At 41.1% G+C, this 60,948-nt stretch overlaps 4 protein-coding genes across 6 annotated transcripts; 2 read left to right on the forward strand and 2 right to left on the reverse strand.

Moving 5' to 3' along the window:
* The first annotated feature begins 35,382 nt into the window (after positions 1-35,382).
* LOC140082100 (uncharacterized) lies at positions 35,383-36,690 on the forward strand. Its single transcript, XM_072126316.1, has 2 exons — positions 35,383-35,708; positions 35,790-36,690. Exons 1-2 carry the CDS (start codon positions 35,383-35,385, stop codon positions 36,688-36,690), a joined length of 1,227 nt encoding a protein of 408 aa, XP_071982417.1.
* A 793-nt stretch (positions 36,691-37,483) lies between these two features.
* Positions 37,484-38,960, reverse strand: LOC140083658 (uncharacterized). Its single transcript, XM_072126432.1, has 3 exons — positions 38,780-38,960; positions 38,174-38,327; positions 37,484-38,036 (listed from the first exon to the last, which is right to left on the reverse strand). The coding sequence occupies exons 1-3, from the start codon at positions 38,958-38,960 to the stop codon at positions 37,484-37,486; spliced, it is 888 nt and encodes a 295-aa protein (XP_071982533.1).
* A 7,085-nt stretch (positions 38,961-46,045) lies between these two features.
* On the forward strand, positions 46,046-52,370 carry C1H22orf15 (chromosome 1 C22orf15 homolog). 3 transcript variants are annotated; one of them, XM_072145045.1, is made up of 5 exons: positions 46,046-46,250; positions 46,641-46,727; positions 47,437-47,559; positions 48,472-48,546; positions 50,175-52,370. In XM_072145045.1, exons 1-5 carry the CDS (start codon positions 46,226-46,228, stop codon positions 50,318-50,320), a joined length of 456 nt encoding a protein of 151 aa, XP_072001146.1. In that variant the 5' UTR covers positions 46,046-46,225; the 3' UTR covers positions 50,321-52,370. The 3 variants fall into 3 exon arrangements, with proteins under 3 accessions (XP_072001146.1, XP_072001155.1, XP_072001163.1); XM_072145054.1 differs by lacking the exon at positions 48,472-48,546; XM_072145062.1 differs by lacking the exon at positions 46,641-46,727.
* Positions 52,371-52,503: 133 nt separating this feature from the next.
* On the reverse strand, positions 52,504-56,359 carry CHCHD10 (coiled-coil-helix-coiled-coil-helix domain containing 10). The gene is made up of 4 exons (XM_072145075.1): positions 56,200-56,359; positions 55,361-55,574; positions 53,103-53,262; positions 52,504-52,654 (listed from the first exon to the last, which is right to left on the reverse strand). Exons 1-4 carry the CDS (start codon positions 56,241-56,243, stop codon positions 52,635-52,637), a joined length of 438 nt encoding a protein of 145 aa, XP_072001176.1. The 5' UTR covers positions 56,244-56,359; the 3' UTR covers positions 52,504-52,634.
* Positions 56,360-60,948: the final 4,589 nt, after the last annotated feature.

The following is a 60,948-nucleotide window of genomic DNA, read 5'->3' on the forward strand; positions in this document are numbered from 1 at the left end:
TCTCTGTCCCCGACCGTCTGTCTGTCTCTGACTGCCTCTGAATGTCTCTGTATTTGTCTCTGTCTTCGACTATATCTGACTTTCTTTGTCTCTGCCTACTAAAACAAATCAGCTATTTTATTCTTCCCTTATAACACTGCCGGCAGATTTCACTGTATTTTAATGGTGATAGGTTCACTTGCTGCTTTGCATTGTTTAAGTCAAATTACAGATTTAAAGAGTTAAATATGTCTATTTCAGATGTTTAGAACCAATGAAAAAATAGTTTTTTTTTCCATTTCCAGTATTTAGCAAAACTCTTTTAAATGGAAACTAACATGTCATATAAAACATGCACATAACATAACTAAATTTTACAAAATAAAAATGTGTTTTTGAAAGACACATACGTTGTCAAAAAATAATAATGTATGAGGTTTTTGGGTTGTCTTTTCAAGTTCCTTAACCACAGTGTGCTACACCACTAAACCACATAAGACAGTAGTAATCTGCATTGTCTTCATCTTGTGTTGCTGATTTTGTCAGATAGGCATGATTGCCAGATTTAGAGCCAGAGAACCTGTTAGGAATTCCTGAGGGTCGAACATCGGTGTTATATATTAGGAGACGAGGAATCTGACCAGGTTTTTGCAGATACCAGTATGGGTAATTGGTATCTAGTACAGTGCCTGTATTTAAATGGCAGGAGAATGTGACCCTTTGATTTAAAGATGCGCTCATCATGGGTTCCTGTGTCAGTACATGTTGTGCAGATCCACCTTGATGAGAGAATAAACACATATATATACATCATAGTGTTCATAGTATTACTATATGTTCTTTCTATATCAGATTTACTTATTTTCCTTACTTGTCAAGGACTGCACTAGGACAACACAGAGAATAATCCAGGACATTGTGCAGATCTGAAGATGAAATATATTCTGCCTTAGATATAATGTGATTTTATAGAAAAAGACTACTGGATATGCAAATAAAGTCTCCAAACATGTGAACTATTGGTGAGTAATAACCACCTGCATTGTCATTGACTTTCTACAGCAAGCAATGTGTCTCCTTATAAAGGTTGATTTTAGACCTTCTCCCGCAAGATTTATTTTGCGACCTTTAAGCACAAAATGCAAACTTTATGGAGTGCCAAATCAACATACAGGCCATGCCGATCATTACCACATGCAACTTTTTGGAAGTCCAAGTTAGACAGCATGGGCTTTTAACTAGTAAAATGCTGGCAACGTGACCACGGCATTTAAACGCCTTGTGGCATCCCTGGGGTCTGATCAGAACCTCATGGCTGTCCATAGGCAATGCCCGTAAGATACTTACAATGCCCGTAAGATACTGACAAGATCTTACAGTCACAGGGGGAGATTTATCAGAAGTGTCTGAGAGAAGAACTGTTCTATTTGCTCATTTACTTTTGAAAATGGGGTGATTCATAGGGGGCTTTTAACAATGTAAAACTTATTAGAAGAATATGATACCAAAAATTTCATTTAGAAATTTCGGATAATAAATGGAAAATCTCTGTTCTATTTGTAAACGTTGTTTTAGAATAAAGGAAATGTAAAAAAATTATGAAAACATAAAGTTGAGATATGGGATATGTTAGTAAGCAACTAATTTGGGTGGTAAAACTATGGGTCTCAAAATTAACCACTAACATGAAGTACAATGGCATTTGACAGTTTTCTGCACTAGAAAGAACATGCAAACTGCTTACACATGTATTTATCAAGTGTCATCACCAGTTTTGTGTTTTGGCTGTACTGTGTATGACAAGACAGAAAAAATGTTAGTGCTTAGTCGGACCGACCGCCACTATTCGGACCGACGTTTGCAACAATTCTGCAGCATGAACAAAGTGCACCAAAAAAATGCAGGGGGGGCCTGATTCATTTTGAATGTGCACCACAATTCTTTCCAAAACTAATCACCAATACCATCCTACATGTTGAGATATGGGATATGTTAGTAAGCAACTAATTTGGGTGGTAAAACTATGGGTCTCAAAATTAACCACTAACATGAAGTACAATGGCATTTGACAGTTTTCTGCACTAGAAAGAACATGCAAACTGCTTACACATGTATTTATCAAGTGTCATCACCAGTTTTGTGTTTTGGCTGTACTGTGTATGACAAGACAGAAAAAATGTTAGTGCTTAGTCGGACCGACCGCCACTATTCGGACCGACGTTTGCAACAATTCTGCAGCATGAACAAAGTGCACCAAAAAAATGCAGGGGGGGCCTGATTCATTTTGAATGTGCACCACAATTCTTTCCAAAACTAATCACCAATACCATCCTACATGTAATCTCCGTTCCTCGCAGGACTTTCTGCTTCACTCTATTACCATCCGCTCTTCTCACCACAGTCTCCAGGACTTCTGCCGTGCATCCCATATATTCCCAAACGTAAACTGAAAACCCACCTGTTCAAGATTGCCTACAACACACATTAACTGCTCTGCTCCCTCACCTCATGCCTCCATTTTCCCTTCCATATAGATTTTGAGCAATCATGGACAGGGTACTCCTCCCACTTGTTCCAGATCTCAGTAGTTTGTACTTGTCTTTATGTAATGTATGTAAATCCCTTATTGATTGTACAGCCCCATGGATTTAAAAATCCTATTTTGGTCTTGTGGCTATGGCCATTCTGACCCGAAGTATTTGTATGGTCCAGCCCACATATTGGAGCCCACAGGCACAGTTTATAACATAAACTACAAAATCAGAAGTGCACGATTTTGAGCTGTTGTTCGATGTAAAACGTTTCCTCTGTGTGAAGGGATTTGAAAGATGCACAAAGAGCAAAATAGTATTTTTAAGACAAAGACTATCTAAACATCTGGAAAAAAGTTGTTCATTCGGGGATCTTACCTTGACTCCAATAGAGCAGATTCCTTTGAACTGCAAAAACAGGGTAAAAACTTTGCATCTAAATGGTCTCAATGCAGTGATTGAATCTATGTAATAAGAACACTTGAAACACCCCCCCCCCCAAAAAAAAAAACTAGCAGAAAAACTGTCTCTAATGTCTGTTTTTTTATATTTATTTGTGTAACTAATTATATTAATCTCTGCTGAGTATTTTATTCACTTTCCTTTATTATTGCGCTCCATCGCTGGCTTCGTTTATCCCTTCTAGGCTTCCGTAGCTTGGTAGTTGCCTAGATACCGGAAGCAGTGAGACATCATAGGAAACTTCTTCATTGACTGCCTTGAGCTTGGTATGTTGCTTGGTTACCAAATTCTCACACACTCAATCCCACGACTCACTTCTGGGCTGCCTCGAGCTTGGTGCGTTGCTTGGATACCAAATGCTTACACAACTAACCTTGCAACTTACTTCTGGTCTCTCATATTAAGCCACACCTTTGTTTTTAATCGTTGCAAAGCAACCAGGTAGCTTCAGTTTCTCATGGTTACATTTAACACCTAAAAGAAATTCTGTTTCTGTTTTCTGTTTTTAAGAATGACAGAAACCTTGTTCATTTTAGATATTTTATAAATTGTTTTTATTGTGTCATGTTCTTACAATAGTGACATAACTCAGTCCGTGTGCAATGCACACTATGTGCTGATATACCTGACGAAGGCTCACGTATTGAGCCGAAAAGGGTTGCTTTGAATTACACATAAATAAATTCCAAGAGTTGGAAAATTTGTTGCTTCCCTGAAAATTTTTCTGAGCGCCGGAATACCTCCTGATTTCCCCTGGGTTTCTTCCACAAAAAGAGAAATGAGACAGATCAGAGATAAGATGGATATAATACACAATGACACACTCAGCTCTGCTTCCTGATCTAATCAATAAAACAGTCAGCACTGCAATGCCTTCCTTCCCTCAGATCACAACCGTGTCTAGTCTGTAGAATTTGTAGAGCTGGTGTCTACTCTGCACGCTGCTGGAAAGGAAGTGCCTCTGTCTATAGTGCTCTCTGCCTCCTGCCCTCCCCCTGCAGTCCAAGAGAAGCTAGTCATGCCAGAGGAATCTACCTGACCATAGTCAGGAGTTTATGGTCGTATCCAGGGACAACCAAATTATAAACATCAGGACTGAGACAGGTAGGAATTGTAACTGTAGGGAGATGTAACGTCCCTGGTCATGTTTACTTGTCCAAATATCAGTTGTTATGTGCACCTTGCATATATGATTTTCTCCACAACATATTGTTGTGGACCAAAATGGCATGTCCAAAAAAAGCAGTGGGGCTAGAAATTATATATTGAGGGAGAGCTAACATATTTAAAGCTGTCTGGAATGGTAGCTTTTCAAAGGCTAGCAATGTTGCAATTGTAATTTTTCTTCATTCTTTGGGGCATAAAAAGCTGAATGGTTGCCTTTGATGGCGTGGACAGGTTTGATAATGGTTGTGGTATCACATCCTCCCTTTGCGGGAGGACAGGTGTCCTTCTCACTCAAGAGGCAGTGTTAGAAGCTTAGACAACTGAAGCAGTGGAGGGAGCCCAAGGTTTCCGTGATTTGTTTGATATGCCATCTACTGCAGCTCATGTTTTGTTTGCTGTCTGTTCATACAGGTGGTGCTCAGATTGTTGACGCTTCAGGGACTAGTAAATGACATGTGTTCTATCTTTGCATGTTCAGCCCTGGGCACGGTGGGTGACAGCAGGCCACAATACACCTTTGCACCCTTCCACACCTTCTGCTGGCTAACTAGAGCTTTGTGATCACCAACTCTTCCTCCGAACTATAATTGAAATGAGCCATCTTGGGTCTAGGACATCATCATCAGCCCTCAGATCTTCTTCCATCAAGCCCTTACCAATGCTCTTCCTGTCAGTCTCCACATTGCAGAAACCCAGCGCCTTGGTTTCCTCATAATGGTAGATGTCCTGCGATGGACCATTGTCCATATCCTTCTTCTCCAACACAAGTTGTTGGCCATCTGGAAACTCTATATCTACAACTGAGGAAGGTACAGGTGGATGGCCTACGAAGTCCCAGCTAGGAGAGTTATGATTGAGCATAAGTGACTGCTCCATTACCTTTGGCCGGGACATCCTTGAACATTTGTGAGGTGGAGAACTTTGCACAAAAGAGGTGGAGCATTTTAAAGACAATCTGATGGAACATGAGGCAGTCTTGGCAATGTAATTGATCAATGCCTTAACTTTATCCGAGCTCTACATTCTGGGTATATACATGCAGTACTTAACACTGCCATGAAAAATTTTTGCTGCCCTTACTGTCATTGAAGCTGCCAGGAACAGTGTGGTCAGGTCCACTCATCACTATCAATACTGCACTGACATTAATGGCATTTTATGTCTTTGTTTATTTCTTATATTGTGTCTTCTGCAATAAATGTAACATTTGCTATTTGTAATTTACTGATATGCTATATTATGCTATATTATGTTTGTTACATATACTTCTTGTATGTTCCGTTTCATTCCATTCCACATTTTGTAATTACCTTGTGATGATGTAATCTTTTTGAATATTCATACATAGGTTGTCACATTTTTTTAAAATGTGTTTTAAATTCTTGTAAGTGTATGTACTGAACTTACTATTTGAAAGATAAACATAAAGTTTTAACGGAAGACTTGTTGTGCTGGTGGATTTCAATTCCCCTTCTGTTCTGCTGTCCCACTATTCACTTCTGATGGCGGCCCTGCCTACAATATATAAACTTGGGCATTTGCAAATAAACTACCCATATTATTACATAAACACATAAGCCACATTTATTAAAGTGTTTGCACCACTTTTGTCTGACTTTGCACTAGAAAAAAACATGCAAACTACTTGCACATGTATTTATGAAGTGTCCACGACACATTTGTGTAGCGGCTGCACTATACCCGACACAATACAAATTTCTTCACATAAAGGAGCTTTCTGCTGCAGTTGGACCATTAGCCACATTTATTACCGCAACTCAACAGAATTGTGTCGTACACTGTGAGAGATGTGAGAGATTTCTCTACAGACGCCATTTTGGACCAAGCGGACACCATTTTGTCTTAGCCCAGGGGTTACACAAACCATTTTGTGTGAACTGTTTTCAACTTACTGTGTCCTTGCTTAGTCTGTTGTTTACCTTATCTTTCTGAAGCTTCTCTGCTTGAAGGCCATGTTGTGATTTACAAAGCTAACACAAGGACAATTAGTATAAACATTCTGTTTATATGAGAACAAGTCCTCTGGAAGAATGTCATAAAGGGAATGTTCTGGTACATTCAGCTGGCCTATAGCATTGCAGTATTTCATCACCTTTTCACGCCCCTATGCAGATGATTTTCTCTGTTTTAAATATGCGGCTGCGCGCTAATAAAGATTGTGAGTCTAGCAATTTTTGTCTAAAAAGGGTTAACTCGAAGTCACCTTAAAACTAATGGGCTGTTTGAGCCCTAGATAACGATCTTTTACACACACTCTATGTTAAAAGTGCTCCAAAAAAGTTGCTGCTGTCAAAGCAGTGCAGGTTGTGAAAATATTCATTAAGAACGTGCAACTCCACAGGCAAACTGCAGCTACCACAGTTTTTGATAAATGTGGGCCATGGGATGGAGGAGATTATGGGGCAGATTTACTTACCCGGTCCATTCGCGATCCAGCGGCGCATTCTCTGAGCTGGATTCGGGTGCAGCCGGGATTTATTAAGGTAGTTCCTCCGCCGTCCACCAGGTGGCGCTGCTGCGCTGGAAAGCATCGGAACGCGCTGGAGTTCACCGGCTCGGGCTGAGTGAAGGTAAGTGCAAGCCCTGCGACAGATTTTTTTTAAAAATGCGGCGGTTTTTCCGAATCCGTCGGGTATTCGTTCGGCCACGCCCCCGATTTCCGTCGCGTGCATGCCAGTGCCGATGCGCCACAATCCGATCGCGTGCGCCAAAATCCCGGGGCAATTCAGGGAGAATCGGCGCAAATCGGAAATATTCGGGTAACATGTCGGGAAACCGCAAATCGGGCCCTTAGTAAATGACCCCCATTGTATGCTGAATATTTATATGAAGAACACAGAGTAATTTGCTAATGTATATCTCATACAGGGCTACTAGGGGCCCAGATGACATAGGGCCCATTGGTTTATTTACCTGCTCACTTTTGGGCAAATCTTAGCCTGATGTCAGGCAGATCTCTAGAGCAACACATCGGGAGCACAATGTGAGTGAATCGCGGAAGATTGCATTATCGTTGGACAATGCACTTTCTGTGACCTCCAGCTGCCAGGTAAGTAAATTTGCCCCATGGTGAGTGTGTGAAGTAGCACACTCACCGGCCATTTTATTAGGTACACCATGCTAGTAACGGGTTGGACCCCCTTTTGCCTTCAGAACTGCCTCAATTCTTCGTGGCATAGATTCAACAAGGTGCTGGAAGCATTCCTCAAAGATTTTGGTCCATATTGACATGATGGCATCACACAGTTGCCGCAGATTTGTCGGCTGCACATCCATGATGCGAATCTCCCGTTCCACCACATCTCAAAGATGCTCTATTGGATTGAGATCTGGTGACTGTGGAGGCCATTTGAGTACAGTGAACTCATTGTCATGTTCAAGAAACCAGTCTGAGATGATTCCAGCTTTATGACATGGCGCATTATCCTGCTGAAAGTAGCCATCAGATGTTGGGTACATTGTGGTCATAAAGGGATGGACATGGTCAGCAACAATACTCAGGTAGGCTGTGGCGTTGCAACAATGCTCAATTGGTACCAAGGGGCCCAAAGAGTGCCAAGAAAATATTCCCCACACCATGACACCACCACCACCAGCCTGAACCATTGATGCAAGGCAGGATGGATCCATACTTTCATGTTGTTGACGCCAAATTCTGACCCTACCATTCGAATGTCGCAGCAGAAATCGAGACTCATCAGACCAGGCAACGTTTTTCCAATCTTCTACTGTCCAATTTCGATGAGCTTGTGCAAATTGTAGCCTCAGTTTCCTGTTCTTAGCTGAAAGGAGTGGCACCCGGTGTGGTCTTCTGCTGCTGTAGCCCATCTGCCTCAAAGTTCGACGTACTGTGTGTTCAGAGATGCTCTTCTGCCTACCTTGGTTGTAACTGCAGGAGATTGTCTTGACCATGTCTACATGCCTAAATGCACTGAGTTGCCGCCATGTGATTGGCTGATTAGAAATTAAGTGTTAACGAGCAATTGGACAGGTGTACCTAATAAAGTGGCCGGTGAGTGTATAATATGGAGGTGGTAGACTCATTTTAGGAAATTGCACACATTGGGCACATTTGCTAACAACAGTGCAAACTGTACTAAATGCAGTTTGCCTTTGCTTGTGTAGTGTGCAGGGTGCGCCAGAATCAGGATTTCTGGCGCGCGTTCTTCATGAATCTGGTGCCCCCTGCACAGCTCCAGCAGAGTACACCACTTTTTTATGCACCTTTAACATGGGGAATGCGATACAATTCTGTCAGACTTTGCATGTTAAATCTGGCGCACAGTGCAACCGAGCACCGGAACTCCCCCTTATTCGTGTCGCCTGAAGCCTAGTACAGCCGCGCCACAAAACAGTAACGTACGACACAAATGTGGCTTGTACACTTCTTAAATACCTGTGCAATCTGTTTACACCTAAAAGAATGTGCAAAGTCTGACAGAAAAATGACACAAGGGCCTTAGTAAATGTGGCCCATTGGCTGTAATAATATAAATAATTGTCTCCTAAAGCCATAGTAGCCCATATAGTTTGTTATCCATCTTACATTTCTAAGTATTAGTAAAATTTGGTTTAAGATTGTTTTCTTGTTTAAAGGGGAGGGGGGGAGATTCTGCATTCTGCAATTTGCATACAGGCAGTCGTCGGGTTACATACATGAATTTGTATGTAAGTTGAAACTGTATATTTTATAATTGTAGATCCAGACAAAAAAAATTTTTTGCCCGAGTGACAATTGGAGTTTCAACATTTTTTTCCTTAATTGGACCAAGGATTATCAAAACAGCTTCATTACAGACACCTTACAGCTGATCATTGCAGCCTGGGACTACAGCATTCCGAGAGCTTTACCAGAGGTCACAGTGGTCACAGTGGGCAGAGAGGTCCGTCTTTAACTAGGGGCCGTCTGTAAGTCGGGTATCCTTAAGTAGGGGACCACCTGTATTAACAAAAAAAACTGTATTTGATTATACACTAAAGGATGCAAATATCTCAACAACCTTGCTGAATCTATTTGAACTCAAACTTGCCCTTTGCGGGCAAAATAATTTTTATCTAACATAAACTTGACAATCAGAAGCTATTTCTAAAACCATATGTTAGAGTAATGTACAGTTTGTTCTTTCCAATATTTGTGTCACTTCCTCATCATCTTCTGTCACTGTGTCACTGGCTGCCTGTCCATGTCAAACAGTAATAGACAGCATCATCCTCCACTTGGACCCCATTTATACTTAGATAACCTATAGAACCACTGGAAGATCCTACAAAACGTGATGGGATGCCTTGTCCTCTGCCATTGTTGGACCCGGTGAAATAATAAAGGATATATCTGGGGACCTTATTGTCCTTTTGTTGATAGAACACCACCCTGTTTGAGGCCACTGTTAGACCTCCTCCCAAAGTGCATGAAATCTTGATGTTTTGTCCAGGAGAAGTTATCATTGAAGGTTCTTGTGTCACTGAGTGCTGCGCCTGGGACTCTGGAAGACATAAGGATTACATTTAGTACATTGCTATAATAATGATTTCTCAAGAAATATGAAATATTTTTTTAGCCAAACTTTTCTTACCAGGTATTAACATGAAAATCAGGCAAAAACTCTGCAACCAGACCATGATGCAACAGGAGACAGCTACAGATGAGCTGAGGCTATCACTGAGATGTGGCTGTTATATACAGAACTTTGCAACCCTCATTATGCAAATATCTTAAAATATATTGAAATGCTGTCAATGGTTATTTTATTTACTGTACATGTTTTGCATAACCTTCATGTTTTGCATGCCTTCAGATCTACTTGAAGGGCATTCACTGGACTCCTGGGATCTATGCTAGTACTTTATCTGTAACATCTTCACAGTATAATCCGGTAGCATATGAGTGCATGTACTATATACTTGTTTATACTGTCTGCGTGTATTTGTGCACACATGTTATAAGCTTGCTATTGATACATGTATGTAGTATCTGTTCATGATGTTGGTGTGAGGTTATATACATAGGTAATAAATGTATCTTTATAAATGTGTTTATAAAACTGTTCGAGTTGCCCATGGTAACTAGTCAGAGCTCAAGTTTCATTTTCACACAGCTGTTTATAAAATTACAGCTGATCTCTGATTGGTTTCCATGGGCAACTGGAGCCGTTTTACCTCAGACATTTCTGATAAATCCCCCCCCATCTCTGTATCCCTATCCATGTTAGCTCACACATGTTATACTCATTGCCTATAGTAACCAATTAAAGCTCAGGGCTCATTTAAATGACCGGTGGCAGAATAGCAACCAATCACAGTTCAGCTTCCAACTGCCACAGCAGCAGGTATAACACCGATGATAAAGGTATTGTATATATTAAAAGTACCTTGGACTTTATGCTATATTTCATTATATATGGTACTTTTTATCATCGTATTATGTATGTCTAACGGATAATTTAATTTGGGATATTATTTATTCAGCTTACCCTTTCTGGACATTTGCTGATTTGAGCTAGCATTGGAGACTTGTACTCTACTTGTGTTGACATATCATACTTTGGACATATAATTGAAAGTTGTCATCACAAAATCTATTTTGTGCTAAAAAAAGTAAGATTTGGCAACCCAAATTGCCTTTTGTCATTACAAAAATAATTTTTGTGTACAAAATTTTTTTTGTGATGCTGTTTATTTTGTGTGGACAGAACTTATTTGGTGTAACAAAATATAATTGACTACAAAATGTCATTCTGTTAAATACGATTTTTGTCACAAAGAATATTATTTTGTCATACAGAATTCATTTTATCAGACAAAATTTACAAAATGCATTTTGCAAACAGAATTAATTTTGTCTGACAATTCGCAAAATGCATTTTGTCACACAACATTAATTTTGTCTCTCAAAATCCATTCTTTAATTTTTGTGTACACAAAATCAATTATATTTTTGCAGAACAAAATATATAATATAAAATAAAATATATAATATAAAATATATATAACAAAATATAATTGACTACAAAATGTCATTCTGTGACTTTGTGAAATACGATTTTGTGTCACACAGAATATAATTTTGTCATACAGAATTCATTTTTTCAGACAAAATTTACAAAATGCGGTGAGCACACTCTGGACAACATTTATCAAAAACAGTGCAAACTGCAGTGTGCAGGGTGCCCCCCCCTCCCCTCCACCCCCCTGAAGTGTGATGTGGCGGCCCCTACAGTGCTCCGACAGAGTGTGCCAACTTTTTTTGGTGCACCATTAACATAGTGCAACACAATTCTGTCAGACACTGCATGATAAATGTCTGACTGTGCATTTGAACGCCACTTTCAGTGCTAAATTTAGTGTTGTGTCTGGTATTTAAATTTTTTTTATAAATCTTCATTGTCTTAAAAAATCTATCACATGTACATTGCCAACTCATAAAGTCATCAAGTATACATACGCATTATGAAATTTATCTTCAATCACCTAATATTCCAAGGTAAGGCTACATGCACACTGCTGTGTGCCCGCCGCACCGTAGCACAGCGGGCACACGGCAGCGCGGGGAGAGGAGGAGGAGGTGAGTGCAGCTCACCCCCGCCCCTCTCCATACCGATATATGGCCGCGGCGCCGTAATACGGGAAAAGATAGGACATGTCTTATCTTTTCCCGGGCTACGGAGCGCTATGGTGCCGCACGTGTGCTGCACCGTACCGCTCCCGTAGGGCGCCGTGAGCCCATAGAAGTGTATGGGGAACGTATATCGGCCGCATATACATCGGCCGTATATACGTCCCCCATACTGTAGTGTGAATGTAGCCTTAAGCATATCTCCCACAGTACACAATTAACAATATTAGTTCAATCATTTTATTAAAGGTTTTAACATAGTAAAAATATAAAACGTGTAACAGTCCAAAAAAGAAAGGGAAAAAACAGCAAGTAGTATAAAACTTGTACAATGCAGTCTCAGGCGATCGTTGGTATACAATAAGTGTTTTGTATAAAAAACAGTGAGCTCAGGCCTGTCATATCAGGGAAGATTGGTATGAACAGATAACCAGGAGTACTCGAGAACCATTGGAGAGGCAGCACGGTATGATAGGCTGTACGCGATCAGGCCTATCTGGCCTCTGGGAGTATGATACATCATCAGGTATAATTGGGGGGGGTACCACTTAAGGCACAGCTGTAAGCTGATTATGTTCCCCTGGCTCTTTGACTCTGAACACATCACAGATGGAGCAGGACGGGATACCAACAAAGGATTGTAGGAGAACGATTAGGGACATCTGCACAAAGTCAAACATATTAAAACATTGCATTGAGAAGGGTACAAGTAAATGTAAAGACATCACAAACAGGGGAGGGATGAGGTAAGGGAAGCACATTGGGGAGTTAGTGGGTTGGGCAAGGAGAGGACAGTTGTCTGAGGGAGGGAAGAAGTGTGAATGGTGGTAATTGAGATTATCTAGGGATCCATGCTCAAGATATCTTTGAAGCTCTGGGACTCTCGGAAGGCTAGCCATGGCTGCCACAGCTTTATGCATTTCTCCTTGGTGCCAAGGGTATCTGCCATTAATTCCTCCATCTGATGTATATGCATCATAGAACAGCATCTATGTGGGATAACAGCGCATGCCGCTATCAGGGCGATTCGTAGGAGACTATTTTTTTGATTCTGTATGGAGCCAGGAAGAATAGAGAGGAGAGATGCCTCCGTTGTTTTGGGGGCCGCTGAGCCCAAGATATCGGACGTCACCTCAAGCACCTGGTTCCAGAAAGGAGGTATGTTTTGGCATGACCACCAGATGTGGAGAAAGTCACCTCCGGCCTGTCCGCATCTCCAACACGTATCCCAGATCGCGGGGTATATGGAATGCAGCAGAGATTTAACCCTATACCATCTCAAAAGGATTTTATAGTTCTTCTCCTGAGCTGAACAGGCCACAGAAAGTTTGTGGGTGAATAGGAACACCTTGTCCTAGTCCTTCGGAGAGAGGGAGACACTTAGGTCTCTGGACCATTTGTCTAGAAAAGGCAGCGGGGAGCCTGACGATTCTCCCAGTAGAAGGCCATAGATATGTGAGATGCAGTGTTCCGGGCGGGATGCTGGACGAAACAGGGCCTCCAAGGGTATCAGCGGGGAGTTGAAGGCAGCCGTTGTCCCCGGATGTTTGAGGAAGGCTCCCAGCTGGGATATTTCCAGCCATGAGAGATTGAAGGAGACAGATAATTAACAGTATTAATACTAATTCCCTATCAATCCCATCCAATACTGACCATAGAGAGAGACAACAAAATAATAATTAAATAATTAATTAATTAATTAACCATCCAATAATTGGGTCTTCTTGTGAAGGCTCTCTCCACCTGAAAATGCCTTGGACTATATATGTTTAAAGTATACTACTTTTATGGTGAAAAGAGAGGATGGGAAATGTTAAGATGAACCCCTTATGGTGATGTGCCAAAGACATTTTTGATATATATATATATATATATATATATATATATATATATATATATATATATATATATGGAGTATTGTATACAAAAATATAGCACAAATACTCATAAACAAGCTTTGCTATTTGGCAGCTTTATCTAAATTGAATGTAAAACATAGCAGTGCTAAGAATTCAAGCTGTGTTTGACAGAAAAATTACATACTACTTTGCGATATCTGTGTCACTTCCTCATCATCTTTTGGCACTGTGTCACTGGCTGCCTGTCCATGTCCTACAGTAATAGACAGCATCATCCTCCATTTGGACCCCATTTATACTCAGATAACCTATAGAACCACTGGAAGATCCTACAAAACGTGACGGGACATTTTGACCCTTGCCATTGTTGGACTCGGTGAAATAATAAAGGATATGTTTTGGGACCTTAGTGTCCTTTTGTTGTAAGAATGCCACACTGTTTGAGGCTACTGTTAGACCTCCTCCCAAAGTGCATGAAATCTTAATATTTTGTCCAGGAGAAGTTGTTATTGAAGGTTCTTGTGTCACTGAGTGCTGCGCCTGGGACTCTGGAAGACATAAGGATTACTAAGTTCAGCACAATTACAGAATAATGATAAAGCAGGTATTACAGTTTCTTATGGAACTCTGTATTTCCTATTTAAAACCTCTCTTACCAAGTGTTAAGATGAACAGCAGGCAAAAGCTGTGTAACCAGACCATGATGCTGCGGGAGAAAGGAGGCAGTCAAACAGATCAGATGAGGCCATCATATGGATGTGACTGTTTTATACAGTTATTTGCAACACTCATTATGCAAATTTTTACAAATATACATTTCATAATTTTCATAGCTCATTTAATGGGTTTTTCAGACCAGTTCATAGGATAAATCATTCAAATTTGACTGTGGGGTTGTGATAGGGCTGGAAAAGACATAGCTCCATCCATAGTATAGTCTCCATAGAGCCACAATAAAGGCAGAGATCTCATGGCAATGTGTAAGATATTTATTTAACATACATATTTAAAACGTCACATCAATAATATTTTTGTCCAGAAATCAGTTTTTGTGATGTAAAACAACTTTGTCTTTTAGTTTCATTACCTATGTCCAGCAGTTTCTTTGCTCTCCTCAGTTGAGTCTATTACTGCATCTGATGTGCAGAGACCATAATTTATTAGCACAAGAAATTCTATGGATTCTAACAGCAGCCTGAAAACACTGCTGTGCACTGCTTACTCTGAATGGAGGGCAAGGCCATGTGATGCTTTGTAGTTAGCTGCTGTAGTGTGCATGCAGCTATTTGAGTGCATCCCAGGCTGTGATTCTGCATAACTCTCTCTATTTTTGTTTCTCTACACCTCAAGCTATGTCATATAGGTTTCAGAAGCACTCTTCCCTCAGCCTCTACTACCCGGACACTATCTATACGGAGGGGAAACTGTTAACTCTCAACCTGCACAAACTATAAACTTCATGTATCTATTTCACTGCTGGTTTCTACTACTTATTCCATGTTCCATACTCCTACACACTATGCTGGGCTCAGTAGATTAACTTCTTGGAATTGCTGATAAATTACTACATAAAAGAACACAAAGCATCATGGGAATTATGGGCAGGATGTAACTGACCCAGTTATAGGCAAAGACAGGAATACGAAGCTGCAGAACAGAAAACGGACGTAAGTCTGGAAAATGCATTTGCATTTCTACTAAAGATCATTTAAATAAGTAGAAAGAACACCTACCAGTTATATTTAACACAATGTTTATTACATTTTATTTTTAACCCCTTAATGACCGCTGTATCGGCTTTTTACGGCGGTCATTAAGGGTACTTCTTCTGACGCGTACGCCTTTCTACGGTGGCGCGTCAGAAGAAGATTTCGGGACACCGGGTCTTGCTGGTGCCGGTGTCGGGCTGTGATCTCACAGCCCAGAGCAGGCACTAACCCCCGGGATCGGAAAAACTCAGATCCCGGGAGTTTAACCCCTTACACGCCCGGTCAAGCATGACCGCGGTGTGCAAGTGTGTCCCATGTGGATCGGACCCCCCCGGTGTGCTTACTGGGGGATCAGATCCCTCCTGCCGCTGCCCCCGGGTCCGGCAAGTAACCCGAGCCTTCCGGCTCCTCTTCACGCCGGGTTCTGCCGTCCGGGCAGGATCCGGCTGTACGTAACTGAGCATGCGCGGCATGCTCAGTTACTAACACTATACACTGCAATACAAGTGTATTGCAGTGTAAGGGCTTGAACAAGCTTGATCGCTTGTTCAAGCCAAAGGATGGAAATTGTAAAAGTAAAAAAAAAAAAAGTTTAAATCATTTTATAATATAATTAAATAAATAAAATAAAGTCCCATAATCTCCCCAGTTACACATATAATGCAAATAAAGTATATAAAACACAAAAAACATACATATTTGGTATCACCACGTCCGTATTAATCTGTACAATAAATCTAAATCAATATTGAACCTGCTCGGTGAACGACGAAAAAAAAAAACACAAAAAACTTCCCGTAATATACAATTTTTCCTCAAACACCATCACAAAAATTGTTCTAAAAAGTGATCAAAAAAAGCTACGTTCCCTAATATGATAAGACTGAATAGAACAACTATTTACGCAAAAAATAAGCCCTCAACCAGATCTGACAACAGAAAAATACAGAAGTTATGGCCCTGAAAATTTGTCAATAGTAAAAACAATGCGATTTTCTCCAATATTGGTTTTGCTCAGTAAAATTGAGCAAAGATAAGAAAAACTATATAAATGAGGTATCACCGCAATTGTAGTGAACCAGAGACTAAAGATAAAATATTATTTTTACGTTACGGTGAGCGGGGGAAAAAGAAAGTGCTAAAAATCCAAAATAACAATTGGTGATTTTGTTTGTGTCCCCCTTGAAATAGTTAATAAAATCTCATGAATAAGCTATAGACCGCCAAAATGAATTATCTATACATTGTATCTCATCCCATAAATAATAAGCCCTTATATGTTTACATTAACAAAAAAAAAAAAAAAATGTACAGCTTGTACAATGTGACAATACAAATCTGCTGTGAATAGCACTGCTTTGATCCTATGCCCGGCTGTGCGCCCATACAGCAATTTACCACCAAGTATGGGGTATCAGTACACTCGGGAGAAATTGGGCATCAAACGTTGCAGTGCGTTTCATCGTTTAATTTATTATAAAACTGTCAGTTTTGGCCTAAATTAATGTATTTTCCAAAAAAATTCTAAAGTTTCTAAATCGCACTTCCATATTGTTTTAACCCATTTGAAACACTTAAAGGGTTAATAGACTCAATAGAAGTTGTTTTACATACGTTGAGGGGTGAACTTTTTACAGTGGGGTAATTTATGGGGTTTTACTATTATTTAGGCCTTTCAAAGTCACTTGAAAGCTGAGTTGTCCCTCAAAATATGAGTTTTGGCAATTTTCATGAAAATGAGAAAAATCGCACCTAAAGTTCTGCACCTCATAACATCCTAGAAAAAGGAGAGGACGCATAAAATATCATCCCAACATAAAGCTGACATTCCGTAAATGTTAATTATCAAGCTTTTTGGGTAGTTTTACTTCCTGTCTGGAAAGCAAAACATTTCAAACTTGGAAAATTAAGAATTTTTACAAACTTTTGCCAAATTTTCACCTTTTTTCAGAACGAAACGCAAAACTTATCGCTTAAATTTTACAACTAACATGAAGTACAATGCGTCACGAGAAAACATTCTCAAAATCACCTGGATATATTAAAGCGTTCCGAAGTTATAACCAATTATCGTGACACATGTCAGATTTGAAAAATCGAGTCTGGTCTTTGAGCTGAAAACTAGTGTCGGTGATAAGGGGTTAATTTGCCAATTTTTCATTCTGTCATATTTTACCTGCTCATGCATACCGATCCAGTTTCTCTTCATTGTTGGAAATGATGTCATCAGTCATTGTTGGCGGTAAGCCTTTATAATGTAGTATTCTCATTATATTGTTAGGAACCAGATGAAGCGCTAAGCATGAGCGCGAAACGCGTTGTTCTATATGAATATTTTAATTTATGGAAATAACACCACCTTTTAAAGAAAAGTTTTAAGTATTCTTCCTATTAACAGTGTGGTACCAAGCAACATGCTAGTCTGCCCAAACATTAAGTGGGAAAGATCATCTCCGGAGAAGGACCAAGGTGTCAATAATACCTTGAGTGCAGTATCGCCCATGACATTATACAGCATACTTCAAGAATAGACTACAGACTTAGCTGGTGGTAAATAATTTATTTGGTACAGCCGTTATTAAGGTCACAAATAACCATAAATACAAGCACATTATTTACCCCATTAGTCCACCTGGAGGTTCTGGTGTACTAATCGTTTAAGCCTCTGTTACCTCCCCAACCAGCATGCCCACATCCCCACTTGTGCAGGGGTTCAGAGAAGGGGGGAAACACTTGCCTCCACATCTGGTTGAGAGCACACCCCATAATTTCCAGTGGGTAGGGTGATTTCTGGGCTGCAGGCTTACAGTGTTACTGCATTGTGTCATGGGACATTAACCATCAAATTACCTGATTATTACTTACCTTTCTGTAACGTCCCGTGTGTAGAAAGCTTTATTTCCTATAACTTTCATGGTCTTTCTGAGAAAAATATGCTTATAACATATATGCAAATTAGCCTGTGATGCTCTCTGCTGAGCACCAACAGGCTCTGCTGTAATGTCATTTACTCATTTCCTGGGGCGGTCGGCACTGTCCCCAGCCGGTGACGTCAACGGCTCTCTTTTCAATTCTCAGCAGAACAAGGCAGCAAGCCGGCAGCACAGGGAATGTGAAAATCTTGTGCATCAGCGAGGATAACATTCCCTGCACTGCACCAGCGAGAGATTTGAAAGGAGAACCGGTGACATTAAAAGCCCCCAGAACACGGCTGCCACCACCACAGAACTATATAATAACGAATTAGATAAAGAAAGAGACGGATGTCTATTATATTTTTCTCAATACAGATAACAATTTTATTTAATCAAAAGAACAAATTTATTTTAAAAACATTTAAAAAGCACAATTCTGTGCTGAGCAAGCCCCACTATCAAAAATAGTAAATTAATCCGCTAGAAGTATAACAGGTATGTGGAAATAAAGATCATTAAGGCTATAGCTGAAATAGTCACAAGTAAGTATAGAAGATAAGGTTAAAATCAAGCATATAGTCTGAAGATAGTCATAATTACCTCAATGTCTAAAACATCCAGCTGGGGATAGAAGGGGCAAGAAGTAGTCCCCACGCGTTCCGCCTGTCTGGGCAGGCTTCCTCAGGGGTAATATGCAAGTAGGGAGTTAGGGAATTATATAGGGTACTCACCCCCAGAGTCTGACACTCAGCAGCTGTGTCCAGTAAATGCCTAAGTGCGGCGTGCGTTTCAGCTGGCCGGATGTGACGCAATGCGTTCCACCCAGTCAGTAATCCATATTCGGAAAACCGGAAGTGGCGATACGTCACTTCCGGAAATTGTGATCCACGATGTTAGGCGCTGCTGCGAAACATTAGGCGTTGCTGCGCCACAAAATCAACACATTCACACAAATACAAAGCGCATGCACCGGCGGTAAGAGGTATAACGGTATGTCAAAGGCGCCGAAAAAATTATTATCAGCCCTACAGGACACTAGGGCTGAAAGAAAGTGCCTATGTGCAAAATAAAAAATAATAATAAATAATAATTAGGAAGATAATAGTTACAAAGGATTAAAGTGCAATATTATAGGGAGGGCTGCAAAAGAGAGGGAGGGCCAGACTCTGAGGGTGAGTAAGAAATATGTTGGAGTTGGCTAAGATGGGCCAATAGTATTCATACTAATCAACAATAATGAACAATATAAGTTATATAATTTTGGGACTCAAAAGGTCAAAAAAAGTAAAGAATCAGGACACTTTGTATCACAATATTTAAAACTCATGGTGAAGTAAGGATAGTGGACGAGAGAAGAACCGTATCTATGGAGATATCAGCTGGTGCATGTTCTTAGAGAAGTTTGGGTCTTGGAATGGAACCTCCAGTACGGACCAGTGGTCAACAAGGTATCGATGAAGTCAAGAGTTTTAGGACCAGGTAAAGTAACAGGTTCACAGCATACAGGGTCATAACCATCTAGATTGGAATGTTCCAAAAGTATAAAATTAGTAGGTGATAATTATGTGGAAAACATAGTGAACATAGAGGGGTGTGAAAACTGGATGTAGATGCAAACTGGATGCACGGTGGCGACCCGAGAAATATCAAGTTCACCGCCGCGCAATACAGTCGGCACCCATGTAAAGAAGGGTCCATTGGTAAACATTATTTATAAATCATAGGAGGACCATTGTGTAAAAAAGTGAACAGCAGTGAAAAAACATAGTGAAAATAATCCATATAGATAAGCTCCAAAGGTAGGAGAAAAAAGGGGGGGAGAAGGGGGGAAAGGGAGGGGAAAAAGAGAAAAAGGAGAGGGGGAGGGGAAGAAAAGAGGAAAGAAGGGGAGGGGGAAAAAGGGGGGGAAGGGGGGGAGGGGGGATGAAGGGGGGGGAGGGGGGGAGGGAGGGAAGGGGAAAGGTCAGGGGAGGGAACAGGGAGAAGAAGCAAAATAGGTGAAGGAATAAAAAGGTGAATGGGTAAAAGGACAGAAACGATTAACCCTTAAATGGACTGAAATAAGATTATGTACCTAGTCCTTATAAAAGCCCGTATATAGGAGGTCTTCATTTAGTCCAGAGGGGGCCAGTGAATTGAGATGGTAAATCCACTTAGATTCTAATCGGAGAAGCTCTTTGGTCCGATTACCCCCCCGTGGGTTCCAATGTAACCTCTCCATCCCACAAACCCGGAGACTATGGTTTTTGCCCCGGTGTACCTGATGGAAATGGGCAGCCACCGATGAAAGGGTCTTACCTTTCGTAAGGTCATTGGCGGCCGTTGTGATGGAAGAGAGGTGCTGTTGTACTCGTTTTCGCAATTCTTGTCCCGTCTGTCCAACGTAAATCATAGGGCAGGAGCATAAGAGCACGTAAACAACTTCTTTGGTCTTGCAGTTTATATAGTCGTATAGCCTATGCGATGACTGGTTGTTGGGATGAACAAAGGTACTGGTATTTAAAATTCGTGGACAGACAGAACAATCCCCACAGGGGAACAATCCCCTTAAACGTTGACCGCTAGCGAGCGGTGTGGTAGGTCTCTGAAATTGGCTGGAAGTGAGTACATCTTTAAGGTTCCGTGCCCTTCTAGAGATCAACCTAGGTTTATCTGAAATATGTACATGTAATCTCTTGTCACTTAACAGAATGTCCCAGCTCTTTTCCAAAATGTGGTAAATATCCGACCACTGGTTGTTGAATGCATTTAGGCATTTACTGGACACAGCTGCTGAGTGTCAGACTCTGGGGGTGAGTACCCTATATAATTCCCTAACTCCCTACTTGCATATTACCCCTGAGGAAGCCTGCCCAGACAGGCGGAACGCGTGGGGACTACTTCTTGCCCCTTCTATCCCCAGCTGGATGTTTTAGACATTGAGGTAATTATGACTATCTTCAGACTATATGCTTGATTTTAACCTTATCTTCTATACTTACTTGTGACTATTTCAGCTATAGCCTTAATGATCTTTATTTCCACATACCTGTTATACTTCTAGCGGATTCGTTTACTATTTTTGATAGTGGGGCTTGCTCACCACAGAATTGTGCTTTTTAAATGTTTTTAAAATACATTTGTTCTTGTGATTAAATAAAATTGTTATCTGTATTGAGAAAAATATAATAGACATCCGTCTCTTTCTTTATCTAATTCATTATATGATCTTGGGTGTCTTATAGTTTCCTTCAAAGATAGACCCGACTATACAAAAATATTGTCTAAAGTATCTTTTTGTTACACTGTCCTTTATACAGTGTACTTCTTTGGGTCATGTGACACAAACACTATGTTGACTAGGCTTTGGCCTAATTTAATTACTTTCTGTTATATCCTAGTTGAATTTTTAAGATGGACCTACAAGTCCGTGAGGCTGCTTGGACTGACCAGGTCCCCTCGATTTTTTCAAATGCAGGTGAAGTGAGACAGGACGATGATTTTAAAACCGTGAGTAACGAATTATTGGAGGCACATAGAGCTCTGACAAGAGTCTGGTGGAACATTAGGAGCTTAGAGGAGTACCACAAATTAAAGATGTCACCTAGGGGCTTGAGAATACACATCTTCCCGTCATGGGAAGTGGAAGGCGGTGAGAAGGAACGTTGGGAAAAAGGTTTACACCAATGCTCATTTATACTGATTAACATGCTCCTAGACCACGATAGAGGCCTTCTAAGCCAAATTCGTGAACAAATTAAAAAAGCAGAGGTTGATCTTAATATGTTTGACCGAGACACGCAGGTCAGCCCATTCCAAATGAAACTTAAAGAAACCATTGATACATATGAAAAGGAAATAATTAGGGGCAAAAAAGAGAAATTCGCCAGAGACAAAAGGGACTATGAGAATGGACGTATTTTCAAATGGAGACGTACCTTTCAACGTCCCCGGTCAACTACCACTCATACACAATCTGCCTCTAGTGAGTTACCATCTTCAGACACTAGCGAACAGGACACATCACAGGATGAAGATACAAGTTCTAAAAACAAGAAAAGAGCACCATGACATCGCGACTGGTCACCAACCTACAAGAGAGATAGACCGGCAAGAAGGAAAAAAGGTATTCCAAACACATTACAGATTATCAACTTATCTACATATGAGTTTACTGCAACTGAGATTGGGATCCTACAAAAAGGGTTGTCATTTTCACCCATGAATACACTTAACAAATTTGAGTTAACTAAAGATGTATACCTCTTCTGTCGACAGCTAACGTTTAAGTTACTGTACCACCAACCGTTATTGATGGATGCCTTACTCGAAAACGACAGACGTGTCCTGAGGGACCTGCTGGAGTTACTGGATGAAAATGATACACCGACAGGTAGGAAATCTTTTCCTATGTGAACTCCATCACAAAATACCCCAAACTTTAAATTGTTCCCGGCTATACAAATTTTTTTTGACCGGGTAACGGCGGATATCAAAAAGTTGAGGGATGATAAGAACCGAATGGAGAATCTAACCAAACAGGAACGGCAAGCTCTGACGGGTTTACGCAACAACAAGAACTTCCTAATAAAGGAAGCAGATAAGGGGGGTAACATCGTGATTTGGCCAGTTGAATTATATATTAAGGAAGCGAAACGACAACTTGATAACAAAGATTTTTATGTGCTGCTTCCCTCTGACCCAATGCAGGTTTTTACGAACAAAATTGACCGCACACTTAAAGCGGCACTAGACTGCGGCATCATTAACAAAAAAGAAAATACATTTTTGACGGTGGACGACCCAAAAATCCCGACCTTCTATATGTTGCCTAAGATCTACAAGTCCCTACAAGAGCCTCCAGGTAGGCCAATAGTATCTGGAATCGGGGGACTAAATGAAAAACTCTGCTCATATGTTGATTTCTTTCTACAGCCGATGGTCCTTAAACTCCCTGCATATGTACGAGACACTACACACTTGATACAACAGATTGAAAACCTGGCCATCCCGACGAATGCACTATTAATTACACTGGATGTGGAATCCCTTTACACCATTATTGGTCATCAGGTAGGTCTGGAGTCTGTGGAGTATTTTCACAATAAAGAAGGATCACTCGATCGACGACACGACTCATTTATTTTAGACCTATTAGCCCTGATCCTCCACCAAAATTATTTTACATTTGATAGATCATATTTCAAACAGGTGTCAGGAACCGCCATGGGTGCACGGTGCGCTCCGGCCTATGCCAACCTATTTTTGGGGTGGTGGGAGGAGCGCATCGTGTACCAATTGGCTGCGTTCCGGGCTCATGTGGTTAGATGGCATAGGTACATTGATGATGTGCTTTTGGTTTGGCAGGGAACACCTGATGAATTTCAAGACTTCTTCAGATGTCTGAACTCCTATCCCTGGAAAATTAAACTTACGGCTCATATCTCTGAAACCTCTGTTGAATTTCTGGATTTGAAGATTGGTAAGAATGGGACCCGTCTGGTAACATCACTTTTCAGGAAACCAACTGCTACCAACAACCTTCTGTCCTTTGCCAGTTTTCATCCCAAACATTTAAGAACAAGCATTCCAGTGGGACAGTTCCTCCGTGTCCGTCGAAATTGCTGTGATGAGGTAATAGATGAAGTAATAGAAACAATGCATTCCACAGTGGGATTTCATAAACAGGCACACAGGATAGTACAATGTAAAATGGTCAAAGTATTACCAATGCCCAAAGTAGGGTACAATATTACCCATAAGTGCCTACCAATAAAATTCAAGTCAGCAGACCACCACCACAGCACCTCAACGTACGTTTCGCCGTCGCTTCCTCAGGGGGGGGTGCTGTGGTGCAGTCCGTGTGCGATATATATGAGTCCATAACAGGCACGCCCATGTTTTAGATGGTCCAATAGTAATTAGACTTACCTAAGATTGTAATGTTTCCAGGTGTGTATAGCGGCGCACACCCCCGGCGCTCGCACACACATCCGCCCGCGGGAGCTGAAGTTCCGGAAGACAAGGGCGCGAGTGACCGCGCGTCATCATGAGCCGGAAGTCCGGACCCGCCACCAGGATGCGCATGCGCATGCCACCCGGCCATCTTGGATATTGGCAGGACATGGGCAGTACTTGTTAATTGGACAAAACCAATTCAGTGCATACGATATAATGGATAGCATACGATATGATTTCATTTGTTTATAAAATGCATGGGCATTTGCATAAATTAATACATAATATATATAACCAATTACAGTATATGTGGATAAATGGATACATTTAACAACCATAAAATTTGAAGTTTGCAAAGATTTTGGCATTATTGTAAGAACCGTATATTCTATGTTTAATAGTAAACATAGAATAAAGTGACTTGTGCAATTAAAGTGAAAAAGTGCCAAAACTACCATAATAATGGTATTATAAAAGTGATGCTACTCCTATTGTTATGTATAAAAATATTAGATGTGTAAAACAATGTATATGTTTATGATGTGGAGATACAACATCTATTATATAGTGACCCAAACATGAGTCTGGAATAATTATAGGTCGTGTCAACATGGAGTGACTTAAGCTATATAACCACATAGCGCAATAAGACGTACCTGTACGTTTTATTGCGCATGGGGTAGTATGAAGAGGGTTCACGGGCTGAGCCCTCTTCATACACGCCGGTTGCTTGCTTCACAATGAAGCAAGCACCCGTCGCTAACACCCGCGATCGGTGCTTGTACCGATCGCGGGTGTTAACCCTTTCATCAATCGCCGTTCCCCGTGACGTCATCGGGGAGCGGCGATCCGTTGCCATGACAGCCTCGGATCACACAATGATCCGAGGCTATCATGTTTTAGACCATCTATTACAATGTGCGATCTGCACATTGTAATAGATGGTGTGCAAAATCCCCATATACTGCCATACTGTAGTATGGCAGTATATGGTAGGATCAATCAGACAACCTACGGTTAAAGTACCCTAGGGAGTCTGAAAAATAGTAAAAAATTTTAATTAAAAAAAAAATTATATTAAAAAAACCTAAAAATTCAAATCACCCCCCTTTCCCTAGAACTGATATAAATATAAATAAACAGTAAAAATCATAAACACATTAGGTATCGCCACGTCCGAAAATGCCGATCTATCAAAATATAAGAATGTTTTTTTACTGCGTTTAACCCCGTAACGGAAAATAGTGCCCAAAGTCGCAAATGGCATTTTTTTGCCATTTTGAAAAATATAAAAAATTCAATCAAAAGGTCGTACAATTCTAAAAATAAAAGCATTGAAAACGTCATCAAAAGTCGCAAAAAATGACACCACCCACAGCTCCATACACCAAAGTATGAAAAAGTTATTAGCGCAAGAAGACGGCAACATGAAGAATTTTTTTTTTGTACAGGAGGTTTTAATTTTTGTAAATGTATGAAAACATTATAAAACCTGTACAAATTTGGTATCCATGTGATCGTATTGACCCAATGAAGAAATTAGACGTGTCATTTGGAGCGCACAGTGAAAGATGTAAAATCCACGCCCACAAGAAAACGGTGCAAATGCGTTTTTTCACCATTTTCACTGCATTCAGAATTTTTTTCCCGCTTCCCAGTATATGGCATAGACAATTAAATGCCATCACTATGAAGTGCAATGTGTTACGCAAGCCATGACACAGCTCTCTACATGGAAAAATAAAAAAGTTATGGATTTTTGAAGGTGGGGTGTGAAAAATAAAGACGCAAAAACGAAAAAGGGCCTGGTCCTTAACCCCTTAAGGACGGAGGGTTTTTCGGCTAATTTCTCGCTCTCCAACTTCAAAAATCCATAACTTTTTCATTTTTACGTGTACAGACCTGTGTGAGGGCTTATTTTGTGCGTAACAAATTTTACTTTCCCGTAATGTTATTTATTTTAACATGCCGTGTACTGCGAAGCTGAAAAAAAATTCCAAATGTGGAAAAATTGAATAAAAAACCGCACGTGCGTCACGTTCTTGTGGGCTCAGTTTTTACGACTTTCACTCTTCGCTCCAAATAACACGCCTACTTTATTCTTTGGTTCGGTGCGATCGCGGTGATACCAAATTTATATAGGTTTTATTGTGTTTTAATACATTTTCAAAAATTAAACGAATGTGTACAAAAAAGAAAAAAAATTTTTGCCATCTTCTGACGCTAATAACTTTTTCATACTTTGGCGCACGGAAATGTGTGAGGGGTCATTTTTTGCGAAATGAGGCGACGTTTTCATTGCTACCATTTTGAGGTCTGTGCGACATTTTGATCATTTTTTATTTCATTTTTTATGTTATGTAAAAAGGTGTAAAAGTCGCATTTCGGACATTTGGGCGCCATTTCCCGCCTCGGAGGTCACCGCCGGCCGTAACCGTTTTTATATTTTGATAGATCGGGCATTTTGGGACGCGGCGATACCTAATATGTCTGTGATTTTTACTGTTTGTTATATTTTATATCCGTTTTAGGGAAAGGGGGGTGATTTGAACTTTTAATATTTTATTAATTTTTTTTATTTTTTAAACTTTTTTTTTTTTTTTTTCATTATTTTTTAGACCATCTAGGGTACATTAACCCTAGATGGTCAGATCGCTCCTACCATATACTGCAATACTACAGTATTGCAATATATGGCGTTTTTGCAGGTCTTACATTACAATGAGCCACTGGCTCATTGTAACGAACCTGCATAAACCATGTAGCCTCGTGTCAAAAGAAGACCCGAGGCTACCATGGTAACCGATCGCCGCCCCCCGATGACGTTCGGGGGCGTGGCGATCGAAAAAAAGATGGCGGCGCCCGCGCGCCGCCGTCTTTTAAACGCCGCCCGCGACTTTGCGGGCGGCGTTTAGAGGGTTAATAGCCGCGATCGGTGCAAGCACCGACCGCGGTTATTAGCGGTGGGGGTTTTGTGCAAAATGCAAAAACCCCCACCTCTGTATGAAGGGGACTCAGCCCGTGAGCCCTCTTCATACATCCCTTATACCTCTGCGCCGTAGAGCTACGGCGCAGAGCGTTAAGGGGTTAAGGGGTTAAGCACCCTAAATTTACATATTAATGAAAAAGTGCATGTGCTAATTAATGAGATATATCTATAAACTATTTTTCTAGAAGCCTGAAAAAATCAGTATGAAATATACATTCAAAGAAAGTGCGTGTGCAAGTTGATGAGGTATTACTATACATGATTGTTCTAAAAGCCTGAATGGAATTATGTGATGTAGTAATAAATACTTTAAAAAAGTGAATACAGTGTTCAGATGATAATGTGAGAGAAAAAGAGTGTCCAAACAAAAAGTGATATATAAAGGAAGAAGAAAAACTAATATCGCCCAACTGTGTGTACGTAAAGTAATATGTGCTTGAAAAAAGATGTGTACGATGGAAGAAAAATCATGACAATTATGTCGTGATTAATAACATGCCCAATGCATATAATAAAAGACAACATTGCATAACAATGGATATTGTTTGAGTATGCAAATATGCATATAGGCAAACACCCCCAAAAAGAAGCGACGCAATTAAATTACGGTATATGATCCATTACAAATTAGGCTTGTATCCAAAACCATGCTCATCAGATGTTCATGACGATGCCATCATTCTGCCGAATGCACTCTATCCCTAAGATCAAAACATAAGTACCAAAATATAATCAGACCAAATGTTGGAATCCAAAATCAATCCCATGTCACTATGGAACAATACATATACCACACCCCAAACCACAAGATAATAATAAGGTTAAACTAACTTGAAGGAGGGAGCCACAGCACCAGAGGTCAAAATTCAAAAGGGTTTATTTATAAGTGCATCCAAACATGATGAGCGCGACGTTTCGATTCACAATGAATCTTTATCAAGCAATGCTTGATAAATGCTTGATAAAGATTCATTGTGAATCGAAACGTCGCGCTCATCATGTTTGGATGCACTTATAAATAAACCCTTTTGAATTTTGACCTCTGGTGCTGTGGCTCCCTCCTTCAAGATTGTTAACCCCTGGTTTCCGGCATCAGAAACTTGGGCCGCGGGCACCACCACAAATTGATCCACTTCACAAGAAGGATTGCTGTCCTACCTCTCCAAGGTTAAACTAAAACATATAAAATATATAAATGTTCTGACGACTCCGGGACAAAATCACACAAAAGGGGAGAAGGACAATTTCTCATTTAGACCTGATGGAGATGTGGTAGCCAGTTTGACTATCCATTTTAATTCAATCCTTTCAAGTTTTTTGAAAGTGTCACCTCCACAAGCTCCAGGGATAATTTTGTCTATACCATATCCTCTTAAATCCGGCCATCTGCTGTTATAGCATTCAAAAAATGTTTTGGAACGGGTTTCAATTTGGCTATCTTCTCGAGATCATTAGGTGAAAGCTTACCGGCCGTTCGGATATCTCTGATATGCTCTTGGAAGCGGATCTTCAATTCGCGTGTGGTCATCCCCACATATTTAAGTCCACATGGACACAGGATGATGTAAACTACTCCTGTGGTGCTGCAATTGATAAAATGCACAATATTGAACTCACGACCACCTTCGGAGTCTGAGAATGTCTTTGTTCTTTTAATATGGGGGCACACTGAACAATGTCCACAGAGGACAGACCCCCAATCAGGGCCCTTGGATCCAAAGATATAATTGCTGGATTTCGGAGGTGTATAATGGCTCCTTACCAAGGTGTTTCCAATGGTGTCAGCACGTCTAGAGATTGTTTGGGGTCTATCTGCTAGATGTCTTCTTACCTCAGGATCTGAAAGAAGAATCGGCCAGTATCGGTCAAAAATTGCATTCATCTCCCTCCATTGCGCATTATAGGGGGTGATGATTCTTATCTTATTTTCTTGTGTATTTTTACGTCGCTGAATGAACAGAGACTTCCGATCGGTTGACTTTGCTCTCAAGTATCCCTTCTGTATATCAGAATCCCGATATCCCCTTTGTTTGAAGCAATATTTCAAGGTCCGTGATTCCTCCTCAAACATGTCTGTTGTGTCACAAATCCGCCTTGCCCTCAAAAATTGCCCTGTTGGAATAGATCGGATTGTATGAGGGGGGTGGAAAGATTTAGCATGTGACAGGGCATTCACCGAGGTTTCTTTTCAGTATTTGGTTGTATTTAAACGCCCATCAAGCTGAACATCGATCTGGATGTCCAAAAACTCCATGTGCTCTTGACTGATGTTACTCGTCAATCGGATGTTAAGATTATTACAGTTGAGATCTGTTAAAAACTGGTCCAAACCTGCCCGTGGTCCTTGCCAAATGAACAGGACATCATAGATAAATCTCATCCATGATATCACCTGACCTGATGCCCTGTCCATGGCCTCCTGTACTTCGTTCCTCTCCCAAAGACCTAGGAAGAGGTTTGCATACGAGGAGGCACACGTGGCGCCCATGGCCGCCCCCCTCGTCTGCACATAAAATCTCTCCTTGATGAGGAAGTAATTATGGTCCAGAATCAACAATACGGCATAGGACGGCCTGGTGGTACTTTGGCGTCCTTATGTAAGAAGTACAAGGTGGGTACAATGGGGGATTCTACCTCCAAACCCTTACGTATTCTATTCGGGATAATTTGTCTTGCTAGAGCATCGTCTAGCATATAGATCAGTTCTCTACTAAATGCTTCAGTAGGATTGCCCGACAACTGTTTGTAGCAGTCCTGCTGTTTAAGTTGTCTAAATGCCTCGGCTTCATACATCTCTATTGGCCAGACCACCACGTTACCCCCTTTATCAGCGGTTTTGAATACCACCCCTTTCATGTTTTTCAATTCATACAAAGCCCTTCTTTGACCTTGAGTCAAGTTGTCATAGCGTCGGGTTTGTGGCAGCTTTCGTAGTTCCGCTGTTGTCATCCTGACAAACATCTCAATCTCTGGGCTAGTCGAAAAAGGGGGGAACGTGGTGGACTTAGGCCTTATGTCCACAGGAAATTTACTGTGGTCACTCACCCCAAGTGGTTCTTGTTCCTGTAGTAGAGATTCTAATATCCGGAGCGTTTCCAGGTCTTCCGGGGCTGTAATGGAATAAGAGTTGTCATTTTTTCCAAAATGTTTTTTCCACAGTAATTTTCGAGCAAATAAATACACATCCTTGATTACTGTAAAGTCATCAAAGGTAGCTACTGGGCTAAAATTAAGCCCCAACGACAGTAGAGATAACTGATCTTGTATTTTATGTAATTGGGGCATATTTATCAGGGCCTCCCCGCCACGTCAGTGGTGTGGAAGCCCTGAAATAATCGCAAATGCAAGCTTATGCTAGCACTTGCAATTATTTTGCCTTCTCTGCCACCTTTTCAATATATGAAAACACCCATCACTTGGCTTAGCGACGCCCCCTGCTCCTCTTCAGCCACTCACAAGGGAGTTATTCATATATTTGAAAAGGACACATGGAGGAGCGGTTTCCCAAGGGTGGGGGGGGGAAACTGCTCCTTTACAGACCCAGGTGACTAGTTACACAGCACGTGGTATTGAAAGGTACAATATAACATATCTTTTTTTCTGTAAAACCAATTTTTTATACAAAAACTCTATGGCACTGTATGTACAATACTCGGTGTGGCCTGGGGGCGTGCTAAAAATAGGTCTCCTGGTGACAGGTTCCCTTTAAAAAGTCAGAAGGTGCACAAGAAAACCTGGTGCTCCTGGGTAAACCTTATATGTGAGTTGGCAATTGCTGTAAGCTGTGGTTGGGAAGCTGTACAGTAGGCACAGTTTCTTGGTAGCGAGGAAACATACTGTATTGTATAGTTAGTGGCCAGACGGCCTATAACTTGATTTCTGTATTGTTTTGTTTTGTCATTGTGCCTGGTTCAAAGAAGCTAATAAAACTGGTTGTGGCCAGTTGCACCCAACTTGTCATGAGTGGACTGTGACTGTGAGGTTCCAAAAAGTGCCCGTCTATCCGAGGAGACGGCGATCCCAGAGCTAATGCCGTTACAATAGATATAGCCAAACACCCCTTCCCATTGGGAGGCGCTTTCGATCAGAGCTAGAACATGATGTAAACTTCCCCTACAAATAGCTATACTGCTGACACCAGCAGGTGACACAAGTGATCCCTGAAGTGTCTGAATTAGTCATTACCGTAGATAAAGTTATTAGGTTCCCAAAATCAAAAGTCATCCCAGGGAATAAACCGTGCAACATTTTGGCATGTTTTAAATTTTCATATATTAGCTCAACTATTGGTTGAACATATTTCCATAACCATATTAACAAATTTCTCCATAAACATCCTTTACTATCATCCTCATAGAAAACAGAATCTTTTATAAATGGCAATTCCCAAACCTTTCATGACTAGAGGCAAAACTTCACTATCCAAAACCTGAAAGATGACTTAGCCTTACTTAAAATATGGGATGTACCATTCCCAGATGTGAATAATAAAATGGTAGATGAAAGTAGCTAAATGATGATTGGAGCAAGACCCATATGTGTCCTGGAAACTAGAATGTGGTGATTGCAGGCACCAAGCCAGAAGTGTGACCCCTGTTCCTTAACGGCCAGGGTCGGACTAGGGGACCAAGGGCTCACTAGTAAAATTCATTTTGGGGGCCGACCTACTGCTACATGGAAATATTAAGAAAACAGAAAAATTATAGAAAACAGAAAAAGAAAACCAAATCCGCTGTAGGAAACGGCGCAACGGTGCAAGAGAGACAAAAAAGGATAAAAGTCCAATATCCAAAAGTAGAAATACAAGAATAGAAATACAAATACAATATACAAAGTAGAACGATTTGAATACAACTATTATAATCGTCCTAGATAGTCTGCATGAGAGCCTGAATTTTGATCTAAGTGTGTTTTTGGGATATATTAGGCCCACTTTTTAACAGAATTAATAAAAGTTGATTTTAAACATTCTTTACATTCAGGCAGAAATATTTAATCTTGAGGACGTAAACCATTTACCAGTTAATTAATTTTGATTTCAGTTGACTATATACTGGAGGGCAGGGGCTGAAGGCTATATACTGGGGGGGCCTGGGCTTCATGCTATATACTGCTATATACTGGTCAGAATTCGTGAACACATTAGGGATGTAAAAAATGCTACTGATACCCCAATTTCCAGACATGTCTGGGATAAACATCGGGGTGATCGCACATGCATTAAATTTCAAGGCGTGGAGCTCGTGTTACCTCTCTGCAGAGGTGGCGATTTTGATAGGACTGTCACACAGCGAGAGGCACGGTGGATATATGTGATGAACACGGAGAAACCAAATGGCCTTAATGACTCAGTCAATTTTGCATGTTTCATTTAGATGCTTATTTGTGCTCTGATCTTCCGGGGTCTTTATTTATTTTATTATATTTGTCTGTACTTACCTTTACAATAGTGTGCACTTCTGCCGTTTGGGAAGAGACTCCTCTGTCTTACAATCATGGCTATTCTCCTTCAGATACCTGGTCAGGACCGCAATCGGGTCCCCTTATAATGATGCGGTCACGGCAATTAGACACTCCGATCAGGTGACGGCCTTTCTATTGGCTGCAGTCTGGCGAGCCTCCAGTACACGTCATGCTTTGTTGATGTCTGCCACAGTGCCGACATGTTCAGATATGGATTCATGAACAAAATAGATAATCCATGTCGCTCATTATTCTTGAAAGCCTAAATACAGTGTCCAATAGCCTCTGATGACGCATGGGCCGAAAGGGGTCCATGTTGAAACACGTCAGACAGGGATTAGGCGAATGTATGACTGAGTCTGAACACTGCTCAGCCGAGAATACTTGGCTAGGGCTGTGCGTGCATGACGTGATTCTGTGATGAATGAAGTCCAGCCGAAAATTGACTAATGTCTAAGTCACGCACAGACCCTAAATAACTTAGTCTCGTGCAAGCTATATACAAAGTATAGAAAACAGAAAAAGAACCAATTTGGCAAGCTCTGTGCAGCGCTGCATAATCTGTGTGCGCTATATAAATAAAGGAATTATTATTATTATCCCCCCTCATCTTCTGTTCACCCTGTCATTTGTGGTTTTCTAATCTCCCTCCTCTTAATATTGCCCCCTTGTATCCCCTACCTAATTATGGGCCCCTTTTCATCTCCCTTTCATTTTGTCCCCCCTCATCTCACCCCTCTTATTGTGCGCCCCCTGGTATCTCCCCCTCTCATTGTGGGCCCTCCTGATCTTCCGTACCCACACATTTATGGCCCCTCTCACCTCTCTTTTCTTAATGTTGTCCCCTTGTATCTCCCCCTCTCATTGTGGGCCCCTGGTATCTCCCCCTCTCATTGTGGGCCCCTGGTATCTCCCCCTCTTTGTGAACCCCCCTGATCTTCCGTACCCCCTTCCACCCTCCTCATTTATGGCCCCTCTCACCTCCCTCCTCTGAATGTTATCCCCTTTTGTATCTCCCCCTCTTATTTTGGGCCGCCTGGTATTTTCCCCCTCTTATTGTGGGCCCCTGGTATCTCCCCCTGATGTATGGTACCCCATTTCACCCCCCTCATTAATGACCCCTCTCACCTCCCTCCCCTTAATGCTGTCCCCTTGTATCTCCCCATCTTATTGGGAGGCCCCTGGTATCTCCGTACTCTCAACTCCACCTCTCAATTTGGGCCCACCCATATTGTTGACCCCTAATCTACAGGTCCACAAAATTATACACAGACGCCAACACAAGAATGGAGACAAGTTTTATATAACTACACAGGCTGTCTCATGGACTTCTTCACAAACATCTCCCATAACTGTGTTATGGTGCCATCTAGTGAAAAGATTTGGTATATAGGTCATACTCTGCTCTAATTAGGTATAACGCTTCAAACATTTTTTGCCTGTCATAACTGTTACAGCTGATCACTGTAGCCTAGGACTAAAGTACAATAAATTACCAACATCCACTGGTCCGTTTGTAACTGGGGGTCGTATGTAAGTCAAGTGTTCTTAAGTAGGGGACCATCTGTATATATAAGTTTATTATTTGTTATATCTGGTATGACGTATGTTATTGTAAACGGTTCCAGGATTGTATTGTATCCTCTGCTTAAATATTTCAATAAAAATGTATTTAAAAAAAAAAAGTGCAGTCAGTGAAAAACACTCTGTGTACTGAAGGGATCTACCGACCTGAACCTCTGTTCGGTCAGGAAACGCCTTATTCACCTGGACATCGAAGGCAAGCGCAGGGCCAGGTGAAGGAAGAGGGAGTGAGTGCTCCTCACCCCATACCTCTCTATTGAAAGATGAGCAGCCATACCACAAAATCTTATATTAGTAAATACAGTCATAAGGTCCTGGCTGGGCCTCCATTTACGGCCATTTTATGGACATGGCTGATGAGGTATAAGACAGGAGGCTTCACTTTTTATAAAAAGAAAGCAGTGCAGAACCTTTACTAGATATATAATTTTACATAAAACATCAAAGCAGAGATTTACGCTCCCAAACCATGCAATATTTGGCTGTAAAACATAAAAAAATGTTTAACAATATGTAACATACAAAATAAGAAGCTCCTATTCTGCCAAAATCATTATGTTTTCAGAAAACATGTATACAAAAATAACTTTTTAATTAATACACACAACCACCTTCATGCAACTTTGCAGCAAACACTGATAAAGTACAGAAATTCCATGAAAATTCAAAATGTTCACTAAAATATGTACAAATCCAGACTACTTATATAAAGAAACTTTCCTAAAAACAGTAAGATTTGAGGAATTCATACATACCCAACATGTATCTATTCACCAAAATACACAGCAAAGGGAATGTTAAATCCACAGGGGGTGCCAAAAATTGCACAGAGCTTTACAAAGATATATTATTGTACTCTCCCTTAGGCTGCATTCACACGATCTTTTAAATTTTCACGTTCTGTATATTTCTGGCGTATTGTGCCGTATATACGTGCCGTTTTTACCCGTATGCGCACGTATTGCACCGTATCCGTACCGTGTCCGTACAAAATACGGTGGGCCAGCAAATAATGAGAAATGATGACAAAAGCTTGCCCATCCCCAAATTTGGTCACCTGACCGGCCCAGACTCCATTTTGACTTTTGTGAGAGCAAGGTTTAGTCTCCATTGCTGCTTCTGGTTCTGGTTTCTGGCACTTCTTATCTTTTGCGATGGCGTACAATCCCACAGACGATCTGCTCCTGGACTGGGTTGTTCTGCGCTTTCTCCGAAGGTGTTCTGCAATGCGTGAGGAGGAGCGGCGCTCGACTAGGCGATTTTGGGTTCATCCCATTGTTGCCGAGCGGCCTAGGAGGGGTCACTTCATGAACTTGTACGCTGACCTGCGCCAGCATCCGGACAAGTTTCACAACTACGTTCGGATGACTGTGACTTCATTTGATCGTCTTTTGGCGGACCTGCGATCGGGCCTCCGGTTTCACGATACCAACATGAGGCGGTCTGTGACACCAGAGGAACGGCTCATTGTGACACTGCGGTAAGTTTTCTCAAGTATATACATTTCATTATTTCAAGTTGGACAGTCTGTTTAAATATTAAATGTATTTTTTTTTTTTAGGTTTCTTGCCACTGGGAACTCGTTTGCTTCGCTGCATTATGAGTTCCTGCTGGGCGTTTCCACCATTTCAATGATCGTGAGATTGACCTGCGAAGTGATATGGAAGCGACTAAAACCTGCGGTCATGCCTGTGCCAACTGCTGAAGACTGGATCCAGATTTCTGAGGGGTTCCTGGACTCAGCACAGTTTCCAAATTGCATCGGGGCGCTGGATGGGAAACACATACGTGTGAAGAAGCCAGCTCACTCAGGGTCCCAATTCTTCAATTATAAACAATATTTTTCTGTGGTTTTGTTGGCTTTGGCTGACAGTGACTACAAGTTTATAATTGTTGATATTGGGGCCTATGGAAGCTCTGCGGATGCAGCGGTCTTCAGGGCTTCCAGAATGGGTGAACGACTTCGCTCCAACCAGCTGAGCCTGCCCGAGCCGAGATGTCTACCTGGATCTACTGGACCTCCTGCACCATTTGTTATCGTCGCTGATGAAGGCTTTGGAGTTTCCCGTCATGTGCTGCGGCCATTCCCGCGGCGTGGTTTGGATGAACGGAGGCGCATTTTCAACTATCGGCTCACCCGAGCAAGACGGTATGTGGAGTGTGCCTTCGGGATTCTTTGCAGCAAGTGGCGGGTTCTACATAGCTCTATTCAGATGGACCCGGACAACGTTAAGAAGGTAGTGCAAGCCTGCGTTATTCTTCACAACTTCGTTCGGATCCACGATGGTGCTTCAGATGGTGACCTGGAGGGACAACATCCAACAGCATCTATCCCCCTGGACAACACTCTCCAAGGACGACCCGGAGTGGCTGGACTGTTTGTTCGTGAGCAGTTTGCCTCCTACTTTGTTTCTGCGGAGGGTGTCGTTCCCTGGCAGATGGATGCTATTAGTGGACGTTGAGGCTCTGGACTTTTAGATTAGTGGGTTTTTTTTATTTTGAACCTTTTTTGTTTTGGTAGTTTAGTGTAGGGACTCGCAAGTGATGGGGCCCCTTGACGTGGGTTGTGAGCTTACTACTTCTTTGACCCATATTCGAATAGTTGCTTTTTGGCTGACATTGGAAAATGAGTCAAAGGAGTAAACTAAGACCTCATCCAATCTTTTTTTTTTAATAAAATTATATACACAATACCTTGTCATGTGTTTTTTTTTTCTAAGACATTAGCAATGTGGATGGATGGTTATGTGTGCATTTGAATTTGGATGTAATAATCTTCAAAAATTGTTTAAAAAATGTGGCCGTATCTGCTCTTCTTTTTGCTTCTTTGTTCCTAATATTTAGGATATAATTCAAATGTACATGTGGAGCTCCAGGTATCATAGTCGTTAATGGAGCTTGGAGTTCCTCAAGCACATTTGCAAATTTTAACAAAGGGGTAAGTAAAGGAGGTGTGAGTGAGATGGAGGTATTATAACAAATATAAGATTACCACATTCAAGGTGCTCGTATCTATGAGCAAGTGTACCTGGTTTATCCATGCTTGATTTGATGGTGATTTAAAAGTACGTCTGTAAGAAGAAGAGACAGAGGAGTGCATGGCTACTTTGCTGTTTGATCCATGCACCCATCTGTCTCTTTTGCATGCATATACAGGATTTAGTGGATGGAGTAAAGAATAATGAAAGAAGAAATTTTTTTTTTAACGAATTTATAAACAAATATTAACAATATATACAATACAAAATGCTGTATTTAGAGTTCATACAGCTCTCTTGTGTATGGACCAGAAGTTGCTTGGCCATGAGAAGCCATGGCTGAAGAGCCTTCGTAGGGCCCATGGAACACAGGGGCCATGGCAGGGTATCTGGTGGATGGAGGTGGGCTTGGAGGTAGCAGTCCACCCACATGCTGCCGCCGTCTTTCCAAAAAAAGAGCCACCTCGGACTTGTCCTTCGGTGTGCCCTTTTGAAAAATCTGCAGGACAGCCATCATGGCTACCCTGCAGTTCATTCTGTCATCCTCATGAACTCCTTGCATGTCTTGCACCATGGAGCGCATGCAGATGTCCTCCGCCGAATCATCGCGCCTCCTCCTCAACTGATCCAAGACCTCCCTCTCAGCAGCAATACTGAGACTTGACACTCCCAGCTGCCTCCTTCTACGCGAACGCATCGGCGGTGGTGGTGGTGGTGGTGTAGATGGAGGTTGAGGTGTGGATAGATCCTCTGCCTGCTCCTCAAAGGACTCCTCCAACACATCTTCCCCAGTCTGCATAGAGGCAGATTCCTCTAAATTATCCGCAGTTCTAGAGAAAAAAAAAAAAAATAAAATTTGTGCACATATTCTATAGTGCATTGATGCAACGACAATTCTGAGGACACAAGAACTTACAATTCTTTTATTAATAATGCTTTAAAGTAAAAATATGTTTTGATAACTTACTCTCCAACGTCCATCACCGGATCCAAAAACCGCATGAAACTTGTGTAAAGGTACGGTTTCTTGTGCAGTTTTCCACTGCCACTTCGGCCTTTCTCCGACTTTTCCCTCTTATATTGGTCTCTTGCTGAGACCCATCGTGTGGAGACCTTTTTTACTATAAAAAAAAAAAAATTAATTAATTTGCGGTTTCAAGCAATATTACAGAAAAGTATTAAGAAGGTACAGGCCACATGGCTGCAGGGGTGATACAGGGCACATGGCTGCAGGGGTGATACAGGGCACATGGCTGCAGGGGTGATACAGGGCACATGGCTGCAGGGGTGATACAGGGCACATGGCTGCAGGGGTGACACAGGGCACATGGCTGCAGGGGTGACACAGGGCACATGGCTGCAGGTGTGATACAGGGCACATGGCTGCAGGGGTGACACAGGGCACATGGCTGCAGGGGTGATACAGGGCACATGGCTGCAGGGGTGACACAGGGCACATGGCTGCAGGGCTGATACAGGGCACATGGCTGCAGGGGTGACACAGGGCGCATGGCTGCAGGGATCCGCAGGGGTGGGGTATGCACATGGCTGCAGGGCAGGGTAATTAGCTTACCAAGAGATGCACGTTCCCGGGTACTGCTACTAGCCCATTCGTCCGGCAACAGTATTGCAGTTATCTCCTCCCACTTTTTGTGCTTGAGGGCACGGTTGTGGAAGTCTTCCAAACGCTTATCCCATAGGATAGGGTGCTCTTGCACCAGAGCCAGGAGCCTCTCCATCTGCACATAAGCCATGTTGCTTCTGACTCCCAGGAAAGTCCTCCCCTCCCCTCCCCTAGTTCCTGGTATTCCTAGATACAGAACGTATATACGGCAGCATACGGTGGCCACTACGTATGTCACCCGTATTTTATACGTTCCCATAGACTTCAATGGGGCATACGGCCGCAAGAACGTGAAAAAATAGGACATGCTCTATCTTTTTATACGGCTCACATACGGTACGGTACGGTACGGTGACAAATAGGGCAATTCTTTGTATCACCGTATCTCCCATAGGAATGAATGGTAGCGTATTCTGGACGAATATACGCCCGTATATACGGCCGTTTTTCAACGGTCGTGTGAATGCAGCCTTACCCAGCGGTAACCCAGATACAAAACACTATATATCCATAAACCTAGCCAATGAGATAACAATCTTTACTTCTAGATGGGTGTAATATGTGCAAATTGTTTTAGCAGCACAATAACAGAATTTTCTGCGGTTTGAGTAAGAATGCCATAACATAGGAGTAAATAATGGAGGATGGTGTGAAATAAAAACTTTATTCATGACTGTGTTTGTGTATTTCATGTTACATATAACTTTTTGGACAAGTTCTGTGTTGTTGAGAATGTTAAATGTTCATTCTATCCCTTAATTTGCAATAAAAACATCATGAAATATAAGACAAAAAGAGCGTAAGTGCGCTCTAAAATTGTTCTGAGTAGGAGATTGTTAATAACATGAACATTGGTTAACATTATCCCTCATTATTATTATGAAAATTTAGCAAGATATAAAGTAAATATTTACTTTATCTGTGAGCTGAGAGAAGCTTCTATGTGCACCATCCTCCAAGCTACTCCCTGCAGCCTGCCGCCTAAGAGGTATTAGGGGGGCACACTTCAGAGGGCTGTAACTTTGGATACCTGGCAACCTGGTAACTTTTTATCTGAATCTAAAGTGTTGGTTCTAGGTGCCAGGAAACAGGATATGGTAACTGTTAAAGTGAAGTCAGCAGTGATTTTTATATATATTTGTCACTTTTACCCCGACATGTGACCTAATAGTACATCACACATCGGCTGCAGGTGGAGAGGGCTCACAGGCTAGGGTTAAAGTAATCTAGGGGGTCTGAAAAATTGTAAAAATAACAATAAAATAAAGTTTAAAAAAAATTAAAAAAAACCCTAAAAATTCAAATCACCCTCTTTCCCTAAAACTGATATAGATATAAATAAACAGTAAAAATCATAAACACATTAGGTATTGCAGCGTCTGAAAATGCCCGATCTATCAAAATATACTAACAGTTTTTCACTGCGTTTAACCCCGTAGTGGAAAATAGCGCCCAAAGGCGAAAATGGCACTTTTTTGCCATTTTGAAAAATATAAAAACATTCGATAAGTGATCAAAAGGTTGTACAGTCCTAAAAATGGTAGCATTGAAAACATCATCAAAAGTCACCAAAAATGACAGCACCCACAGCTCCGTACACCAAAGTATGAATAAGTTATTACTGCCAGAATATGGCAAAAAAACTAAATTTTTTGTACAGGAGGTTTTAATTCTTGTAAATGTATGAAAATTTTATAAAACCTATAAAAATTTGGCATCCCCGGGATCGTACTGACCCAAAGAATAAAGTGGACATGTCATTTGGGGCGCAGAGTGAAATCCGTAAAATCCAAGCCCACAAGAATATGGCGCAAATGCGTTTTCTCACCAATTTCACTACATTTGGAATTTTTTTCCCGCTTCCCAGTACACGCCATGGAATATTAAATACCATCACTATGAAGTGCAATTTGTTACAAAGAAAACAAGCAATCACACAACTCTTTAGATGGAAAAATAAAAAATTATAGAATTTTGAAGGTGGAGAGTGAAAAATGAAAGCGCAAAAACGAAAATGAGCCTTGGCTGGAAGGGGTTAAACGTGAATATCTCCAGATTCCTGGAACCTAAAAAAGTTATGGCTCCTAGAATGGAGGACTTATCTCTTGTTAGGATGTATGAGATACCTCCTTGGAAAGGTTTAAAACAAAATGGTGCGAAAAATTTTATTTTTAAACTAGATTGACAATAATCCAATTTGGGAAAGATATTAGCATACCATGAAAATGATTAAAGCTGCAAATGTAAATTGCTGGTATGAGATGAGGTTTGCTGGACACCCACATACAGTATGTATAACATATTCAAGCTATTGAAATTGGTAGAGCATGTTGACTATAAATTTTTGGTAGTTAATTTTAAAACTCAATAAAAACAAATTTTCAAAAAAAAAAAAGCCTTTTATTTATAGCACTATAGCGCTTTTCGCTGCTCACCATATAACAGAAATAACGTGTCACCTTTATAGTAAGAGGCAGTACAATGACACCAATTTATATTTATTTGTTTAAAGGGGTTGACCACTTTAGCGTATGTTTTTTGTAATGTGAATGTTAGGCCCCATGTACACGGATGTATGGACAGCTTGCAAGCTTTCGGCTGTACATATGTCCCCAATAGACGGCAATGGCCACACGGAGTGATACAGTACGACTCCGTACGCAGGAAAAGGTTACAACATGTCCTGTCTTTCCCCGTGTTATGGCCCTTACACGTCATAGTTTATGCGCCCCGCGGGCCCTTAGACTATGACGTCAAGCTGCCGCGACACCACCGCGTCGTAGCAATGCACACGGGCCGGAAGACGGAGCCACGGGGCTGAGGAGAAGACGGACCCGCTAGGTCGGGGAGAAGAAGCCGGAATGTGAGTATAGCTTTTTTTAAAAAAAATTTGAAGAGAGCCGGGCTGTGGACATCACAGTAATGATGGAGGGAGCATCTGGAGCGGACATTTCATTAAAGGGGGGCACCTGGATTGGACATTTCATTAAAGGGGGACCCTGCCATTGGACATTTCAGTAAAGGGGGGCTCTGCAGTGGATATTTCGGTAAAGGGCGACACTACTATGGACATTTCAGTAAAGGGGCTCCCTGTCGGTGGACATTTCAGTAAAGGCATGCTCTGCTGTGGACATTTCAGGAAAGGGGGGGGGGGGCTCTGCTGAAGGACATTTCACTAATGAGAAGCGGCTGCATTTCCTACCCTAGTGGTTGTCCTCCAGTCAATAACTTTTCCCTGTTTTCTTTTTTTGGGGGGCGGGGGAGTAAAGTTAGGAGCCTCGGGTTATACTTGAGTAGAGTATGAGGGGGAGTTCCGCTGCAGGATGCACAGAGGCCAGGCAGCCAGGGGTCCACATTTCCGACACTGTCTGGAAGATCTGGTCTGGATGGCAGTCTGGGTGGAGGGTTTCATGCAGTTTGGGAATGTTCGGCTTTTCTAAAGTGCAAAATCCCAGAGTGTGGGCGGGGACTCCATCTAGTTCTGTGGGGGTGACAATGTGGTTAGATTCTCAGGGTACAGGTGTATACACTTTCATCTGGCTTATGACATTGTACTAACACACTGACACATTGAAAGAGATGAGACAGATCAGAGATGATGATATGCATGAGATTACACAAAGGCTTACAGACAGAGGCTGACAGACTTTTACACAGTCACACTTTTAGCACTGCTACATCTCACAGATATGTGCCTTCCTCTCTCTTCCCCCGGATCACTTATATCCTTGTAGTTTCTCTCTCTGCTCACGATCTCCTGGCAGGAAGTAATCAGTGAGAGTCTCTGAGCTCCGTGCAGGGAGTGTGGCTACAGGCAGACAGTAGAGAGAGACAGAAATCTCATCTGTACGATCTCACACAGAAATCAAAGATGGCCGCCACCCGAGCCTAAGTCAGAAGTTACAGGGTCGTGTCTAGGGGCAACTGAAATGGTGTACACCAGGACCGGTAGACAGGTTGGAATTATATCTTTCAAATGCTGCATTTTTGTTAATAACAGTGAATTAGAGAATGTGTTATTTTGTTATCCTGAGTACATATAAGAAACTTGTCTTCATGGGAATATCCCTTTAATATTGATATATGATGCAGAGTTCTTGTTTCCCCGATATGTAGCATAGCCGACACTGTACTGTCTCAGGAAAACCAGAACATAATTTGCATAATGTGCATCATTTATCAATATTATACACAGAATTCTGCCCCTAGAAGAGTGATCAGTCTGTGGAATGGCATTTCTCATGTCCTTGATCACGGTTCACGGACTAATGTTAAACCGGCCTGAGAGTGGGAGGGCAGTTAGTAGGTAATTTACTAATATACATCTAAAAAAGTTCTGCTCTGCTTTCTGGTAATGTGTGTGTAAGTATAGGGGTAGGATATTAGGTAATTTACCAATGTACATCAATTAATAGTTATTCACCGCTTTCTTCATGTGTAAAGTGAAGCCTCCTGTCTTTCACCTCATCAGCCAGACATTCCTGTCCATAAAATGGCTGCAGATAGATGGTCAATCTGTCCATGAGCAGGGGAATTGCTTATAGATAGCTAGAGATCACATGACCCTCAATTTGCAGCCATTTTATGGACAGAAATGTCTGGCTGATGAAAGCTTCACTTTACACATGAAGAAAGCGGTGAATAACTATTAATTGATGTATATTAGTAAATTACCTAATATCCTACCCCTATACTTACACACACATTACAGAAACATGAGGTAAAGTGGCCAACCCCTGTTTGCATGTTAGGCCTTAAACCCTGGCGCCTGCACTGTTCCCTGCTCGGCACTCCGATGCACCTAGCAGTAAACTGTGCATGCGCAACTTCTCTGCGCTTTTCAACTAGCAAACTGCGCAGGCTCCTGTGCAGTGAACCGACATCATGGAGGGAGGGATGAGAAGAGGGAGAATATGTGAGGGGAAATAATTGAATGATTAGCAGCGGGGGTCAAGCAGAGAGTTATGTAAAAGAGCAAGAAATCGTTGGGCTTTGAAAAGAGGAATCACCCCAGGTAATCTTTATCAGGGGATATTACAGGAACGGAGGGGTGCACAGATGAATATTCTAACTGTTATGTAATGTACACTACAGTGCCTATTGGGACCCGTCACCAATATTCTGCCTTCTGGTAACTGGTTCACTCTAACCCCCTACCCCGATATATCGGGAAACATGGGGTGCCAACCGCGGGTGTTTAACCCGTTAAATGCCGGGGTCAGTGCGACCGCAGCATTTAACTTTTCCCCACAATTGCGCCCCCCCGCGCCATTTTCGGGGGGCACAGTGTCGGCCTATGCATGTGCATAGGCTGACACTGCTAATACCCTGCAATACATCAGTATTGCAGAGTATTATCATGAACAAGCAATCAGATGATTGTCCCATGTCCCATGGTGGAAACTGTAAAAAAGTTAAAAAGTTAAAAAAAAAATTTGGAATAAAAAATAAAGTAAGAAATCAATAAAAATGCTCATAAGCCCCATAACATATAAAGAGACATATAACACAAAAAAGTCAAAATCATAACACACACCCCACATATATAGTATCACCGCATCTGTAACTACCCATAGAATAAAAGTAAATAATTATTGAACCCGCATGATGAAAGCCGTTAAAAAAACTGTTAAAAACCTGCCAAAAATTAGGATTTATACCTATTCAATCCCACAAAAAATGCTATAAAAAGTGATCAAAAAGTACTCCAGAATGATACTGTGCAAAGTACAACACGTCCTGCAAAAAACAAGCCATCAACCAGCTCCGTAGCCAAAAAATTAACAATGTTATGCCCCTTGAAAGACGGCAATGCAAAAATGATAGATTTTTCCCACATTAAGGTTTTATTTGACAAATTTAGTAAAACATAAGGAAAAATATTCATGTATGGTATCCCTGTAATCGCATCGACCCATAGAATAAAGATAACATGATTATTAGGCTATACGGTGAACACCAAAAAAAAAAAAGGTAAAAATCCAGTAGAGAATTGATGCTTTTCTACTTCTGCCCTCAAAAAAAGTTCCTAAATTTTCAACAATAGGGGATACCAACCCCAAAATGGTAACACAGGAAAAAGTATCTCATCCCGCAAAAAAAATGCTGTCACATGGTCCCAATAACGCAAAAGCTAAAATTGTATAGCCTACAAAAGGGGCCAATGAGGAAACTAAAATCCTGGTAGCTGCGGGGCGCTCCTTCCCTCCTGTGCCTGTGCACCCATAAAACAAGTAACGGCCACATGTGGGGGGTCTTTGTACTCAGGAGAAATTGTAGAATGTGTGTTTTCTCCTTTTATCTTTTGGAAATGTTTTCAATTTTATGGCTAAATGAACGTATAACCGGCACAATTTGACCATTCTAAACTTCACCTCCATTTTGATTCAATTACTATGAAGATCTCAAGGGGTTAACAATCTTCCTAAAAGCTGTTTCTGATAGTTTGAGGGGTGCAGATTTGAAAATGGGTTCATTATTTAGGGGGGTTTGATGCTAAATATGTAAAATTTCATTCAAAACTGTATTTATCCCCAAAATAGTCAATTCTGAAAATCCAGAAAATCAATATTCTTTTTGTAAGCCGTGTGACATCAAAACAAATTATCCAGACATTTCAAAAATTATGAAAATGTAAAGTAGACAAATGGGAAATGTTATTCAGCAATTTCATTAGGTGGTAAATCTATCTGAAACCGCAATGATTTTGAATTTCGAAAATGGCAAATTTTTCAAAAGATTCATCATTTTTTCTTATTTTTGTAAATAAACGCAAAACTTATCAGCCAAAATTTACCACTAAAATGAAGTACAACATATGGGGAAAAAGCAATCTCAGAATTGTTTTTATAAGTAACAGTGTTCAAAAGTTATAACCATATAAAGTGACGCAAGTCAGTATCCAAAAAATGGGACTGAGCCTTAAGCTACAAAATGGCTGCGTCCTTAAGGGGTTATAAACTATCTCACAAATCTAAATCTAAATAAAGTCATGTTGTTTCTTTGGAGTTTCATAACTAGTGTTAAATTGTTAGGGCAGAAGAACAAGTGTTGTCACTTGAGTCGCACACATTCCAGTACATAGAAGCCTGGTGGTTGTGATTTCATGACAAGTACAATGTCTTCCACCCATTGTGTCATCGTAAAACCCCCTAGGGGATAATTATACGCCTCTTGGCACAAGCTTTTGTTGCCTCTTAGATACCAAGACAAAAGGCCAGACTCTATGCTGAGCTGAGCTGAGCCAGTGAACAATGATCAGTAAGAAACAGCTCTGTCATTTTCACACTCTTCCCGAATCTTACAAGAAGTACAGCGTTCGTTACCGAAGATTTTACTAATCTCAAATCAACAGATAGAAATCTACTATTTGCACCGACAAAAACTCTGTGGAAAATGTTTATCACTGTGAAATTTGGAGGTAAGTAACTTAATATTAATCTGAACTTTTTCTACACACATTTCATGCTCTGGAGTATTAGCAAAGCGGAATCAACTAGTATAGGAAACATAATGGCACAAATCCTGATGGGTTTTATGGCTTTCGGCTACTTTCATGTAATAGCAGTCCTTCAGTGTTTTATGCATAAGTATTTATTTCAAAACCTGGAAAGGGTCCACAACACATCAGTATGTATTTTTTTCGCTGTAGTTCCACTCCTGGTTTTGGCATGAAAGTAGTGTCTAAAAATACTGATCACTACTGAATGAACACACCCTTATGCTACACTTCATCCTATTGTATATTTAGACTTATTGGCAAAATAGAGACCTTTATAACAGAACTGTTTTTTTTTTTAATTTATTTCAGTTGATGATCACATATTATTGAATCCCAATTGCAAAATTATAAATTTAGCAGAAAGTTTGAGGGATAGATGTCAGTGTGGACCTGAGGGTGAGTATTGCTCTAACTATGAGATTTAACTATTATACATTAAACCAAATTCAGGAGAAAGTAGTACGATAAGTAAAGAACTCACACGTTATATTGCCCTTCCTACCAGATCTTAAAGGGGTTGTCCTAGAGTCCGAAAAAAATAAACGTGTACTCGCCTCCCCCGTTGCTCCTGATGTCTTACTCCACGGTCCGTCTGATCGGTGTCCCTGTTTGTTTACAGGGGGGCAGAAGCTGTGCTTGGGGAGCTTTTTAAAAAGCCCACCCCAGCCTGGGTACTAATTCTAACTCTCAGACAACCCCTTTAAACCCCCCTGAAATATGCATTGTTTTGGACTGTCTTCTGTTTTTTCAACAGAAATGGACACATTCAATTCTATGGGTTCAAACACATAGCTGTGGTTTCTAGGGCCCTGTGTGTGAGCTGGCTGCCTGAGCCACAAAACTCAGAGCAGGTCTTGTTATTTGTCATTGATGAGTGAACGGATCTCACACACCATTTACACACAGGCCACAAACAAAGTACCACGGATTAATTGCTTCTGGTCTGAAAATGCTCAAAGAATAGATAATAGTGAAAGTTTTTAACAATATAGGATACACAATGTTTTAAAGTTTATATTTATATCTGATATCTGTAGTGGCATAAGACAGCTATCAGTAAATATATCCATCTTAAATCTTAAATTGCATAACATTTATTTGTTAGTTGCCATTGATCTTCTGGATGAGTCAGGAAACCTCATAAATCTCAGTGATGTTGAAGGATCCCAAGACATTGCTACTAACTACCTAAAGGAACGACAGTCCTATATTTTGGTCAAAATTATTCGTAAGTAAAAATATACAACGCCTATGTTTTGTGATAAAAACTAAACAAATCCTATGTTACTATGTCATAAGGGTTAATGGAAGACAACCCTAACCATATTATGTTTTAATATAAAATACATTCCATCAGGTGTTTCAAAGTCTGACAGATATGAAGAAAAAATATCTTCTTTAGGAGCGTACGTTTGTGCAAAGTAGGGTACAGTATATCATCTAAATCAGTAGGATGTTACTAAATAAAATAGCAAATAGCAAAAATAATAACTGCAGCGCTTTTTTGCAGTCAATGACATGCAGTCAATGGGAACAGATTGACAACTTTTGTCCTCTTGTTCACACAACCTCAGGTTCTCTAATAACTGATAAAAGTCACAGAGTTGAGCTCATAAGAAATTAGACCAAGTCTCTGCAAGACTAGGCAGATGTGTGTGCTTTATTCACGTCACAAAGGATTTTACAGAAACCCTCAGTGGGCTGAACCTGGAGTGGTTAGCCAAAGATAAGAAGTAATGTCCATAGTTCATTGGTTAGTAAATTATAATAATATCATCGCAGGAACAAAGGCTCTGTTTCTTCTTGTAGTGGGCAGTATCGTAAATTTGCCAAAGCCACATTCCTTCACCGCACAGGGATCTGTTATCAATCTACATCCATAGTCTGGCCTCATCTTAGTTTTCAGCATTTAGCAAGTATATGAAAAATGAAAACATTAAACATATAACAATACTTCACAAGATCGTAAACAGAACGGCTTCCATTTATCAGGTTTAGGTGTCTGTTATTCTATTCCATAATAAAAGAATAGAGTAATGTACACCACAATCATATATTAGCTTTGGAAAGAAAGAAGCTTATATAACAGGTCAGACTAGAAACCAAAAAACAGAAAGTAACTTTTTTCTTAAATTTGAAGGTAGTGAAGGATCTGAGCAAGCCCGCTATGAGTCTTTGCTGGAGAATCTATGGAAACGTCATCCGGAATTAGCAGGTATATAATAATTCTGAGGCCACATTCACACGGCCTGAGGGTGCATCCACACATTCACTTTTTCAGATGCTGATTTTGATGCCCAAACCAGAAGTGGCGTGAAAATGGAGGAGGAGCAGCACTTCTACATGATAAGTCCTCACTCATTATGATCCACACTTGCTGTTGGCTTCAAAAACTGCATCTGAAAAACTGAACGTGTGGCTGCACCAAAATTGTCACTGTGATCTGGCCACACAAATTTCAGCCAATATCCAACTGTTGACACATTTTCAAATTAAATGTGTCACCGGCGTATTAGTTATCAAATGTCCTGTCTAGCATTCCATTTTCTATGTCAAACTCGTGAATGCCCAGGACTGCCATATTTAGTGTTGTCCCCACCGAAGATCAGGTGACAAAACAGCTCCAACATGGCAGATCTACTGAGAGACTGGAGGCAGGTGGTGGATTATTTTAAGACTGCTGTTAGTGTAAAAATTATCAATCAAGTTATCACAAAAAAAAAAAAAAAAAAAAAAATAGTAATCATACAGAGGTAACACTATGCATTAACCTTTTCTATACCTACATTGGGACATCCATATGTGAACTAAGGAGGAGAATAGGGGCACACTTTTTTTGTGATAACTTGATTGATAATTTTTATACTAGTGTGAATTTGGTTTTACTGTTCTATTAAAAGTTAAGTTTTATATTCCTAAGCATTTGCAATTAGATATTTTGATTCTGGAACTCACAAGTTCAGTGGCTAGTCTTGCCTTATATTGTGCAGGTAATTTTGGCATTTGTGACATCTTTAAGACTGGCATTTAAAAGCCTTAAATCTTAATAAATTTCCCCCATAATCAGGAATTGGATCTTACGCGACTGCTACCCTGTTTCCCCTAAAATAGGACATCCCCCGAAAATAAGACCTAGTACAATTTTGTTCAAGCTTAGAAATATAAGGCCTCCCCTGAAAATAAGACCTAGCGGCAGTCATTGCAGCAGCTTCCCCCCCATATCGTACATTAATATTAGTAGCTCATTTAGATGCAGTAAGAGGTTGTGACATGGTGGAAGAATTTGTGGGATAAAATCTATTGGGCTGCAAATGTGAGACCAGCAGCTACCCAGACTGAAGTTCTGACAAGAAGGGGATCATTTAAGGAGAGTGCTATTGCTAAAGATGAGAGATTGGGGCCAATGATTCCAATAGAAATGGAGTCACAAGAAATTCGGCATTAAATAAGTTTGGAGAGTTATAAGGATGTTAGAGAAGTTTAATTTTTGTTCAACAATAAATGTGAATTATTTTTCATGGAAATATAACACATCCCCTGAAAATAAGACCTAGTGCCTTTTTAGGAGCAAAAATTAATATAAGACACTGTCTTATTTAAGGGGAAACAGGGTAATATTGCCAACTATGTCTTTACCTTTCCATCTTTGGTTCATTTGCATATGTGTTTGGAGGCCATTTTTTAAAATTGATAAATGGCAAGTTATAAAATGAGGTGTGGTATAAGCAGTGATGGGTTCTGAAATATGAGATTCTCATCTTTACAATGACACCAGAAAAATAAAGTCCCTATAAGTCCCTTTAAGTAAATGCCAAGATTGTCAATTATTATTTTGTTACACAGAACGTTTGCAGAAGCTCTCCAATCCCCATGTAAAAGACAAGTGGCGCAATTCTGTTCAAAAGAAAGTTCGAGGCCAGAAGGAAACCCCTTTTTCTTCTCCAACAAAAATAAGAGCAGCTTCTCAGCAAAAGAACAGACTTGTATGAAGAAACTAAAGAAATACCTGCACTTATGCGGGGAAGGAACTGCTGGGTAATTTTTTTTTTTACAAATCCATTGGTGACCTTCAGAGAGGACACTTCCACTAGTGGAAGGAAGATCTGATTGGAAACACATGTCTCACAATGAAGGAAGATGAGGATACAATGCATAAACTTTTTTGATACACACAAACAAGTTATTTCATTTTTTATAATTTGCCTAAAAGAATTGAAGAACAAATTATTATTTGTTATGCCTTGGTTTACACACTATAGATACTTATTTTGTAGAAATAAGTAATGTCTTATCAAATATCCAAATATAAAATTATGGAATATCAAATCTAGATTTTAGACATCTAATAACTTTCTTTTTCCATTATATTCAAAGTAAATCTACATTCAAAGTCAAACATGATAAACCATGAACATAGATTCTGGCACTGTGACTCTTATCTTTGTTATACATGGCCTTCTTCCGATACTGTAGCATAATTTAGAAGGAAGGGCTCTGTGGGTTATCACCTGAGCCCCTCAGTGCTGTAGCTACACAGGCTGTGTGCAGGATATTATACTCAACCCCCCACCCTCTTAGCACTTCCCCCTCCCAATATTTTGGTTTAATAGCATAATGTTAAAAGTTGATTTAAGGAGGAAAGAGGCCCTAGCTAACAAATATAAGAAGATTACCACAGTCACGGTGCCTGGATCTATGGGTGAATGTCCCTGGTTTATCATATTTGTTATTTTATGGCAGATTTCCTTTAATTGATATGAATACAATTATAAAAATGTGACAAATATATGATCAGTTACAAAAAGAAAGTATTGCAAACAAATGGTATTTTTTATTTATTAGTAAACAAGTCATGAATATGACCAGGGTCCTGGGCATAGGCATAACTACCAGGGTAACAGGCAGATCAGCCAGCAGGGGGCTCATTTACAGAGGAGGCCCAAATTAACTCCGACATTAGTTACTGTTCTATGGCATCACAATGAGCATTATCCCTGTACTGTGACATCACAGTGTTACCACACCACTGTTTATTTTATCCCTACACTATTATACTTGTACGGTCACTGTGTTTATTGTTTATTTTCTCAGTACTGTGACATCACAGTGTATATTATCACTGCTAAGCCTTTTGAGATGTGTTGCTAAAAGTGTTGTAGTTGGGACTATAAATCACAGGTTTTGCTACAGTTTTTACAGCACTCACACCTAGCACTCATGTGCCCAAATGTCTCATGAAAAGCGAATAGACTTTAACCAGTGTTGGGTAGGAGAAAAAGGAGCTGAAACAAGAGCCATAACCATTGTGGCCATGACCCATGGTGTATGGAAATGGTACTTTTCATACACATAAAAATCAAATATTTCTCTGCGTGCAGGTCACAAAATTTTACAAAAATTGCCTGCTTGTGATACAGGGAACATCTCCTACAAGCCCATACATTTAGTTAATATGTGATGCAAGAGCTGACCGATTATCTACAATATCAGCTAATGAACTCAGACCATCAAAATTTGCCATCTTCCCACGCTACATGGGCATTGAATAAAGACTACAAATTTTTTCATAAAATACATTATCACCACTAAAAGAATTTTTAATGCTGTTGTGGGAATAGGTGTCAGTTTTAAGGTTCTTCTAATAGTGTTTGCAAGTCACAAATATGCAGGGAATGAAAATGCATGCAGTACCTTTAGCTTTTCACAAGATGGCAGCAAAGCTTTTCTACCGATTACATGAAATTGTACAAGGGGTCATGTAGACCAATGTCAACAACGCAGAATGAAAGACAAGTCACACTTATAAGCAGTGCTCAAATTTACTGTTATTGGGTGAAACTGTAATAAGAACATTTGAAGTCTTCATTGCAAGCAGTTAAGTTTCCATGTTATGATTCTGATCTGTCCTTCCTATAGGTCTAAACTACACTCAAATGTATAGTTCCGTTTTATCTCTCCCCTGTATAGGAGACACAATGGACCATGTGCTTCAAGTGTACAGAAGACCAATCTAGGAAAGATAATGGGTAAATCCAAATTCAACAAAACTGGATTGCCAATTTATTTTTCAACTTATTTCAGACATACTAGAATGTACATAATTTCTAGTATACAGAATTTATCATATTTCTTAATGTGGGGCATTAGAAAAACACAAAATTGCACAATTAAATATAAATATATTTAGATTTATTAATTATTCTATTTTAAGATATATTAAAAGCAGATAACTGGAACGCACAATAACCGAAAAAACGGCTTCTCATTGATGTGTGTTGTCCAGCTGGTCAAACCGACAAGAGGTCACAAAAGAGAGGAGACGCCTGCAAAAGGACAGAAAACCATAGTTATCATGTATCAAACATTTAACACTGTAACCCAGAGTCACAGCTATAGGACTTTTGTCACAGAGAAGGCCAAAAAGCCCAACAGCGCCATAGCCAGATAATGACAAAATCTGTCAACTCTGGTGTATTAGAATGGCTGTCAAGGCCAACACCATCTGCCTTCTCCATCCCTGCAATTCTTCATGGGACATGAAAGTGGGGTCACTATTAGGTACACCACTGCTCAAAATTCAACCCTCTTGCCTGGTAACCCTAATGCTGTAAACAGAATATTGCACCAAGTAATCTGTCTGAAGATGATCATTCCTCGTTCAATAGCAAATCTTATGAAAGAATGACATTACTTCACACTCATTTCACATTGTAGCAGAATACAGCACCGATGGGGTGATCTCTCACCCATTACAAACCCTCCTCCACTCACCATAGTTGTATTTGCACTGCTTTAAAGCTTCACTAAATCCTTCACACAGAGTAAGGTCATTCTGAGTGGTAGCACAGTCCAAAAACTGCTTCATTTCATAGTGACAGGGGCCATATTGTGACTGGGGCTGCTGGGAGACGGCAGGGGGCTTTGGGGGCTCCTAGAGAAACAAAATAAATGTTAGCAGAATTCAAGGAGAACACAGATAAAATAACATTCTAGACATAGCACAATTTTACCTAATTCTTGAAAAAAACCTATTTTTGTAAGGGGAGATGTGTGATTGGGAGGGGGTATCTTTGGATCCACGGTGTGGGCAGTAGTTTACTTATATCTTAGAGGGGTTTTCCACATAAACAGAGGATAATTGTCTTATAGCAGGGGATCTGATCAGTAATATGCAATGCCACTGCTTTCATTTCTATGGGACTGCTGAAGAGAAACCATCCATAGTGCTTGGATAACAACCAACAGTTCTACAGAGGTGAAACAGCACACATAAGTGACCGCACCTCCATCCTGGTAGAAGTACTGCAGCGATAGCCAAGCACTGTACATCCACAGCTCCATTCAAACAGGGGAATGCAATACCCTCATTCTTGGTGTCATTAGAGGAGGCCCTTTATACTGCCAACTAAAACACCGGCTGATCCCTTCAAATCAAGATGGTTTCACATTAGTCCATGACCATTCCGTGATCACTGTCTGATGACTCTGCAGGGGACTGAACTCTGAACGATAAGACTATGGCTGCGGTCACACGTGGCGTTTTGAACCAGATTTTGGCCTGTTTTTAAGCTGTCCGTCAAAAAATGCATGCGTTTTTGAAAAACGCATCCGTTATTTGAAAACGCATCCGTTTTTGACCATTTTGATTAAGATAATGGTAAATAATGGTAAAACCTGTAAAAAACAGATGCGTTTTTTTACGGTCTGCTTAAAAACGGGTTCAGAACGCCACATGTGACCACAGCCCCTTGATAATATTGATACATGATGTACGGACATCTTGTTTCCCCAATATTCAGCAGGGCCGACACATCTTACGTCTGTGATCAAGGACTAATGTAAAACCGGCCTTAGTCTTATCGTCTGTATCTTTTACTTCCACAAACTATTCTGAAGCACACACTGTAAATTTAATCCAGATAATGTTTAGATTATATGTGAGTAAACCAGAGTTTATAGCTTAGAGCTATAAAAAAAAAAATAGGCTATATCTCTTTAAAAAGACAATTGCCTGGTAGGTGATTTGGCAGCTATCTCCTAACCAAACCTTCATGTGACTCTACAACTCCAGAAAGCTCATGATCCAGGCTAATATTTAACTGTTATATTGTACAATACGTTACGGGCACCTTCTGCCCTGGAATATTGGGGTTACATTGCTAAGAGACATTTGAAGTTACAGAAATGTTTTAAACTAAATATTTTATTAATGGATCTGGGATAGAAGATAAAGTAAATTGCTTATGAGAAGCTTATAATTTCCAGTACAATTTCTCTACCTTATATGTTAGTGAATTCATATTTGATATTATGTATGAATAACTAGAAACAATTATTATAGATACAAGGAATCATAATGATGTTGACATTAAACTCTCAATAACTAATGATATGACAATTTTGGTAAATATTTGGGTGCCTCATTTTAGGGGGAAACAAGTTTTGCTGAGCAAAAATAATAGACCTCATTGTCTATGGCAGTGATGGCGAACCTTTTAGCGGCCGAGTGCCAAAACTGCAACCCAAAACCCCCCTTATTTATCGCAAGATGCCAACCAAAATTTAAAACAGTAAGTTATTGCTCCTTGTTCAACAACTTTCAATTATATTGGTATCCTGAGGACAACAACAAAGTAGAAAGATGGAAAATTTTCATCATTTTAGCTTCTTTCTAGTGTCCTCTGTACATAGAGAATCACGGGGCCAGCAGGAGGTCCAACAAAGATAATCCGGCTCTGTCTACTCATTCTCCCTCTTCCTACAGTCCCATGTAGCAAAGTAAGTATCAAAATATGACTGAAAGCAGCATCTTTTAAGTTGCTTGGAACTGCAGGAATATTCTTGGAGTCCTGTCTGGTGCGCTGGGGTGATGGCCCGTGCCATAGGTTCGCCACCACTGGTCTATGGGGTTTGTGCCACCTAAAGCTTGACATCAGATGCCACACTATAGATCTGTGACATTACTATACTAATGTATTAAAGTTCTATAACTGGTAAATATGATAACTTTTTGGTATGTTGATACCCACCTGTACAGCTGGTTTTGCAGGCTCAGAGCTTCCGCCACTAAAAGCACCAGTGAGTGCCCCACCAAGGACATGTCCTACTGCCGAGCCCACTGCCACACCAGCTGCTGTAGTAGCCATCTGAGCCATTAATCCGGGCCCCTGGGATGGAGCTGGAGCCGCAGACACGGCAGAAGGTGGTGGATGGACAGGAGCCGGGGAATGGGAAGGTGCAGCGCTGCAAAAAAAAGAGAAATCAATATATATGAGAAACAGTTGTAATAAATTGTCTGCATGCACAGGATTAGATCAAATTAATATCTCTATATACTAAGACAAAACCTGTACAGCAGTGCAGAGGCTACTAAAGGGGATTGTTGGGGTTTTTTTCGGAGTCCGACGCTATCGCCTGCATCACGATATTGCGATGCTCCAGCAATCATTAGAGCATGTGACATTTATTAAAGGGATTGGGACTGCACTATAATACCTTAGGCTTAGCTCACATGGCTTTATGAACAATCACAATAATTAATATATTTTTGGGATTAAAGCTGTTACGGAAATAATTACCTTTAGTTACTCTAATCCAATGTTATTTTAGTTTAGCCCTTTTGGTCACTGACATGTACAATCTGGCTGATTGCGGAGACACAAGATGAATTATAAATTACTTTTATTAAAAAAAAAAAAAAAAAGTTTTCAGGAAATTACTTTAATCTCTATGTCCTAGTGGCAGAGCATTAGCAAGTCTGTTGGAAATACTGCTAAGTGTCTGTGTGCTCCTTTAAACAGACATGACAGAGCACAAGCGTATGAAGTGACCTTGCCATCGGCTCCTATATACACTGCACGGTTATTACCTGGGCGCTGTGCGGGACGGGACACTACGACTACCGCGGGGCATGATGACCTCCAGGAGTTACACACTGACTGCGACAATGACAGCGCGGACACGCTGGGAAACTCCTGGAAGGAGTGATGTCACGGGAAGGGGCGTGGCTCCCGGGGAAAGGGGGCGTGGTGTTGTGGATTACATGACTGTGTATAGGGCATGTAGCAGGAAGCAGCGGGAGGGGCGTGTGATGACTGCACGTGTATGTGTGTGTGAGGAGAGGGGGCGGGACCGTAGGAGGAGAGGGGCGGACCGGAGGAGGGGGCGGGGGCGGACTGGAGGAGGGGCGGGGGCGGACTGGAGGAGGGGCGGGGGCGGAGGAGGGGGCGGACCGGAGGAGGGGGCGGGGCCGGAGGAGGAGGAGAGAAGACAGGAGTGATCTATTTTACATGGGACTGCGTGTTGTGAATTATGCATTCATGGCATTGGATGATAAAACCCTGCAGTGGCAGGATTGATGCTTGTGGAGACTGTAGATTTGATTTACAGGTTGAATCATTAAACAGAAGTGAGGTAATTTACATGGGAAGTGTTTTATATTGGACTGTAATTTGAAGCAGAATAAATAGAATGATGTATTTTGGGAAGGGGTTAAAAGAGAGTTAAAAGGAGACCTGTGGTATTCTTACACAACACAGTAGGGGCGAAGTAGATGTATAGCACTGTAGGTTATGAGTGCTGGAGAATCTATGTGGTTACCTTTACATAGGACTGTAGGTAAGAGAGCGCTACAGGAATTGTGGGGGGAGTAAATGTTTTTACATGGGACTGACTGATTATGGCCGCGGTAACACGTACCGCTAGGCGTCCGTCATAACGCGATGCTAGCGCACAGGGGGAGGTCCTCGGCCCGAACGCACATGCGTTTCCAGGGATACGCATGCAATTGTTAAGCCGATCGCATGGGTTTCTCTGGAAACGCATGTGCGTTCGGGCCGAGGACATCCCCCTGTGCGCTAGTGTCGCGTTATGAACGGACGCCTAGCAGTACGTGTGACCGCGGCCTATCGGATAAGCTGAACGAAGAGTACTGAGGTGTTTCCACTTCAGGCTTCCGTGCACACAAACGTATGGGAAGGGTGAGCCAGTCGTGCACATGAGAGAGGACAGCTCCTCACCCTCTCTCCATTGACACCTGAGCGACAGCACCATAAAAACTGCAATACATATGTCCTATATTTTGTGGCGCAGCTGTCTGGCTCGACAGAGCAGAGACAACGTGTACCGTGCCTGTTGCCATAAACGTCTATGGGAGCCGAGATATGGCCACGAATTATGTGGTCGTAGCAATGGCCCAGATACATTCATGTGCAAGGAACCGAAGGCTGCGTTCACACATTGCGTTTTGTTTGTGTTAACACGTTTTTTCAAAAGCATCACAACAGCTGAGAAGAGATTTGCTTAATTACATTGTTTTCAACATTACGTTTACAAAACGCAAGCGTTAACATTGCATTCACACACGTGTGTTAACACACTGTTAAACGCAATGTCCCCCGATTTGTGTTGCATGAAAGTCGGCGCAATTGCGTCAAAATCCGATCGTGTGTGCCAAAAACCCCTGTTAAATGCGGCGCAAATGGGAAATAGTCAGAAATCCCAACGAAAATGCTCCATTATTCACAGACTGCCCTCAGTTTTTCAGATGCAGTTTTCGATATCCAAACCAGGAGTGAAAAAAAGAATAGGAGCAGCTTCTCTCACTATTAAGTTCTCACCCATTATGATCCACACCTGCTTTTGGCTTTGGAAACTGCATCTGAAAAACTGAGCATGTGAACGCACACTAAGGCCGGTGCCACATGTTGAGGCAGTAGAAAACTGCTAGCTGTAATTATTCCTGTCCTTGTTTGTGCCTCAGGGCTTTCCATAGAAGTCTATGAAAATGCGAAAAATACAGATACCACACAGTGAAAGGAAACCCAATGGTCCCCATGATAACTGAGTGGACTCCATTGGATGTGTGGGACAGACCACATGTTCCTGTTGTTTTTTTTTTGTTTTGTTTCTATATTGGAGCAGAAATAACGCAGGTTTGAGCAGAGCCAAATGGGAAAATAACTAATTTATTGACACAGCAGCTGAGTTACAGACAGACAGAGAAAACTGTCTATGAGGGGATATAACTAAACAACTGAACACATTATGGGGGACATTTACTAAGACTAGTGCAGTCTGTACTATGTGCTATTTTCCTGTGTAGTGTGCAGGGGGCACCAGATTCAGGATTTGTGGCACCCCCTGCAATGCTCTGACAGAGTGCACCTTTTTTTTTTTGGTGCACCTTTACCACGGTCTGACTGAACGCCCCCTTCAGTGCAGAAATTTGTGTCGCCTGATGCCTACTGCAGCTGTACCACAAAAGCAACGGAAACAACTTGGCCTAGAAGTTCTCCTTGGGCAGCAATCTGCTGAGACTGCCGGACGACAACACCGGAAAATTAAGCCAGGATCAGACGTGGCTCCTTGGCGGGGTCCATGGCCGGATCTCACTGCCAGGGCTGTAAGTCTGTGGACCCTCTGGACCACCACGGGAGATGGTACTAGCCAACACCTGGGACCGGAATCTAAGTGGCACCTGCTCTTCACCAGAGCCCACCGCAAAGCGGTATGGTCTTGCTGCGGTGGGGTACCACCAGGTCATTCCACAGATGCGACTAGCCCACGGTGACAGCCAAGGTAGTAATGCAGGAGACATTCTGTATCCAGGGTAACAGCGGGAGAACAGCACAGGAAGGCACACTAGGACTCACGTCAGGAAACACTGGCGCTGGCACATGGATCAGGAACACAGGAACAGACTAGCACACAGGGCAGGAATGCAGGATACATAGGAACGCGATCCGTGACATGAATCACGGGGATGCCCGTGACACTTTTTAACCTCTGTTCAGTATAAGTCCACCATTTCACCTTCTTTTGTCTCTGCTCTCTGTTTCCCAAGTGGCATCATTGTCATCCATTGAATAAAAGGGTTGACCTTTATGGCCTCCAAAGAAAGCTATATACAGATGTTCATGTCATATCTTTACACAATGGTAACATCATATTTTTTTTCCATTCTCTTCCCCCAAAAAAGTGTAATAACCGTTATTATTATTAAACAATAAGTTGCACCAAAAATATATCAACCCTCTTCATAGTATTTACCAGCAGATGGCAATATTATATAATCAGTGACGAACATGTAGAAAAGTTGAACGCATACATTTGTTTTACCCATTGGGTTTGGTAAAAGATGTGCAACATCCGCTACCTGCAGAGGTTTACAGATGCACAGACAAAGAAAAGCTATTTGTTATATTTAAGTATGTGAAAGTAGGGTTTTCGAGGGCTTCTGGAGAATAACTGGCAATTGTGCGTAGCTTACTGACACAAGGCTCTATTGGAAAAGGTTTACTATTGGCAGAGGCACATGTATTGTTCTGCCTGGCAGACCTCTCAGCATACTAACGATATGCTGTAGACATAAATAGATGTACATTGTATGTATTTATATTGGCTTTACCACAGCATACCAAGCTGATACATCACAAAGACCTCCCTGCTGCAGCGTGAACATCTGCTCGTTCAAAGAGAGCCCCCCACATAAAAGACCCTCGCTCTCATACATATACTATGGAAGTATATACATGTATCTCTAGGCTGTGACCTGTGTTTCTAGAAGTGACCTCAGAAAGCCTCTAGAAACCACATCTGAGAAATCGTCAGCTGTCTGCATGTATTCTCACTGTTATACAGCTGTAGCATATTCTTTCACTGTGGTTAAATCTGCTATACATATCCTTCTCTTATAGATTTCTGAGCAGTTAGATACAAAGTAATGTCAGATGCAGGCAGAAAGTAAATTGAATATTAATTAAAACCTTTAATAAAACTTGTACAAAAGGTAATATATGTACCGTATATACTCGAGTATAAGCCGACCTGAGTATAAGCCGAGACCCCTAATTTCACCACCAATACTGGGAAAACCTATTGACTTGAGTATTACCCGAGGGTGTATTATACAGGCAGCCAGCCCCCATGTAGTATACAGGCAGCCAGCCCCATGTAGTATACAGGCAGCCAGCCCCATGTAGTATACAGGCAGCCCCCTGTATGCCAAGCACATAAAAAAAAACTTAATACTCCAGCGATTAGGCAGCGCAATAGCCAGATGCAGGAATCGTGCTCCCGGCTCGTGCGCGGCTGCAGCTGACTGCTCTTGCAGGAATACACTCCCTGTTCTGCCAATATGCACAGCATGGAAAAGCTGGGCGCTTTACTGCAGAGGAAAGGTTAGTACAGGCAGTCCCCGTGTTACGTACAAGATAGATTCTGTAGGTTTGTCCTTAAGTCGGAACTGTATATTTTATAATTATAGCTCCAGAAAAAATTGTTTTGGTCTCCGGAACAATTGGATTTAAAAAATGTTGGTTGTCATAAGAACCAGGATTAACAATAAAGCTTAATTGCAGACACCATTGATAACTATTACAGTTGATCATTGTAGACCTGGGGCTAAAGAACAGTAAGTTACCAACATCCAGAGGTCCTTTTGTAACTAGCAGTCATCTGTAAGTCGGGTGTTCTTAAGTAGGGGACGTCCTGTATTGTCTTATTTTTTTTAACTTAAACTGCCATAAGAAGGGGAAGATGGAATATCAAGTGGGCATAATGAAAGGAGGCACTATAACAGGGGCAGAATGAGACACTAATAGAACATAAGGAAAAG

Source organism: Engystomops pustulosus, chromosome 1, assembly GCF_040894005.1.
Source record: "Engystomops pustulosus chromosome 1, aEngPut4.maternal, whole genome shotgun sequence".
Taxonomy (NCBI): Eukaryota; Metazoa; Chordata; class Amphibia; order Anura; family Leptodactylidae; genus Engystomops; species Engystomops pustulosus.

Bases quoted from the DNA above. Each gene is read 5' to 3' on its own strand.
- LOC140082100 (XM_072126316.1), top strand. From the start codon at position 35,383: ATGGCGTACAATCCCACAGACGATCTGCTCCTGGACTGGGTTGTTCTG. The intron at 35,709-35,789 runs GTAAGTTTTCTC...TTTTTTTTTTAG, and splicing joins CGGCTCATTGTGACACTGCG to GTTTCTTGCCACTGGGAACT.
- C1H22orf15 (XM_072145045.1), top strand. From the start codon at position 46,226: ATGTTTATCACTGTGAAATTTGGAG. The intron at 46,251-46,640 runs GTAAGTAACTTA...AATTTATTTCAG, and splicing joins TATCACTGTGAAATTTGGAG to TTGATGATCACATATTATTG. The intron at 46,728-47,436 runs GTGAGTATTGCT...TTTATTTGTTAG, and splicing joins ATGTCAGTGTGGACCTGAGG to TTGCCATTGATCTTCTGGAT.
- LOC140083658 (XM_072126432.1), bottom strand. From the start codon at position 38,960: ATGGCTTATGTGCAGATGGAGAGGCTCCTGGCTCTGGTGCAAGAGCAC. The intron at 38,328-38,779 runs GTAAGCTAATTA...TTTTTTTTATAG, and splicing joins CCGGGAACGTGCATCTCTTG to TAAAAAAGGTCTCCACACGA. The intron at 38,037-38,173 runs GTAAGTTATCAA...TTTTTTCTCTAG, and splicing joins CCGGTGATGGACGTTGGAGA to AACTGCGGATAATTTAGAGG.
- CHCHD10 (XM_072145075.1), bottom strand. From the start codon at position 56,243: ATGCCCCGCGGTAGTCGTAGTGTCCCGTCCCGCACAGCGCCCAG. The intron at 53,263-55,360 runs GTGGGTATCAAC...TTGTTTCTCTAG, and splicing joins CTGCAAAACCAGCTGTACAG to GAGCCCCCAAAGCCCCCTGC. The intron at 52,655-53,102 runs GTGAGTGGAGGA...GTCCTTTTGCAG, and splicing joins GCAGTGCAAATACAACTATG to GCGTCTCCTCTCTTTTGTGA.